This window comes from Ambystoma mexicanum, unplaced genomic scaffold, assembly GCF_040938575.1.
Source record: "Ambystoma mexicanum isolate Mex_15411 unplaced genomic scaffold, UKY_AmexF1_1 Mex_scaf5, whole genome shotgun sequence".
Lineage (NCBI taxonomy): Eukaryota > Metazoa > Chordata > Amphibia > Caudata > Ambystomatidae > Ambystoma > Ambystoma mexicanum.
Window position 1 is genome coordinate 8,163,710 of NW_027182466.1, and position 72,089 is coordinate 8,235,798.

The window sequence follows — 72,089 nt, forward strand, 5'->3', positions numbered from 1 at the left end:
TAATCCCACTGGACTCGCGTCCACTGTTAGTTCAGTTCTCCGGTTGGGGTCGTAGTAGGCCATGTTTTCTGCTTTAGCAACCCTCTCCCTGATGGTTTCGAAAGCTACTTGGCATGCACTGGTCCACTCGAATTTCTCGTTCTGGTGCGTAAGTTTCCGCAACGGTTCACTGACCGAGGCAAAATCCTTGATGTACCTGCTGCAGTAGCTGGCTAGGCCTAAGAACGAGCGAAGTTCTGACACATTGAGTGGTGCAGCTGTGTCATTCAGGGCAGAGACTTTGTCCGGATCTGGGGTCATCCCCACCTCCGAGAACACGTGGCCAAAGAATTTTAGTGTGCTCTTCCGGAACTCGCACTTGTCTTTGTTGAGTGTGAGGTTTGCATCATGCAGGGCTTTATACACCTTCATGAGGGTTTCATCATGGTTCTTCACGTCGGTCCCAAACACCAGAATTTCGTCCGAGTAGTTGAGGCAGTTGGGGATGTGCTTTATGATGTTATGCACCTCAGCTTGGAAAATCTCGGCGGCCGACGACACCCCAAAGCTTAGCCTTTTGTATCTGAATAACCCAACGTGGGTGACAAATGTGGTTATGTTGCGACTCTCGGGGTGTAAGACCAGCTGATGGTATCCCTTCTGGAGGTCTAGTTTCGAGAAGACCTTGGCTCCATTTAGTAGATGTATCATGTCCGTTATGCGTGGCGCAGGGTATCTTTCCCTGCGGATTGCCTGGTTGGGACGTCTCATGTCGACACACAACCTGATGGTTTCAGATCCCTTCTTCGGGACAGGGACGATGGGAGAAACCCAGGTGGTTGCTCCCGAGGCCTTCTCAATAATGTCCTGTTCCAGCAATTTCTGTAGCTCATCCTCCACCTTTTGTTGGATGTTGACAGGGATCCCTCGGTAGGGCTGGGCTACTGGGCGTACGGAGTCGTCTATGTGTAACTTTATTTGTCGGTTCTTGAGTCTTCCAACCCCTCTGAATATCTTTGGGTACAAGTTATTGATCATGTCACTCGGGTCGATGTACTTATGAACCATGATGCTGTATAGGACGTGTATCAGGCCCATATCTGCAGCGGCCTTGAAACTCAGGACACATCCACTGTCCGTTTCGGTGGCCAGGACGTGGATTGGGACCCTCATCTCTTGGCCCTTGTATCGGCATAGCCCGCTGAACCTTCCTGCGCACTTGAGAGGAGTTTTCGCGCCATATGCGTAGATGTCAACGGTGGCTGGCTGGAGCTTTGGTTTCGGGTTTAGTTCGGCATATACCCGTTCACTCACCACGTTGACGGTGGCGCCAGTATCGATGAGGAATTTCTTTTGGTCTTTCCTGCAGCTTGATGATGAGGGTGGGGCTATGCGCGGTGGCTGTGGGATTTCCTAGCGCGTAGACGTACGCCTTCTTTTTGTGATCACTCCCGGAAGAGCTAGGGTCTGATTCTGTGAGGGATTGTTCGACTAGATAGCGAACATGGCGTCTGGACCTTCTTTCGGGTTTGTCCCGTGTCACGAATCTTCTTCTTTCTCTCCGCTTTTGGCAGTCGTCGCCGGAGTCCTTCTCTCTCTGGTCACTTCCGAGTTGACTTGGAGGGGTGGAGGTGTTACTTTGGGCCGGGTGAGTGCTCTGTGTTCCCCCATATCGACTCCTCGAGCGAGTGGTACTATCTCGTGGCCTCTCTCTCCCTCGATTCCTGAACAGTCTGCACACCGCTTTGAAATGGCCTTCTTCACCGCATGTGGTGCAGCGTTGTCCTATAGCCGGGCATGTCCCTTCGTGTGGATGTTCGAATCCACACTTGTAGCAGAACAGTTCCTCTGTCCTTTTCTCTAGATGTAGTTTGTTCAAGCTTTCGCCCAACGGCGTGCTCCCGAAACTTTCCACTTGACAGTCAATGGCTCTTTCGACCCTGGCCAGTGCCAGTATTTCCTCGAGCGTGCGGGACCTTTGGAGCAATTTTCTGCGGAATGTTTGGGACTCAGACCCTGATATTATTTGCGATCTGAGGGCTTCAGTGTTCGAATAGTTTGCGAAGTCGCAAGGTTTGAGTTTTGTGCGGAGTCGCATTACATATGCGTCCATGGTCTCCCCTTTTGCCTGCTTTGTGATGTGGAACAGGTGCCTTTCATAGTCAACATTGGTGTGAGGTGCGAAGTATACTGCTAGAGCGTCCTTTAATTTTTGTATGGAGTCTATGGAGTCCTGGGGCATCTCGTCTATGATATCTCGGGTGGCGGAGCCAACCGCTAGCTTTAGGAGGCACACTTGCCTTGCATCCGCTACTGGCCCCGTGGCCCCCATGTACAAGTCAAAGTCTCGAATCCATTTGGTCCACCTGGGGCCCATGTTGCTCGTGTCCGTCACGTCGAAGGCTCCAGGCATCTGGGCGGCCAGTGTGTCCGGCAGTTGGTAGGGCACGTGATCTGGCATTTGGTCTACGGGTGCTGGGGGCCCATTTCCGGCCGCTCCCGCGCCCTGGTTTGCATCCTGATTAGACATGGCGCCGGGAGCGTGGCTTCCTTATGCAGGCTTCCGCTGTCGTGGTGCGATGGCCGCCTTGGAAGGCACGAGCACCATCGATGAGCACCACGCCTGTTAAAAGACGCTCCGGCGTGAGCCTGGCCCTTCGCTTGAGCCGGCACCGTCGCTGCCGCGTATACTACGCGCACGTGCGCTCGCCTGCTCCTCCGTGCTCACCGTCGCGGCCCAGATCTTCTCTCCGTCCTGTGGTTCCTGTCCGGTTCCGCGACGCCCCCACGCTGCGGCGACACCCTTCGCTTCTGGGTTGCTGTGGGCGTCGGTCAGCGGGCGTTCTCGTCGCTGTTGCGTGTCGATGCACGGCGCTCGTCTCCGGGGATCTGCCTCTCAGAATCCCATCCTCGTCGCCATTGTCCTGTCCCCGGCCTAGGGATAAGCGCGCATGCAGGTCGCGGCAATAACAAGGCTGACACGGAGAGACTCTATTCAACTTCCTTCTTTATTCGTGCCTCAACTGTAACTAACTTGCCCCCGCCCCTCCCACGTCACTTCCCCTCTTTTCCCGCCCCGGGTCCCTCTCGCCCCCGTCGTCCAGGATACGTCAACATGACACACATCTCATGTTATAGGACGGGTCTCAGGTTTGGTATTAGAAGCATTGAGATATCAAGTCTCATGGCATAGGAAGGGTCTCAGAATTGGAATGTGAAGGAGTTGGATATCACATCTCAAGCTATAGGAAGAGTCTCAGGATTGGAATGGGAAGGAGTTTGATATCACATCTCATGCCATAGTATGGGTCTCAGGTTTGGTAGAAGCATTGGGATATCACATCTCATGCTATTGGAAGGGTATCAGTATTGGATTTGGAAGGAGTTGGATATCACATTTCATGTTATAGGAAGGGTCTCAGGTTGGAATGGGAAGGAGTTGGATATCACATTTCATGTTATAGGAAGGGTCTCAGGATTGGAATGGGAAGGACTTGGATATCATATCTCATGCTATAGGAAGGCTCTCAGGTTTGGAAGGGGAAGGAGTTGGATATCACATTTCATGTTAGAGGAAGGATCTCAGGTTTGGTATTAGAGGCCTTGAGATATCACATCTCATGCTATAGGAAGGGTCTCAGGATTGGAATGGGAAGGAGTTGGATATCACATCTCAAGCTTTAGGAAGGGTCTCAGGTTTGGTATAAGCATTGAGATAGCACATCTCATGCTATAGGAAGGGTCTCAGGATTGGAATGGGAAGGAGTTGGATATCACATCTCATGTTATAGGAAGGATCTCAGGTTTGGTATTAGAAGCATTGAGACATCACATCTCATGCTATAGGAAGGGTCTCAGGATTGGAATGGGAAGGAGTTGGATATCACATCTCATGCTATAGGAAGGGTCTCAGATTTGGTATAAGCATTGAGATATCACATCTCTGCTATCGGAAGGGTCTCAGGATTGGAATGGGAAGGAGTTGGATATCCCATCTCATGCTATAGGGAGGGTCTCAATTTTGATATTAGAAGCATTGAGATAACAAATCTCATGATATCGGAAGGGTCTCAGGATTGGAATGGGAAGGAGTTGGATATCACATCTCATGATAAAGGAAGGGTCTAAGATTTGGAAGGGGAAAGATTTGGATATCACATCTCATGTTATAGGACGGGTCTCAGGTTTGGTATTAGAAGCATTGAGATATCAAGTCTCATGGTATAGGAAGGGTCTCAGAATTGGAATGGGAAGGAGTTTGATATCACATCTCATGCCATAGTATGGTTCTCAGGTTTGATAGAAGCATTGGGATATCACATCTCATGCTATTGGAAGGGTATCAGTATTGGATTTGGAAGGAGTTGGATATCCCATCTCATGCTATAGGAAGGGTCTCAGGTTGGAATGGGAAGGAGTTGGATATCACATTTCATGTTATAGGAAGGGTCTCAGGATTGGAATGGGAAGGACTTGGATATCATATCTCATGCTATAGGAAGGCTCTCAGGTTTGGATGGAGAAGGAGTTGGATATCACATTTCATGTTAGAGGAAGGATCTCAGGTTTGGTATTAGAGGCCTTGAGATATCACATCTCATGCTATAGGAAGGGTCTCAGGTTGGAATGGGAAGGAGTTGGATATCACATCTCATGTTATAGGACGGGTCTCAGGTTTGGTATTAGAAGCATTGAGATATCAAGTCTCATGGTATAGGAAGGGTCTCAGAATTGGAATGGGAAGGAGTTTGATATCACATCTCATGCCATAGTATGGTTCTCAGGTTTGATAGAAGCATTGGGATATCACATCTCATGCTATTGGAAGGGTATCAGTATTGGATTTGGAAGGAGTTGGATATCCCATCTCATGCTATAGGAAGGGTCTCAGGTTGGAATGGGAAGGAGTTGGATATCACATTTCATGTTATAGGAAGGGTCTCAGGATTGGAATGGGAAGGACTTGGATATCATATCTCATGCTATAGGAAGGCTCTCAGGTTTGGATGGAGAAGGAGTTGGATATCACATTTCATGTTAGAGGAAGGATCTCAGGTTTGGTATTAGAGGCCTTGAGATATCACATCTCATGCTATAGGAAGGGTCTCAGGTTGGAATGGGAAGGAGTTGGATATCACATTTCATGTTATAGGAAGGGTCTCAGGATTGGAATGGGAAGGAGTTGGATATCACATCTCAAGCTTTAGGAAGGGTCTCAGGTTTGGTATAAGCATTGAGATAGCACATCTCATGCTATAGGAAGGGTCTCAGGATTGGAATGGGAAGGAGTTGGATATCACATCTCATGTTATAGGAAAGATCTCAGGTTTGGTATTAGAAGCATTGAGACATCACATCTCATGTTATAGGAAGGGTCTCAGGATTGGAATGGGAAGAAGTTGGATATCACATCTCATGCTATAGGAAGGGTCTCAGGTTTGGAAGGGGAAGGAGTTGGATATCCAATCTCATGTTATAGGACTGGTCTCAGGTTTGGTATTAGAAGCATTGAGATATCACATCGCATGCTGTAGGAAGGTTCTCAGGTTTGGAATGGGGAGGAATTGGATATCACATCTCATGTCATAGGAAGGATCTCAGGTTTGGTATTAGAAGCATTGAGATATCACATCTCATGCTATAGGAATGGTCTCAGGATTGGAATGGGAAGGAGTTGGATATTACATTCCTGCTATAGGAAGGGTCTCATGTTTGGAATGGGAATGTGTTGGATATCACATATGCTATAGGAAGGGTCTCAGGTTTGGAACGGGAAGGAGTTGGATATCACATCTCATGTTATAGGAAGGGTCTCAGGTTTGGTATAAGCATTGAGATATCACATCTCTGCTATCGGAAGTGTCTCAGGATTGGAATGGGAAGGTGTTGGATATCCCATCTCATGTTATAGGACGGGTCTCAGGTTTGTTATTAGAATCATTGAGATATCATATTGCATGCTGTAGGAAGGGTCTAAGGATTGGAATGGGAAGGAGTTGGATATCCCATCTCATGTTATAGGAAGAGTCTCAAGTTTGGTATTAGAAGCATTTAGATATCACATCTCATGCTATAGGAAGTGTCTCAGGATTGGAATGGGAAGGAGTTGGATATCACATTTCATGTTAGAGGAAGGATCTCAGGTTTGGTATTAGAGGCATTGAGATATCACATCTCATGCTATAGGAAGGGTCTCAGGATAGGAATGGGAAGGAGTTGGATATCACATCTCATGCTATAGGAAGGGTCTCAGGTTTGGTATAAGAATTGAGATATCACATCTCATGCTATAGGAAGGGTCTCAGGATTGGAATGGGAAGGCGTTGGATATCACATCTCATGTTATAGGAAGGATCTCAGGTTTGGTATTAGAAGCATTGAGACATCACATCTCATGCTATCGGAAGGGTCTCAGGATTGGAATGGGAAGGACTTGGATATCACATCTCATGCTATAGGGAGGGTCTCAAGTTTGATATTAGAAGCATTGAGATATCATATCTCATGCTATAGGAAGGGTCTCAGGATTGGAATGGGAAGGAGTTGGATATCACATCTCATGCTATAGGAAGGGTCTCAGGTTTGGTATAAGCAGTGAGATATCACATCTCATGCTATAGGAAGTGTCTCAGGATTGGAATGGGAAGGAGTTGGATATCACATCTCATGTTATAGGAAGGATCTCAGGTTTGGCATAAGCATTGAGATATCACATCTCTACTATCGGAAGGGTCTCAGGATTGGAATGGGAAGGAGTTGGATATTCCCATCTCATGTTATAGGAAGGGTCTCAGGTTTGGTATTAGAAGCATTGAGATATCACATCTCATGCTATAGGAATGGTCTCAGGATTGGAATGGGAAGGACTTGGATATCACATCTCATGCTATAAGGAGGGTCTCAAGTTTGATATTAGAAGCATTGAGATATCACATCTCATGATATCGGAAGGGTCTCAAGGATGGAATGGGAAGGAGTTGGATATCACATCTCATGATAAAGGAAGTGTCTAAGGTTTGGAAGGGGAAGGAGTTTGATATCACATCTCATGCCATAGTATGGGTCTCAGGTTTGGTAGAAGCATTGGGATATCACATCTCATGCTATCGGAAGGGTATTAGGATTGGATTTGGAAGGAGTTGGATATCCCATCTCATGCTATAGGAAGGGTCTCAGGTTGGAATGGGAAGGAGTTGGATATCACATCTCATGTTATAGGAAGGGTCTCAGGATTGGAATTAGAAGGACTTGGATATCACATCTCATGCTATAGGAAGGCTCTCAGGTTTGGAAGGGGAAAGAGTTGGATATCACATTTCATGTTAGAGGTAGGATCTCAGGTTTGGTATTAGAGGCATTGAGATATCACATCTCATGCTATCAGAAGAGTCTCAGGATTGGAATGGGAAGGAGTTGGATATCACATCTCATGCTAAAGGGAGGGTCTCAGGTTTGGAAGGGGAAGGATTTGGATATCACATCTCATGTTATAGGAAGGATCTCAGGTTTGGTATTAGAAGCATTGAGATATCACATCTCATGCTATCGGAAGGATCTCAGGTTTGGTATAGAAGCATTGAGATATCACATCTCATGCTATCAGAAGGTTCTCAGAATTGGAATGGGAAGGAGTTGGATATCACATCTCATGCTAAAGGGAGGGTCTCAGGTTTGGAAGGGGAAGGATTTGGATATCATATCTCATGTTATCAGAAGGATCTCAGGTTTGGTATTAGAAGTATTGAGATATCACATCTCATGCTATAGGAAGGGTCTCAGGATTGGAATGGGAAGGAGTTGGTTATCACATCTCATGCTAAAGGAAGGGTCTCAGGTTTGGTAGAAGCATTGAGATATCACATCTCATGCTATAGGAAGGGTCTCAGGATTGGAATGGGAAGGACTTAGATATCACATATCATGCTATAGGGAGGGTCTCAGTTTTGATATTAGAAGCATTGAGATATAACATCTCATGCTATCAGAAGGGTCTCAGGATTGGAATGGGAAGGAGCTGGATATCACATCTCATGCTAAAGGAAGGATCTCAGGTTTGGAACGGGAAGGAGTTGGATATCACATCTCATGTTATAGGAAGGGTCTCAGGTTTGGTATAAGCATTGAGATATCACATCTCTGCTATCGGAAGTGTCTCAGGATTGGAATGGGAAGGACTTGGATATCACATCTCATGCTATAGATAGGCTCTCAGGTTTGGAAAGGGAAGGAGTTGGATATCACATTTCATGTTAGAGGAAGGATCTCAGGTTTGGTATTAGAGGCATTGAGATATCAGATCTCAGGCTATAGGAAGGGTCTCAGGATTGGAATGGGAAGGAGTTGGATATCACATCTCATGCTAGAGGAAGGGTCTCAGGTTTGGTATAAGCATTGAGATATCACATCTCGTGCTATAGGAAGGGTCTCAGGATTGGAATGGGAAGGAGTTGTATATGACATCTCATGCCGTAGGAAGGGTCTCAGGTTTGGTATAAGCATTGAGATATCACATCTCTGCTATCGAAAGGGTCTTAGGATTGGAATGGGAAGGAGTTGGATATCCCATCTCATGTTATAGGAAGAGTCTCAGGTTTGGTATTAGAAGCATTGAGATATCCCATCTCATGATATAGGAAGGGTCTCAGTTTGGAATGGGAAGGAGTTGGATATCACATTTCATGTTATAGGAAGGGTCTCAGGATTGGAATGGGAAGGACTTGGATATCATATCCCATGCTATAGGAAGGCTCTCAGGTTTGGAAGGGGAAGGAGTTGGATATCACATTTCATGTTAGAGGAAGGATCTCAGGTTTGGTAATAGAGGCCTTGAGATATCACATCTCATGCTATAGGAAGGGTCTCAGGATTGGAATGGGAAGGAGTTGGATATCACATCTCAAGCGATAGGAACGGTCTCAGGTTTGGTATAAGCATTGTGATATCACATCTCATGCTATAGGAAGGGTCTCAGGATTGGAATGGGAAGGAGTTGGATATCACATCTCATGTTATAGGAAAGATCTCAGGTTTGGTATTAGAAGCATTGAGACATCACATCTCATGTTATAGGAAGGGTCTCAGGATTGGAATGGGAAGAAGTTGGATATCACATCTCATGCTATAGGAAGGGTCTCAGGTTTGGTATAAGCATTGAGATATTACATCTCATGCTATAGGAAGGGTCTCAGGATTGGAATGGGAAGGAGTTGTATATGACATCTCATGCCATAGGAAGGGTCTCAGGTTTGGTATAAGCATTGAGATATCACATCACATGCTATAGGAAGGGTCTCAGGATTGGAATGGGAAGGACTTGGATATCACATCTCATGCTATAGGCAGGGTCTCAGGTTTGGAAAGGGAATGAGATGGATATCACATTTCATGTTAGAGGTAGGATCTCAGGTTTGGTATTAGAGGCATTGAGATATCACATCTCATGCTATCAGAAGGGTCTCAGGATTGGAATGGGAAGGAGTTGGATATCACATCTCATGCTAAAGGGAGGGTCTCAGGTTTGGAAGGGGAAACTTTTGGAAATCACATCTTATGTTATAGGAAGGATCTCAGGTTTGGTATTAGAAGCATTGAGATATCACATCTCATGCTTTCATAAGGGTCTCAGGATTGGAATGGGAAGGAGTTGGATATCACATCTGATGTTATAGGAAGGATCTCAGGTTTGGTATTAGAAGCATTGAGATATCACATCTCATGCTATAGAAAGGGTCTCAGGATTGGAATGGGAAGGAGTTGGATATCACATCTCATGCTATAGGAAGGGTCTCAGATTTGGTATAAGCATTGAGATATCACATCTCATGCTATAGGAAGGGTCTCAGGATTGGAATGGGAAGGAGTTGTATATGACATCTCAGGCCATAGGAAGGGTCTCAGGTTTGGTATAAGCATTGAGATATCACATCTCTGCTATCGGAAGGGTCTCAGGATTGGAATGGGAAGGAATTGGATATCACATCTCATGTTATAGGAAGGATCTCAGGTTTGGTATTAGAAGCATTGAGATATCCCTTCTCATGCTATAGGAAGGGTCTCAGGATTGGAATGTGAAGGATTTGGATATCACATCTCATGCTAAAGGAAGGGTCTCAGGTTTGGTAGAAGCATTGAGATATCACGTCTCTGCTATCGGAAGGGTCTCAGGATTGGATTGGGAAGGAGTTGGATATCCCTTCTCATGCTATAGGAAGGGTCTCAGGTTTGGTATAAGCATTGAGATATCACATCTCTGCTATCGGAAGGGTCTCAGGGTTGGATTGGGAAGGAGTTGGATATCACATCTCAAGCTATAGGAAGAGTCTCAGGATTGGAATGGGAAGGAGTTTGATATCACATCTCATGCCATAGTATGGTTCTCAGGTTTGATAGAAGCATTGGGATATCACATCTCATGCTATTGGAAGGGTATCAGTATTGGATTTGGAAGGAGTTGGATATCCCATCTCATGCTATAGGAAGGGTCTCAGGTTGGAATGGGAAGGAGTTGGATATCACATTTCATGTTATAGGAAGGGTCTCAGGATTGGAATGGGAAGGACTTGGATATCATATCTCATGCTATAGGAAGGCTCTCAGGTTTGGATGGAGAAGGAGTTGGATATCACATTTCATGTTAGAGGAAGGATCTCAGGTTTGGTATTAGAGGCCTTGAGATATCACATCTCATGCTATAGGAAGGGTCTCAGGTTGGAATGGGAAGGAGTTGGATATCACATTTCATGTTATAGGAAGGGTCTCAGGATTGGAATGGGAAGGAGTTGGATATCACATCTCAAGCTTTAGGAAGGGTCTCAGGTTTGGTATAAGCATTGAGATAGCACATCTCATGCTATAGGAAGGGTCTCAGGATTGGAATGGGAAGGAGTTGGATATCACATCTCATGTTATAGGAAAGATCTCAGGTTTGGTATTAGAAGCATTGAGACATCACATCTCATGTTATAGGAATGGTCTCAGGATTGGAATGGGAAGAAGTTGGATATCACATCTCATGCTATAGGAAGGGTCTCAGGTTTGGAAGGGGAAGGAGTTGGATATCCAATCTCATGTTATAGGACTGGTCTCAGGTTTGGTATTAGAAGCATTGAGATATCACATCGCATGCTGTAGGAAGGTTCTCAGGTTTGGAATGGGGAGGAATTGGATATCACATCTCATGTCATAGGAAGGATCTCAGGTTTGGTATTAGAAGCATTGAGATATCACATCTCATGCTATAGGAATGGTCTCAGGATTGGAATGGGAAGGAGTTGGATATTACATTCCTGCTATAGGAAGGGTCTCATGTTTGGAATGGGAATGTGTTGGATATCACATATGCTATAGGAAGGGTCTCAGGTTTGGAACGGGAAGGAGTTGGATATCACATCTCATGTTATAGGAAGGGTCTCAGGTTTGGTATAAGCATTGAGATATCACATCTCTGCTATCGGAAGTGTCTCAGGATTGGAATGGGAAGGTGTTGGATATCCCATCTCATGTTATAGGACGGGTCTCAGGTTTGTTATTAGAATCATTGAGATATCATATTGCATGCTGTAGGAAGGGTCTAAGGATTGGAATGGGAAGGAGTTGGATATCCCATCTCATGTTATAGGAAGAGTCTCAAGTTTGGTATTAGAAGCATTTAGATATCACATCTCATGCTATAGGAAGTGTCTCAGGATTGGAATGGGAAGGAGTTGGATATCACATTTCATGTTAGAGGAAGGATCTCAGGTTTGGTATTAGAGGCATTGAGATATCACATCTCATGCTATAGGAAGGGTCTCAGGATAGGAATGGGAAGGAGTTGGATATCACATCTCATGCTATAGGAAGGGTCTCAGGTTTGGTATAAGAATTGAGATATCACATCTCATGCTATAGGAAGGGTCTCAGGATTGGAATGGGAAGGCGTTGGATATCACATCTCATGTTATAGGAAGGATCTCAGGTTTGGTATTAGAAGCATTGAGACATCACATCTCATGCTATCGGAAGGGTCTCAGGATTGGAATGGGAAGGACTTGGATATCACATCTCATGCTATAGGGAGGGTCTCAAGTTTGATATTAGAAGCATTGAGATATCATATCTCATGCTATAGGAAGGGTCTCAGGATTGGAATGGGAAGGAGTTGGATATCACATCTCATGCTATAGGAAGGGTCTCAGGTTTGGTATAAGCAGTGAGATATCACATCTCATGCTATAGGAAGTGTCTCAGGATTGGAATGGGAAGGAGTTGGATATCACATCTCATGTTATAGGAAGGATCTCAGGTTTGGCATAAGCATTGAGATATCACATCTCTACTATCGGAAGGGTCTCAGGATTGGAATGGGAAGGAGTTGGATATTCCCATCTCATGTTATAGGAAGGGTCTCAGGTTTGGTATTAGAAGCATTGAGATATCACATCTCATGCTATAGGAATGGTCTCAGGATTGGAATGGGAAGGACTTGGATATCACATCTCATGCTATAAGGAGGGTCTCAAGTTTGATATTAGAAGCATTGAGATATCACATCTCATGATATCGGAAGGGTCTCAAGGATGGAATGGGAAGGAGTTGGATATCACATCTCATGATAAAGGAAGTGTCTAAGGTTTGGAAGGGGAAGGAGTTTGATATCACATCTCATGCCATAGTATGGGTCTCAGGTTTGGTAGAAGCATTGGGATATCACATCTCATGCTATCGGAAGGGTATTAGGATTGGATTTGGAAGGAGTTGGATATCCCATCTCATGCTATAGGAAGGGTCTCAGGTTGGAATGGGAAGGAGTTGGATATCACATCTCATGTTATAGGAAGGGTCTCAGGATTGGAATTAGAAGGACTTGGATATCACATCTCATGCTATAGGAAGGCTCTCAGGTTTGGAAGGGGAAAGAGTTGGATATCACATTTCATGTTAGAGGTAGGATCTCAGGTTTGGTATTAGAGGCATTGAGATATCACATCTCATGCTATCAGAAGAGTCTCAGGATTGGAATGGGAAGGAGTTGGATATCACATCTCATGCTAAAGGGAGGGTCTCAGGTTTGGAAGGGGAAGGATTTGGATATCACATCTCATGTTATAGGAAGGATCTCAGGTTTGGTATTAGAAGCATTGAGATATCACATCTCATGCTATCGGAAGGATCTCAGGTTTGGTATAGAAGCATTGAGATATCACATCTCATGCTATCAGAAGGTTCTCAGGATTGGAATGGGAAGGAGTTGGATATCACATCTCATGCTAAAGGGAGGGTCTCAGGTTTGGAAGGGGAAGGATTTGGATATCATATCTCATGTTATCAGAAGGATCTCAGGTTTGGTATTAGAAGTATTGAGATATCACATCTCATGCTATAGGAAGGGTCTCAGGATTGGAATGGGAAGGAGTTGGTTATCACATCTCATGCTAAAGGAAGGGTCTCAGGTTTGGTAGAAGCATTGAGATATCACATCTCATGCTATAGGAAGGGTCTCAGGATTGGAATGGGAAGGACTTAGATATCACATATCATGCTATAGGGAGGGTCTCAGTTTTGATATTAGAAGCATTGAGATATAACATCTCATGCTATCAGAAGGGTCTCAGGATTGGAATGGGAAGGAGCTGGATATCACATCTCATGCTAAAGGAAGGATCTCAGGTTTGGAACGGGAAGGAGTTGGATATCACATCTCATGTTATAGGAAGGGTCTCAGGTTTGGTATAAGCATTGAGATATCACATCTCTGCTATCGGAAGTGTCTCAGGATTGGAATGGGAAGGACTTGGATATCACATCTCATGCTATAGATAGGCTCTCAGGTTTGGAAAGGGAAGGAGTTGGATATCACATTTCATGTTAGAGGAAGGATCTCAGGTTTGGTATTAGAGGCATTGAGATATCAGATCTCAGGCTATAGGAAGGGTCTCAGGATTGGAATGGGAAGGAGTTGGATATCACATCTCATGCTAGAGGAAGGGTCTCAGGTTTGGTATAAGCATTGAGATATCACATCTCGTGCTATAGGAAGGGTCTCAGGATTGGAATGGGAAGGAGTTGTATATGACATCTCATGCCGTAGGAAGGGTCTCAGGTTTGGTATAAGCATTGAGATATCACATCTCTGCTATCGAAAGGGTCTTAGGATTGGAATGGGAAGGAGTTGGATATCCCATCTCATGTTATAGGAAGAGTCTCAGGTTTGGTATTAGAAGCATTGAGATATCCCATCTCATGATATAGGAAGGGTCTCAGTTTGGAATGGGAAGGAGTTGGATATCACATTTCATGTTATAGGAAGGGTCTCAGGATTGGAATGGGAAGGACTTGGATATCATATCCCATGCTATAGGAAGGCTCTCAGGTTTGGAAGGGGAAGGAGTTGGATATCACATTTCATGTTAGAGGAAGGATCTCAGGTTTTGTATTAGAGGCCTTGAGATATCACATCTCATGCTATAGGAAGGGTCTCAGGATTGGAATGGGAAGGAGTTGGATATCACATCTCAAGCGATAGGAACGGTCTCAGGTTTGGTATAAGCATTGTGATATCACATCTCATGCTATAGGAAGGGTCTCAGGATTGGAATGGGAAGGAGTTGGATATCACATCTCATGTTATAGGAAAGATCTCAGGTTTGGTATTAGAAGCATTGAGACATCACATCTCATGTTATAGGAAGGGTCTCAGGATTGGAATGGGAAGAAGTTGGATATCACATCTCATGCTATAGGAAGGGTCTCAGGTTTGGTATAAGCATTGAGATATTACATCTCATGCTATAGGAAGGGTCTCAGGATTGGAATGGGAAGGAGTTGTATATGACATCTCATGCCATAGGAAGGGTCTCAGGTTTGGTATAAGCATTGAGATATCACATCACATGCTATAGGAAGGGTCTCAGGATTGGAATGGGAAGGACTTGGATATCACATCTCATGCTATAGGCAGGGTCTCAGGTTTGGAAAGGGAATGAGATGGATATCACATTTCATGTTAGAGGTAGGATCTCAGGTTTGGTATTAGAGGCATTGAGATATCACATCTCATGCTATCAGAAGGGTCTCAGGATTGGAATGGGAAGGAGTTGGATATCACATCTCATGCTAAAGGGAGGGTCTCAGGTTTGGAAGGGGAAGCTTTTGGAAATCACATCTCATGTTATAGGAAGGATCTCAGGTTTGGTATTAGAAGCATTGAGATATCACATCTCATGCTATAGGAAGGGTCTCAGGATTGGAATGGGAAGGAGTTGGATATCACATCTCATGCTATAGGAAGGGTCTCAGATTTGGTATAAGCATTGAGATATCACATCTCATGCTATAGGAAGGGTCTCAGGATTGGAATGGGAAGGAGTTGTATATGACATCTCAGGCCATAGGAAGGGTCTCAGGTTTGGTATAAGCATTGAGATATCACATCTCTGCTATCGGAAGGGTCTCAGGATTGGAATGGGAAGGAATTGGATATCACATCTCATGTTATAGGAAGGATCTCAGGTTTGGTATTAGAAGCATTGAGATATCCCTTCTCATGCTATAGGAAGGGTCTCAGGATTGGAATGTGAAGGATTTGGATATCACATCTCATGCTAAAGGAAGGGTCTCAGGTTTGGTAGAAGCATTGAGATATCACGTCTCTGCTATCGGAAGGGTCTCAGGATTGGATTGGGAAGGAGTTGGATATCCCTTCTCATGCTATAGGAAGGGTCTCAGGTTTGGTATAAGCATTGAGATATCACATCTCTGCTATCGGAAGGGTCTCAGGATTGGATTGGGAAGGAGTTGGATATCCCTTCTCATGCTATAGGAAGTATCTCAGGTTGGAATGGGAAGGAGTTGGATATCACATCTCATGTTATAGGAAGGGTCTCAGGATTGGAATGGGAAGGATTTGGATATCACATCTCTTGCTATAGGAAGGGTCTCAGGATTGGAATGGGTAGGAGTTGGATATTACTTTCTTGCTATAGGAAGGGTCTCATGTTTGGAATGGGAAGGAGTTGGATATCACATATGCTATAGTTAGTGTCTCAGGTTTGGAACGGGAAGGAGTTGGATATCACATCTCATGTTATAGGAAGGGTCTCAGGTTTGGTATAAGCATTGAGATATCACATCTCTGCTATCGGAAGTGGCTCAGGATTGGAATGGGAAGGAGTTGGATATCCCATCTCATGTTATAGGACGAGTCTCTGGTTTGGTATTAGAATCATTGAGATATCACATCGCATGCTGTAGGAAGGGTCTAAGGATTGGAATGGGATGGACTTGGATATCACATCTCATGCTATAGATAGGCTCTTAGGTTTGGAAAGGGAAGGAGTTGGATATCACATTTCATGTTAGAGGAAGGATCTCAGGTTTGGTATTAGAAGCATTGAGATATCACATCTCATGCTATAGGAAGGGTCTCAGGATTGGAATGGGAAGGAGCTGGATATCACATCTCATGCTAAAGGAAGGGTCTCAGGTTTGGAACGGGAAGGATTTGGATATCACATCTCATGTTATAGGAAGGTTCTCAGGTTTGGTATAAGCATTGAGATATCACATCTCTGCTATCGGAAGTGTCTCAGGATTGGAATGGGAAGGAGTTGGATATCCCATCTCATGTTTTAGGACGGGTCTCAGGTTTGTTATTAGAATCATTGAGATATCATATTGCATGCTGTAGGAAGGGTCTAAGGGTTGGAATGGGAAGGACTTGGATATCACATCTCATGCTATAGATAGGCTCCTAGGTTTGGAAAGGGAAGGAGTTGGATATCACATTTCATGTTAGAGGAAGGATCTCAGGTTTGGTATTAGAAGCATTGAGATATCACATCTCATGCTATAGGAAGGGTCTCAGGATTGGAATGGGAAGTAGTTGGATATCACATCTCATGCTATAGGAAGGGTCTCAGGTTTGGTATAAGCATTGAGATATCACATCTCATGCTATAGGACGGGTCTCAGGATTGGAATGGAAGGAGTTGGATATCACATCTCATGTTATAGGAAGGATCTCAGGTTTGGTATTAGAAGCATTGAGACATCACATCTCATGCTGTAGGAAGGGTCTCAGGGTTGGAATGGGAAGGAGTTGGATATCACATCTCATCCAATAGGAAGGGTCTCAGGTTTGGAATGGGAAGGAATTGGATATCACATCTCATGTTATAGGAAGGATCTCAGGTTTGGTATTAGAAGCATTGAGATATCACATCTCATGCTATAGGAAGGGTCTCAGGATTGGAATGTGAAGGATTTGGATATCACATCTCATGCTAAAGGAAGGGTCTCAGGTTTGGTAGAAGCATTGAGATATCACGTCTCTGCTATCGGAAGGGTCTCAGGATTGGATTGGGAAGGAGTTGGATATCCCTTCTCATGCTATAGGAAGGGTCTCAGGATTTGAATGGCAAGGAGTTGGATATCACATCTCATGCCATAGGAAGGGTCTCAGGTTTGGTATAAGCATTGAGATATCACATCTCTGCTATCGGAAGGGTCTCAGGATTGGATTGGGAAGGAGTTGGATATCCCTTCTCATGCTATAGGAAGTGTCTCAGGTTGGAATGGTAAGGAGTTGGATATCACATCTCATGTTATAGGAAGGGTCTCAGGATTGGAATGGGAAGGATTTGGATATCACATCTCTTGCTATAGGAAGGGTCTCAGGATTGGAATGGGTAGGAGTTGGATATTACTTTCTTGCTATAGGAAGGGTCTCATGTTTGGAATGGGAAGGAGTTGGATATCACATATGCTATAGTTAGTGTCTCAGGTTTGGAACGGGAAGGAGTTGGATATCACATCTCATGTTATAGGAAGGGTCTCAGGTTTGGTATAAGCATTGAGATATCACATCTCTGCTATCGGAAGCGGCTCAGGATTGGAATGGGAAGGAGTTGGATATCCCATCTCATGTTATAGGAAGAGTCTCTGGTTTGGTATTAGAATCATTGAGATATCACATTGCATGCTGTTGGAAGGGTCTAAGGATTGGAATGGGATGGACTTGGATATCACATCTCATGCTATAGGTAGGCTCTCAGGTTTGGTATAAGCATTGAGGTATCACATCTCATGCTATAGGAAGGGTCTCAGGATTGGAATGGGAAGGATTTGGATATCACATCTCATGCTATAGAAAGGGTCTCAGATTTGGTATAAGCATTGAGATATCACATCTCATGCTAAAGGAAGGGTCTCAGGTTTGGAAAGGGAAGGAGTTGGATATCACATTTCATGTTAGAGGAAGGATCTCAGGTTTGGTATTAGAAGCATTGAGATATCACATCTCATGCTATAGGACGGGTCTCAGGATTGGAATGGAAGGAGTTGGATATCACATCTCATGCTATAGGAAGGGTCTCAGGTTTGGTATAAGCATTGAGATATCACATCTCATGCTATAGGACGGGTCTCAGGATTGGAATGGAAGGAGTTGGATATCACATCTCATGTTATAGGAAGGATCTCAGGTTTGGTATTAGATGCATTGAGACATCACATCTCATGCTATAGGAAGGGTCTCAGGGTTGGAATGGGAAGGAGTTGGATATCACATCTCATCCAATAGGAAGGGTCTCAGGTTTGGAATGGGAAGGAATTGGATATCACATCTCATGTTATAGGAAGAATCTCAGGTTTGGTATTAGAAGCATTGAGATATCACATCTCATGCTATAGGAAGGGTCTCAGGATTGGAATGTGAAGGATTTGGATATCACATCTCATGCTAAAGGAAGGGTCTCAGGTTTGGTAGAAGCATTGAGATATCACGTTTCTGCTATCGGAAGGGTCTCAGGATTGGATTGGGAAGGAGTTGGATATCCCTTCTCATGCTATAGGAAGGGTCTCAGGATTTGAATGGGAAGGAGTTGGATATCACATCTCATGTTATAGGAAGGGTCTCAGGATTGGAACGGGAAGGATTTGGATATCACATCTCTTGCTATAGGAAGGGTCTCAGGATTGGAATGGGTAGGAGTTGGATATTACTTTCTTGCTATAGGAAGGGTCTCATGTTTGGAATGGGAAGCAGTTGGATACCACATATGCTATAGTTAGTGTCTCAGGTTTGGAACGGGAAGGAGTTGGATATCCCATCTCATGTTATAGGAAGAGTCTCTGGTTTGGTATTAGAATCATTGAGATATCACATCGCATGCTGTAGGAAGGGTCTAAGGATTGGAATGGGATGGACTTGGATATCACATCTCATGCTATAGGTAGGCTCTCAGGTTTGGTATAAGCATTGAGATATCACATCTCATGCTATAGGAAGGGTCTCAGGATTAGAATGGGAAGGAATTGGATATCACATCTCATGCTATAGGAAGGGTCTCAGATTTGGTATAAGCATAGAGATATCACATCTCATGCTAAAGAAAGGGTCTCAGGATTGGAATGGGAAGGAGTTGTATATGACATCTCAGGCCATAGGAAGGGTCTCAGGTTTGGTATAAGCATTGAGATATCACATCTCTGCTATCGGAAGGGTCTCAGGATTGGAATTGGAAGGACTTGGCTATCATATTATAGGATGTCCCGGGAGGATAGCACAGCGGCAGCGTGCGCGTCTTGGAAGCAAGACGACACAAAGCAACAACAGGTTCGATCCCCGGGTCCGCGCTTAGAAACCTCCGAGTGTTTAAGCGCGTTATAAATACGTAACTAAGACAAAAAAAATCTGTGTTTCCTCTGTAACAGCGCCTCGATGCCTCATGGGCTGCAAGTGCGCTTAACAAATGCAAATAAAATAAATAAATAAAATATCTCATGCTATAGGAAGGCTCTCAGGTTTGGAAGGGGAAAGAGTTGGATATCACATTTCATGTTAGAGGAAGGATCTCAGGTTTGGTATTAGAGGCCTTGAGATATCACATCTCATGCTATAGGAAGGGTCTCAGGATTGGAATGGGAAGGAGTTGGATATCACATCTCATGCTATAGGAAGGGTCTCAGATTTGGTATAAGCATTGAGATATCACATCTCATGCTATAGGAAGTGTCTCAGGATTGGAATGGGAAGGAGTTGGATATCACATCTCATGTTATAGGAAGGATCTCAGGTTTGGTACAAGCATTGAGATATCACATCTCTGCTATCGGAAGGGTCTCAGGATTGGAATGGGAAGGAGTTGGATATTCCCATCTCATGTTATAGGAAGGGTCTCAGGTTTGGTATTAGAAGCATTGAGATATCCCATCTCATGATATAGGAAGGGTCCCAGGATGGAATGGGAAGGAGTAGGATATCACATTTCATGTTATAGGAAGGGTCTCAGGATTGGAATGGGAAGGATTTGGATAGCATATCTCATGCTATAGGAAGGCTCTCAGGTTTGGAAGGGGAAAGAGTTGGATATCACATTTCATGTTAGAGGAAGGATCTCAGGTTTGGTATTAGAGGCCTTGAGATATCACATCTCATGCTATAGGAAGGGTCTCAGGATTGGAATGGGAAGGAGTTGGATATCACATCTCATGTTATAGGAAAGATCTCAGGTTTGGTATTAGAAGCATTGAGACATCACATCTCATGTTATAGGAAGGGTCTCAGGATTGGAATGGGAAGAAGTTGGATATCACATCTCATGCTATAGGAAGGGTCTCAGGTTTGGTATAAGCATTGAGATATCACATCTCATGCTATAGGAAGGGTCTCAGGATTGGAATGGGAAGGAGTTGTATATGACATATCATGCCATAGGAAGGGTCTCAGGTTTGGTATAGGCATTGAGATATCACATCACATGCTATAGGAAGGGTCTCAGGATTGGAATGGGAAGGACTTGGATATCACATCTCATGCTATAGGCAGGGTCTCAAGTTTGGAAAGGGAAGGAGATGGATATCACATTTCATGTTAGAGGTAGGATCTCAGGTTTGGAATTAGAGGCATTGAGATATCACATCTCATGCTATCAGAAGGGTCTCAGGATTGGAATGGGAAGGAGTTGGATATCACATCTCATGCTAAAGGGAGGGTCTCAGGTTTGGAAGGGGGAGGATTTGGAAATCACATCTCATGTTATAGGAAGGATCTCAGGTTTGGTATTAGAAGCATTGAGATATCACATCTCATGCTATCGGAAGTATCTCAGGTTTGGTATTAGAGGCATTGAGATATCACATCTCATGCTATCATAAGGGTCTCAGGATTGGAATGGGAAGGAGTTGGATATCACATCTCATGTTATAGGAAGGATCTCAGGTTTGGTATTAGAAGCATTGAGACATCACATCTCATGCTATAGGAAGGGTCTCAGATTTGGTATAAGCATTGAGATATCACATCTCATGCTATAGGAAGGGTCTCAGGATTGGAATGGGAAGGAGTTGTATATGACATCTCAGGCCATAGGAAGGGTCTCCGGTTTGGTATAAGCATTGAGATATCACATCTCTGCTATCGGAAGGGTCTCAGGATTGGAATGGGAATGAGTTGGATATCCCATCTCATGTTATAGGAAGAGTCTCAGGTTTGGTATTAGAAGCATTGAGATATCCCATCTCATGCTATAGGAAGGGTCTCAGGTTGGAATGGGAAGGAGTTGGATATCACATTTCATGTTATAGGAAGGGTCTCAGGATTGGAATTGGAAGGACTTGGCTATCAAATCTCATGCTATAGGAAGGCTCTCAGGTTTGGAAGGGGAAGGAGTTGGATATCACATTTCATGTTAGAGGAACGATCTCAGGTTTGGTATTAGAGGCCTTGAGATATCACATCTCATGCTATAGGAAGGGTCTCAGGATTGGAATGGGAAGGAGTTGGATATCACATCTCAAGCTAAAGGGACGGTCTCAGGTTTGATATAAGCATTGTGATATCACATCTCATGCTATAGGAAGGGTCTCAGGATTGGAATGGAAAGGAGTTGGATATCACATCTCATGTTATAGGAAAGATCTCAGGTTTGGTATTAGAAGCATTGCGACATCACATCTCATGTTATAGGAAGGGTCTCAGGATTGGAATGGGAAGAAGTTGGATATCACATCTCATGCTATAAGAAGGGTCTCAGGTTTGGTATAAGCATTGAGATATCACATCTCATGCTATAGGAAGGGTCTCAGGTTTGGAATGGGAAGGACTTAGATATCACATATCATGCTATAGGGAGGGTCTCAGTTTTGATATTAGAAGCATTGAGATATCACATCTCATGCTATCGGAAGTGTCTCAGGATTGGAATGGGAAGGAGCTGGATATCACATCTCATGCTAAAGGAAGGGTCTCAGGTTTGGAACGGGAAGGAGTTGGATATCACATCTCATGTTATAGGAAGGGTCTCAGGTTTGGTATAAGCATTGAGATATCACATCTCTGCTATCGGAAGTGTCTCAGGATTAGAATGGGAAGGACTTGGATATCACATCTCATGCTATAGATAGGCTCTCAGGTTTGGAAAGGGAAGGAGTTGGATATCACATTTCATGTTAGAGGAAGGATCTCAGGTTTGGTATTAGAGGCATTGAGATATCACATCTCAGGCTATAGGAAGGGTCTCAGGATTGGAATGGGAAGGAGTTGGATATCACATCTCATGCTAAAGGAAGGGTCTCAGGATTGGAATGGGAAGGAGTTGGATATCACATCTCATGCTATAGGAAGGGTCTCAGGTTTGGTATAAGCATTGAGATATCACATCTCGTGCTATAGGAAGGGTCTCAGGATTGGAATGGGAAGGAGTTGTATATGACATCTCATGCTATAGACAGGGTCTCAGGTTTGGAAAGGGAAGGAGATGGATATCACATTTCATGTTAGAGGTAGGATCTCAGGTTTGGAATTAGAGGCATTGAGATATCACATCTCATGCTATCAGAAGGGTCTCAGGATTGGAATGGGAAGGAGTTGGATATCACATCTCATGCTAAAGGGAGGGTCTCAGGTTTGGAAGGGGAAGGATTTGGAAATCACATCTCATGTTATAGGAAGGATCTCAGGTTTGGTATTAGAATCATTGAGATATCACATCTCATGCTATCATAAGGGTCTCAGGATTGGAATCGGAAGGAGTTGGATATCACATCTCATGTTATAGGAAGGATCTCAGGTTTGGTATTAGAAGCATTGAGACATCACATCTCATGCTATAGGAAGGGTCTCAGGATTGGAATGGGAAGGAGTTGGATATCACATCTCATGCTATAGGAAGGGTCTCAGATTTGGTATAAGCATTGAGATATCACATCTCATGCTATAGGAAGGGTCTCAGGATTGGAATGGGAAGCAGTTGGATATCACATCTCAGGCCATAGGAAGGGTCTCAGGTTTGGTATAAGCATTGAGATATCACATCTCTGCTATCGGAAGGGTCTCAGGATTGGAATGGGAAGGAGTTGGATATCCCATCTCATGTTATAGGAAGAGTCTCAGGTTTGGTATTAGAAGCATTGAGATATCCCATCTCATGCTATAGGAAGGGTCTCAGGTTGGAATGGGAAGGAGTTGGATATCACATTTCATGTTATAGGAAGGGTCTCAGGATTGGAATTGGAAGGACTTGGCTATCATAGCTCATGCTATAGGAAGGCTCTCAGGTTTGGAAGGGGAAGGAGTTGGATATCACATTTCATGTTAGAGGAACGATCTCAGGTTTGGTATTAGAGGCCTTGAGATATCACATCTCATGCTATAGGAAGGGTCTCAGGATTGGAATGGGAAGGAGTTGGATATCACATCTCATGCTAAAGGGAGGGTCTCAGGTTTGGAAGGGGAAGGATTTGGAAATCACATCTCATGTTATAGGAAGGATCTCAGGTTTGGTATTAGAAGCATTGAGATATCACATCTCATGCTATCGGAAGTATCTCAGGTTTGGTATTAGAGGCATTGAGATATCACATCTCATGCTATCATAAGGGTCTCAGGATTGGAATGGGAAGGAGTTGGATATCACATCTCATGTTATAGGAAGGATCTCAGGTTTGGTATTAGAAGCATTGAGACATCACATCTCATGCTATAGGAAGGGTCTCAGGATTGGAATGGGAAGGAGTTGGATATCACATCTCATGCTATAGGAAGGGTCTCAGATTTGGTATAAGCATTGAGATATCACATCTCATGCTATAGGAACGGTCTCAGGATTGGAATGGGAAGGAGTTGTATATGACATCTCAGGCCATAGGAAGGGTCTCAGGTTTGGTATAAGCATTGAAATATCACATCTCTGCTATCGGAAGGGTCACAGGATTGGAATGGGAAGGAGTTGGATATCCCATCTCATGTTATAGGAAGGGTCTCAGGTTTGGTATTAGAAGCATTGAGACATCACATCTCATGTTATAGGAAGGGTCTCAGGATTGGAATGGGAAGAAGTTGGATATCACATCTCATGCTATAGGAAGGGTCTCAGGTTTGGTATAAGCATTGAGATATCACATCTCATGCTATAGGAAGGGTCTCAGGATTGGAATGGGAAGGAGTTGTATATGACATCTCATGCCATAGGAAGGGTCTCAGGTTTGGTATAAGCATTGAGATATCACATCACATGCTATAGGAAGGGTCTCAGGATTGGAATGGGAAGGACTTTTGATATCACATCTCATGCTATAGGCAGGGTCTCAGGTTTGGAAAGGGAAGGAGATGGATATCACATTTCATGTTAGAGGTAGGATCTCAGGTTTGGTATTAGAGGCATTGAAATATCACATCTCATGCTATCAGAAGGGTCTCAGGATTGGAATGGGAAGGAGTTGGATATCACATCTCATGCTAAAGGGAGTGTCTCAGGTTTGGAAGTGGAAGGATTTGGAAATCACATCTCATGTTATAGGAAGGATCTCAGGTTTGGTACTAGAAGCATTGAGATATCACATCTCATGCTATCAGAAGGATCTCAGGTTTGGTATTAGAAGCATTGAGACATCACATCTCATGCTATAGGAAGGGTCTCAGGATTGGAATGGGAAGGAGTTGGATATCACATCTCATGTTATAGGAAGGGTCTCGGATTTGGTATAAGCATTGAGATATCACATCTCATGCTATAGGAAGGGTCTCAGGATTGGAATGGGAAGGAGTTGTATATGACAAATCAGGCCATAGGAAGGGTCTCAGGTTTGGTATAAGCATTGAGATATCACATCTCTGCTATCGGAAGGGTCTCAGGATTGGAATGGGAAGGAGTTGGATATCCCATCTCATGTTATAGGAAGGGTCTCAGGTTTGGTATTAGAAGCATTGAGATATCACATCTCATGCTATAGGAAGAGTCTCAGGATTGGAATGGGGAGGACTTGGATGTCACATCTCATGCTATAGGGAGGGTCTCAAGTTTGATATTAGAAGCATTGAGATAACAAATCTCATGATATCGGAAGGGTCTCAGGATTGGAATGGGAAGGAGTTGGATATCACATCTCATGCTAAAGGGAGGGTCTCAGGTTTGGAAGGGGAAGGATTTGGATATCACATCTCATGTTATAGGAAGGATCTCAGGTTTAGTATTAGAAGCATTCAGATATCACATCTCATGCTATCGGAAGGATCTCAGGTTTGGTATAGAAGCATTGAGATATCACATCTCATGCTATCAGAAGGGTCTCAGGATTGGAATGGGAAGGAGTTGGATATCACATCTCATGCTAAAGGGAGGGTCTCAGGTTTGGAAGGGGAAGGATTTGGATATCACATCTCATGTTATCGGAAGGATCTCAGGTTTGGTATTAGAAGTATTGAGATATCACATCTCATGCTATAGGAAGGGTCTCAGGATTGGAATTGGAAGGAGTTGGTTATCACATCTCATGCTAAAGGAAGGGTCTCAGGTTTGGTAGAAGCATTGAGATATCACATCTCATGCTATAGGAAGGGTCTCAGGATTGGAATGGGAAGGACTTAGATATCACATATCATGCTATAGGGAGGGTCTCAGTTTTGATATTAGAAGCATTGAGATATCACATCTCATGCTATCGGAAGTGTCTCAGGATTGGAATGGGAAGGAGCTGGATATCACATCTCATGCTAAAGGAAGGGTCTCAGGTTTGGAACGGGAAGGAGTTGGATATCACATCTCATGTTATAGGAAGGGTTTCAGGTTTGGTATAAGCATTGAGATATCACATCTCTGCTATCGGAACTGTCTCAGGATTGGAATGGGAAGGACTTGGATATCACATCTCATGCTATAGATAGGCTCTCAGGTTTGGAAAGGGAAGGAGTTGGATATCACATTTCATGTTAGAGGAAGGATCTCAGGTTTGGTATTAGAGGCATTGAGACATCACATCTCAGGCTATAGGAAGGGTCTCAGGATTGGAATGGGAAGGAGTTGGATATCACATCTCATGCTAAAGGAAGGGTCTCAGGATTGGAATGGGAAGGAGTTGGATATCACATCTCATGCTATAGGAAGGGTCTCAGGTTTGGTATAAGCATTGAGATATCACATCTCGTGCTATAGGAAGGGTCTCAGGATTGGAATGGGAAGGAGTTGTATATGACATCTCATGCTATAGACAGGGTCTCAGGTTTGGAAAGGGAAGGAGATGGATATCACATTTCATGTTAGAGGTAGGATCTCAGGTTTGGAATTAGAGGCATTGAGATATCACATCTCATGCTATCAGAAGGGTCTCAGGATTGGAATGGGAAGGAGTTGGATATCACATCTCATGCTAAAGGGAGGGTCTCAGGTTTGGAAGGGGAAGGATTTGGAAATCACATCTCATGTTATAGGAAGGATCTCAGGTTTGGTATTAGAAGCATTGAGATATCACATCTCATGCTATCATAAGGGTCTCAGGATTGGAATCGGAAGGAGTTGGATATCACATCTCATGTTATAGGAAGGATCTCAGGTTTGGTATTAGAAGCATTGAGACATCACATCTCATGCTATAGGAAGGGTCTCAGGATTGGAATGGGAAGGAGTTGGATATCACATCTCATGCTATAGGAGGGGTCTCAGATTTGGTATAAGCATTGAGATATCACATCTCATGCTATAGGAAGGGTCTCAGGATTGGAATGGGAAGCAGTTGGATATCACATCTCAGGCCATAGGAAGGGTCTCAGGTTTGGTATAAGCATTGAGATATCACATCTCTGCTATCGGAAGGGTCTCAGGATTGGAATGGGAAGGAGTTGGATATCCCATCTCATGTTATAGGAAGAGTCTCAGGTTTGGTATTAGAAGCATTGAGATATTCCATCTCATGCTATAGGAAGGGTCTCAGGTTGGAATGGGAAGGAGTTGGATATCACATTTCATGTTATAGGAAGGGTCTCAGGATTGGAATTGGAAGGACTTGGCTATCATATCTCATGCTATAGGAAGGCTCTCAGGTTTGGAAGGGGAAGGAGTTGGATATCACATTTCATGTTAGAGGAACGATCTCAGGTTTGGTATTAGAGGCCTTGAGATATCACATCTCATGCTATAGGAAGGGTCTCAGGATTGGAATGGGAAGGAGTTGGATATCACATCTCATGCTATAGGTAGGCTCTCAGTTTTGGAAAGGGAAGGTTTTGGATATCACATCTCATGCTATAGGAAGGGTCTCAGGATTGGAATGGGAAGGAGTTGGATATCACATCTCATGTTATAGGAAAGATCTCAGGTTTGGTATTAGAAGCATTGAGACATCACATCTCATGTTATAGGAAGGGTCTCAGGATTGGAATGGGAAGAAGTTGGATATCACATCTCATGCTATAGGAAGGGTCTCAGGTTTGGTATACGCATTGAGATATCACATCTCATGCTATAGGAAGGGTCTCAGGATTGGAATGGGAAGGACTTGGATATCACATCTCATGCTATAGGCAGGGTCTCAGGTTTGGAAAGGGAAGGAGATGGATATCACATTTCATGTTAGAGGTAGGATCTCAGGTTTGGTATTAGAGGCATTGAAATATCACATCTCATGCTATCAGAAGGGTCTCAGGATTGGAATGGGAAGGAGTTGGATATCACATCTCATGCTAAAGGGAGGGTCTCAGGTTTGGAAGGGGAAGGATTTGGAAATCACATCTCATGTTATAGGAAGGATCTCAGGTTTGGTATTAGAAGCATTGAGATATCACATCTCATGCTATCGGAAGTATCTCAGGTTTGGTATTAGAGGCATTGAGATATCACATCTCATGCAATCTTAAGGGTCTCAGGATTGGAATGGGAAGGAGTTGGATATCACATCTCATGTTATAGGAAGGTTCTCAGGTTTGGTATAAGCATTGAGATATCACATCTCTGCTATCGGAAGTGTCTCAGGATTGGAATGGGAAGGAGTTGGATATCCCATCTCATGTTATAGGACGGGTCTCAGGTTTGTTATTAGAATCATTGAGATATCATATTGCATGCTGTAGGAAGGGTCTAAGGGTTGGAATGGGAAGGACTTGGATATCACATCTCATGCTATAGATAGGCTCCTAGGTTTGGAAAGGGAAGGAGTTGGATATCACATTTCATGTTAGAGGAAGGATCTCAGGTTTGGTATTAGAAGCATTGAGATATCACATCTCATGCTATAGGAAGGGTCTCAGGATTGGAATGGGAAGTAGTTGGATATCACATCTCATGCTATAGGAAGGGTCTCAGGTTTGGTATAAGCATTGAGATATCACATCTCATGCTATAGGACGGGTCTCAGGATTGGAATGGAAGGAGTTGGATATCACATCTCATGTTATAGGAAGGATCTCAGGTTTGGTATTAGAAGCATTGAGACATCACATCTCATGCTGTAGGAAGGGTCTCAGGGTTGGAATGGGAAGGAGTTGGATATCACATCTCATCCAATAGGAAGGGTCTCAGGTTTGGAATGGGAAGGAATTGGATATCACATCTCATGTTATAGGAAGGATCTCAGGTTTGGTATTAGAAGCATTGAGATATCACATCTCATGCTATAGGAAGGGTCTCAGGATTGGAATGTGAAGGATTTGGATATCACATCTCATGCTAAAGGAAGGGTCTCAGGTTTGGTAGAAGCATTGAGATATCACGTCTCTGCTATCGGAAGGGTCTCAGGATTGGATTGGGAAGGAGTTGGATATCCCTTCTCATGCTATAGGAAGGGTCTCAGGATTTGAATGGCAAGGAGTTGGATATCACATCTCATGCCATAGGAAGGGTCTCAGGTTTGGTATAAGCATTGAGATATCACATCTCTGCTATCGGAAGGGTCTCAGGATTGGATTGGGAAGGAGTTGGATATCCCTTCTCATGCTATAGGAAGTGTCTCAGGTTGGAATGGTAAGGAGTTGGATATCACATCTCATGTTATAGGAAGGGTCTCAGGATTGGAATGGGAAGGATTTGGATATCACATCTCTTGCTATAGGAAGGGTCTCAGGATTGGAATGGGTAGGAGTTGGATATTACTTTCTTGCTATAGGAAGGGTCTCATGTTTGGAATGGGAAGGAGTTGGATATCACATATGCTATAGTTAGTGTCTCAGGTTTGGAACGGGAAGGAGTTGGATATCACATCTCATGTTATAGGAAGGGTCTCAGGTTTGGTATAAGCATTGAGATATCACATCTCTGCTATCGGAAGCGGCTCAGGATTGGAATGGGAAGGAGTTGGATATCCCATCTCATGTTATAGGAAGAGTCTCTGGTTTGGTATTAGAATCATTGAGATATCACATCGCATGCTGTTGGAAGGGTCTAAGGATTGGAATGGGATGGACTTGGATATCACATCTCATGCTATAGGTAGGCTCTCAGGTTTGGTATAAGCATTGAGGTATCACATCTCATGCTATAGGAAGGGTCTCAGGATTGGAATTGGAAGGATTTGGATATCACATCTCATGCTATAGGAAGGGTCTCAGATTTGGTATAAGCATTGAGATATCACATCTCATGCTAAAGGAAGGGTCTCAGGTTTGGAAAGGGAAGGAGTTGGATATCACATTTCATGTTAGAGGAAGGATCTCAGGTTTGGTATTAGAAGCATTGAGATATCACATCTCATGCTATAGGACGGGTCTCAGGATTGGAATGGAAGGAGTTGGATATCACATCTCATGCTATAGGAAGGGTCTCAGGTTTGGTATAAGCATTGAGATATCACATCTCATGCTATAGGACGGGTCTCAGGATTGGAATGGAAGGAGTTGGATATCACATCTCATGTTATAGGAAGGATCTCAGGTTTGGTATTAGATGCATTGAGACATCACATCTCATGCTATAGGAAGGGTCTCAGGGTTGGAATGGGAAGGAGTTGGATATCACATCTCATCCAATAGGAAGGGTCCCAGGTTTGGAATGGGAAGGAATTGGATATCACATCTCATGTTATAGGAAGAATCTCAGGTTTGGTATTAGAAGCATTGAGATATCACATCTCATGCTATAGGAAGGGTCTCAGGATTGGAATGTGAAGGATTTGGATATCACATCTCATGCTAAAGGAAGGGTCTCAGGTTTGGTAGAAGCATTGAGATATCACGTTTCTGCTATCGGAAGGGTCTCAGGATTGGATTGGGAAGGAGTTGGATATCCCTTCTCATGCTATAGGAAGGGTCTCAGGATTTGAATGGGAAGGAGTTGGATATCACATCTCATGTTATAGGAAGGGTCTCAGGATTGGAATGGGTAGGAGTTGGATATTACTTTCTTGCTATAGGAAGGGTCTCATGTTTGGAATGGGAAGCAGTTGGATATCACATATGCTATAGTTAGTGTCTCAGGTTTGGAACGGGAAGGAGTTGGATATCCCATCTCATGTTATAGGAAGAGTCTCTGGTTTGGTATTAGAATCATTGAGATATCACATCGCATGCTGTAGGAAGGGTCTAAGGATTGGAATGGGATGGACTTGGATATCACATCTCATGCTATAGGTAGGCTCTCAGGTTTGGTATAAGCATTGAGATATCACATCTCATGCTATAGGAAGGGTCTCAGGATTAGAATGGGAAGGAATTGGATATCACATCTCATGCTATAGGAAGGGTCTCAGATTTGGTATAAGCATTGAGATATCACATCTCATGCTAAAGAAAGGGTCTCAGGATTGGAATGGGAAGGAGTTGTATATGACATCTCAGGCCATAGGAAGGGTCTCAGGTTTGGTATAAGCATTGAGATATCACATCTCTGCTATCGGAAGGGTCTCAGGATTGGAATTGGAAGGACTTGGCTATCATATTATAGGATGTCCCGGGAGGATAGCACAGCGGCAGCGTGCGCGTCTTGGAAGCAAGACGACACAAAGCAACAACAGGTTCGATCCCCGGGTCCGCGCATAGAAACCTCTGAGTGTTTAAGCGCGTTATAAATACGTAACTAAGACAAAAAAAATCTGTGTTTCCTCTGTAACAGCGCCTCGATGCCTCATGGGCTGCAAGTGCGCTTAACAAATGCAAATAAAATAAATAAATAAAATATCTCATGCTATAGGAAGGCTCTCAGGTTTAGAAGGGGAAAGAGTTGGATATCACATTTCATGTTAGAGGAAGGATCTCAGGTTTGGTATTAGAGGCCTTGAGATATCACATCTCATGCTATAGGAAGGGTCTCAGGATTGGAATGGGAAGGAGTTGGATATCACATCTCATGCTATAGGAAGGGTCTCAGATTTGGTATAAGCATTGAGATATCACATCTCATGCTATAGGAAGTGTCTCAGGATTGGAATGGGAAGGAGTTGGATATCACATCTCATGTTATAGGAAGGATCTCAGGTTTGGTATAAGCATTGAGATATCACATCTCTGCTATAGGAAGGGTCTCAGGATTGGAATGGGAAGGACTTGGATATCACATCTCATGCTATAGGCAGGGTCTCAGGTTTGGAAAGGGAAGGAGATGGATATCACATTTCATGTTAGAGGTAGGATCTCAGGTTTGGAATTAGAGGCATTGAGATATCACATCTCATGCTATCAGAAGGGTCTCAGGATTGGAATGGGAAGGAGTTGGATATCACATCTCATGCTAAAGGGAGGGTCTCAGGTTTGGAAGGGGGAGGATTTGGAAATCACATCTCATGTTATAGGAAGGATCTCAGGTTTGGTATTAGAAGCATTGAGATATCACATCTCATGCTATCGGAAGTATCTCAGGTTTGCTATTAGAGGCATTGAGATATCACATCTCATGCTATCATAAGGGTCTCAGGATTGGAATGGGAAGGAGTTGGATATCACATCTCATGTTATAGGAAGGATCTCAGGTTTGGTATTAGAAGCATTGAGACATCACATCTCATGCTATAGGAAGGGTCTCAGGATTGGAATGGGAAGGAGTTGGATATCACATCTCATGCTATAGGAAGGGTCTCAGATTTGGTATAAGCATTGAGATATCACATCTCATGCTATAGGAAGGGTCTCAGGATTGGAATGGGAAGGAGTTGTATATGAAATCTCAGGCCATAGGAAGGGTCTCAGGTTTGGTATAAGCATTGAGATATCACATCTCTGCTATCGGAAGGGTCTCAGGATTGGAATGGGAATGAGTTGGTTATCCCATCTCATGTTATAGGAAGAGTCTCAGGTTTGGTATTAGAAGCATTGAGATATCCCATCTCATGCTATAGGAAGGGTCTCAGGTTGGAATGGGAAGGAGTTGGATATCACATTTCATGTTATAGGAAGGGTCTCAGGATTGGAATTGGAAGGACTTGGCTATCAAATCTCATGCTATAGGAAGGCTCTCAGGTTTGGAAGGGGAAGGAGTTGGATATCACATTTCATGTTAGAGGAACGATCTCAGGTTTGGTATTAGAGGCCTTGAGATATCACATCTCATGCTATAGGAAGGGTCTCAGGATTGGAATGGGAAGGAGTTGGATATCACATCTCAAGCTAAAGGGACGGTCTCAGGTTTGGTATAAGCATTGTGATATCACATCTCATGCTATAGAAAGGGTCTCAGGATTGGAATGGGAAGGAGTTGGATATCACATCTCATGTTATAGGAAAGATCTCAGGTTTGGTATTAGAAGCATTGCGACATCACATCTCATGTTATAGGAAGGGTCTCAGGATTGGAATGGGAAGAAGTTGGATATCACATCTCATGCTATAAGAAGGGTCTCAGGTTTGGTATAAGCATTGAGATATCACATCTCATGCTATAGGAAGGGTCTCAGGTTTGGAATGGGAAGGACTTAGATATCACATATCATGCTATAGGGAGGGTCTCAGTTTTGATATTAGAAGCATTGAGATATCACATCTCATGCTATCGGAAGTGTCTCAGGATTGGAATGGGAAGGAGCTGGATATCACATCTCATGCTAAAGGAAGGGTCTCAGGTTTGGAACGGGAAGGAGTTGGATATCACATCTCATGTTATAGGAAGGGTCTCAGGTTTGGTATAAGCATTGAGATATCACATTTCTGCTATCGGAAGTGTCTCAGGATTAGAATGGGAAGGACTTGGATATCACATCTCATGCTATAGATAGGCTCTCAGGTTTGGAAAGGGAAGGAGTTGGATATCACATTTCATGTTAGAGGAAGGATCTCAGGTTTGGTATTAGAGGCATTGAGATATCACATCTCAGGCTATAGGAAGGGTCTCAGGATTGGAATGGGAAGGAGTTGGATATCACATCTCATGCTAAAGGAAGGGTCTCAGGATTGGAATGGGAAGGAGTTGGATATCACATCTCATGCTATAGGAAGGGTCTCAGGTTTGGTATAAGCATTGAGATATCACATCTCGTGCTATAGGAAGGGTCTCAGGATTGGAATGGGAAGGAGTTGTATATGACATCTCATGCTATAGACAGGGTCTCAGGTTTGGAAAGGGAAGGAGATGGATATCACATTTCATGTTAGAGGTAGGATCTCAGGTTTGGAATTAGAGGCATTGAGATATCACATCTCATGCTATCAGAAGGGTCTCAGGATTGGAATGGGAAGGAGTTGGATATCACATCTCATGCTAAAGGGAGGGTCTCAGGTTTGGAAGGGGAAGGATTTGGAAATCACATCTCATGTTATAGGAAGGATCTCAGGTTTGGTATTAGAATCATTGAGATATCACATCTCATGCTATCATAAGGGTCTCAGGATTGGAATCGGAAGGAGTTGGATATCACATCTCATGTTATAGGAAGGATCTCAGGTTTGGTATTAGAAGCATTGAGACATCACATCTCATGCTATAGGAAGGGTCTCAGGATTGGAATGGGAAGGAGTTGGATATCACATCTCATGCTATAGGAAGGGTCTCAGATTTGGTATAAGCATTGAGATATCACATCTCATGCTATAGGAAGGGTCTCAGGATTGGAATGGGAAGCAGTTGGATATCACATCTCAGGCCATAGGAAGGGTCTCAGGTTTGGTATAAGCATTGAGATATCACATCTCTGCTATCGGAAGGGTCTCAGGATTGGAATGGGAAGGAGTTGGATATCCCATCTCATGTTATAGGAAGAGTCTCAGGTTTGGTATTAGAAGCATTGAGATATCCCATCTCATGCTATAGGAAGGGTCTCAGGTTGGAATGGGAAGGAGTTGGATATCACATTTCATGTTATAGGAAGGGTCTCAGGATTGGAATTGGAAGGACTTGGCTATCATAGCTCATGCTATAGGAAGGCTCTCAGGTTTGGAAGGGGAAGGAGTTGGATATCACATTTCATGTTAGAGGAACGATCTCAGGTTTGGTATTAGAGGCCTTGAGATATCACATCTCATGCTATAGGAAGGGTCTCAGGATTGGAATGGGAAGGAGTTGGATATCACATCTCATGTTATAGGAAAGATCTCAGGTTTGGTATTAGAAGCATTGAGACATCACATCTCATGTTATAGGAAGGGTCTCAGGATTGGAATGGGAAGAAGTTGGATATCACATCTCATGCTATAGGAAGGGTCTCAGGTTTGGTATAAGCATTGAGATAGCACATCTCATGCTATAGGAAGGGTCTCAGGATTGGAATGGGAAGGAGTTGTATATGACATCTCATGCCATAGGAAGGGTCTCAGGTTTGGTATAAGCATTGAGATATCACATCACATGCTATAGGAAGGGTCTCAGGATTGTAATGGGAAGGACTTGGATATCACATATCATGCTATAGGCAGGGTCTCAGGTTTGGAAAGGGAAGGAGATGGATATCACATTTCATGTTAGAGGTAGGATCTCAGGTTTGGTATTAGAGGCATTGAAATATCACATCTCATGCTATCAGAAGGGTCTCAGGATTGGAATGGGAAGGAGTTGGATATCACATCTCATGCTAAAGGGAGGGTCTCAGGTTTGGAAGGGGAAGGATTTGGAAATCACATCTCATGTTATAGGAAGGATCTCAGGTTTGGTATTAGAAGCATTGAGATATCACATCTCATGCTATCGGAAGTATCTCAGGTTTGGTATTAGAGGCCTTGAGATATCACATCTCATGCTATAGGAAGGGTCTCAGGATTGGAATGGGAAGGAGTTGGATATCACATCTCATGTTATAGGAAAGATCTCAGGTTTGGTATTAGAAGCATTGAGACATCACATCTCATGCTATAGGAAGGGTCTCAGGATTGGAATGGGAAGGAGTTGGATATCACATCTCATGCTATAGGAAGGGTCTCAGATTTGGTATAAGCATTGAGATATCACATCTCATGCTATAGGAACGGTCTCAGGATTGGAATGGGAAGGAGTTGTATATGACATCTCAGGCCATAGGAAGGGTCTCAGGTTTGGTATAAGCATTGAAATATCACATCTCTGCTATCGGAAGGGTCACAGGATTGGAATGGGAAGGAGTTGGATATCCCATCTCATGTTATAGGAAGGGTCTCAGGTTTGGTATTAGAAGCATTGAGACATCACATCTCATGTTATAGGAAGGGTCTCAGGATTGGAATGGGAAGAAGTTGGATATCACATCTCATGCTATAGGAAGGGTCTCAGGTTTGGTATAAGTATTGAGATATCACATCTCATGCTATAGGAAGGGTCTCAGGATTGGAATGGGAAGGAGTTGTATATGACATCTCATGCCATAGGAAGGGTCTCAGGTTTGGTATAAGCATTGAGATATCACATCACATGCTATAGGAAGGGTCTCAGGATTGGAATGGGAAGGACTTTTGATATCACATCTCATGCTATAGGCAGGGTCTCAGGTTTGGAAAGGGAAGGAGATGGATATCACATTTCATGTTAGAGGTAGGATCTCAGGTTTGGTATTAGAGGCATTGAAATATCACATCTCATGCTATCAGAAGGGTCTCAGGATTGGAATGGGAAGGAGTTGGATATCACATCTCATGCTAAAGGGAGTGTCTCAGGTTTGGAAGTGGAAGGATTTGGAAATCACATCTCATGTTATAGGAAGGATCTCAGGTTTGGTACTAGAAGCATTGAGATATCACATCTCATGCTATCAGAAGGATCTCAGGTTTGGTATTAGAAGCATTGAGACATCACATCTCATGCTATAGGAAGGGTCTCAGGATTGGAATGGGAAGGAGTTGGATATCACATCTCATGTTATAGGAAGGGTCTCGGATTTGGTATAAGCATTGAGATATCACATCTCATGCTATAGGAAGGGTCTCAGGATTGGAATGGGAAGGAGTTGTATATGACAAATCAGGCCATAGGAAGGGTCTCAGGTTTGGTATAAGCATTGAGATATCACATCTCTGCTATCGGAAGGGTCTCAGGATTGGAATGGGAAGGAGTTGGATATCCCATCTCATGTTATAGGAAGGGTCTCAGGTTTGGTATTAGAAGCATTGAGATATCACATCTCATGCTATAGGAAGAGTCTCAGGATTGGAATGGGGAGGACTTGGATGTCACATCTCATGCTATAGGGAGGGTCTCAAGTTTGATATTAGAAGCATTGAGATAACAAATCTCATGATATCGGAAGGGTCTCAGGATTGGAATGGGAAGGAGTTGGATATCACATCTCATGCTAAAGGGAGGGTCTCAGGTTTGGAAGGGGAAGGATTTGGATATCACATCTCATGTTATAGGAAGGATCTCAGGTTTGGTATTAGAAGCATTCAGATATCACATCTCATGCTATCGGAAGGATCTCAGGTTTGGTATAGAAGCATTGAGATATCACATCTCATGCTATCAGAAGGGTCTCAGGATTGGAATGGGAAGGAGTTGGATATCACATCTCATGCTAAAGGGAGGGTCTCAGGTTTGGAAGGGGAAGGATTTGGATATCACATCTCATGTTATCGGAAGGATCTCAGGTTTGGTATTAGAAGTATTGAGATATCACATCTCATGCTATAGGAAGGGTCTCAGGATTGGAATGGGAAGGAGTTGGTTATCACATCTCATGCTAAAGGAAGGGTCTCAGGTTTGGTAGAAGCATTGAGATATCACATCTCATGCTATAGGAAGGGTCTCAGGATTGGAATGGGAAGGACTTAGATATCACATATCATGCTATAGGGAGGGTCTCAGTTTTGATATTAGAAGCATTGAGATATCACATCTCATGCTATCGGAAGTGTCTCAGGATTGGAATGGGAAGGAGCTGGATATCACATCTCATGCTAAAGGAAGGGTCTCAGGTTTGGAACGGGAAGGAGTTGGATATCACATCTCATGTTATAGGAAGGGTCTCAGGTTTGGTATAAGCATTGAGATATCACATCTCTGCTATCGGAAGTGTCTCAGGATTGGAATGGGAAGGACTTGGATATCACATCTCATGCTATAGATAGGCTCTCAGGTTTGGAAAGGGAAGGAGTTGGATATCACATTTCATGTTAGAGGAAGGATCTCAGGTTTGGTATTAGAGGCATTGAGACATCACATCTCAGGCTATAGGAAGGGTCTCAGGATTGGAATGGGAACGAGTTGGATATCACATCTCATGCTAAAGGAAGGGTCTCAGGATTGGAATGGGAAGGAGTTGGATATCACATCTCATGCTATAGGAAGGGTCTCAGGCTTGGTATAAGCATTGAGATATCACATCTCGTGCTATAGGAAGGGTCTCAGGATTGGAATGGGAAGGAGTTGTATATGACATCTCATGCTATAGACAGGGTCTCAGGTTTGGAAAGGGAAGGAGATGGATATCACATTTCATGTTAGAGGTAGGATCTCAGGTTTGGAATTAGAGGCATTGAGATATCACATCTCATGCTATCAGAAGGGTCTCAGGATTGGAATGGGAAGGAGTTGGATATCACATCTCATGCTAAAGGGAGGGTCTCAGGTTTGGAAGGGGAAGGATTTGGAAATCACATCTCATGTTATAGGAAGGATCTCAGGTTTGGTATTAGAAGCATTGAGATATCACATCTCATGCTATCATAAGGGTCTCAGGATTGGAATCGGAAGGAGTTGGATATCACATCTCATGTTATAGGAAGGATCTCAGGTTTGGTATTAGAAGCATTGAGACATCACATCTCATGCTATAGGAAGGGTCTCAGGATTGGAATGGGAAGGAGTTGGATATCACATCTCATGCTATAGGAAGGGTCTCAGATTTGGTATAAGCATTGAGATATCACATCTCATGCTATAGGAAGGGTCTCAGGATTGGAATGGGAAGCAGTTGGATATCACATCTCAGGCCATAGGAAGGGTCTCAGGTTTGGTATAAGCATTGAGATATCACATCTCTGCTATCGGAAGGGTCTCAGGATTGGAATGGGAAGGAGTTGGATATCCCATCTCATGTTATAGGAAGAGTCTCAGGTTTGGTATTAGAAGCATTGAGATATCCCATCTCATGCTATAGGAAGGGTCTCAGGTTGGAATGGGAAGGAGTTGGATATCACATTTCATGTTATAGGAAGGGTCTCAGGATTGGAATTGGAAGGACTTGGCTATCATATCTCATGCTATAGGAAGGCTCTCAGGTTTGGAAGGGGAAGGAGTTGGATATCACATTTCATGTTAGAGGAACGATCTCAGGTTTGGTATTAGAGGCCTTGAGATATCACATCTCATGCTATAGGAAGGGTCTCAGGATTGGAATGGGAAGGAGTTGGATATCACATCTCATGTTATAGGAAAGATCTCAGGTTTGGTATTAGAAGCATTGAGACATCACATCTCATGTTATAGGAAGGGTCTCAGGATTGGAATGGGAAGAAGTTGGATATCACATCTCATGCTATAGGAAGGGTCTCAGGTTTGGTATAAGCATTGAGATATCACATCTCATGCTATAGGAAGGGTCTCAGGATTGGAATGGGAAGGAGTTGTATATGACATCTCATGCCATAGGAAGGGTCTCAGGTTTGGTATAAGCATTGAGATATCACATCACATGCTATAGGAAGGGTCTCAGGATTGTAATGGGAAGGACTTGGATATCACATCTCATGCTATAGGCAGGGTCTCAGGTTTGGAAAGGGAAGGAGATGGATATCACATTTCATGTTAGAGGTAGGATCTCAGGTTTGGTATTAGAGGCATTGAAATATCACATCTCATGCTATCAGAAGGGTCTCAGGATTGGAATGGGAAGGAGTTGGATATCACATCTCATGCTAAAGGGAGGGTCTCAGGTTTGGAAGGGGAAGGATTTGGAAATCACATCTCATGTTATAGGAAGGATCTCAGGTTTGGTATTAGAAGCATTGAGATATCACATCTCATGCTATCGGAAGTATCTCAGGTTTGGTATTAGAGGCATTGAGATATCACATCTCATGCTATCTTAAGGGTCTCAGGATTGGAATGGGAAGGAGTTGGATATCACATCTCATGTTATAGGAAGGATCTCAAGTTTGGTATTAGAAGCATTGAGACATCACATCTCATGCTATAGGAAGGGTCTCAGGATTGGAATGGGAAGGAGTTGGATATCACATCTCATGCTATAGGAAGGGTCTCAGATTTGGTATAAGCATTGAGATATCACATCTCATGCTATAGGAACGGTCTCAGGATTGGAATGGGAAGGAGTTGTATATGACATCTCAGGCCATAGGAAGGGTCTCAGGTTTGGTATAAGCATTGAGATATCACATCTCTGCTATCGGAAGGGTCTCAGGATTGGAATGGGAAGGAATTGGATATCCCATCTCATGTTATAAGAAGGGTCTCAGGTTTGGTATTAGAAGCATTGAGACATCACATCTCATGTTATAGGAAGGGTCTCAGGATTGGAATGGGAAGAAGTTGGATATCACATCTCATGCTATAGGAAGGGTCTCAGGTTTGGTATAAGCATTGAGATATCACATCTCATGCTATAGGAAGGGTCTCAGGATTGGAATGGGAAGGAGTTGTATATGACATCTCATGCCATAGGAAGGGTCTCAGGTTTGGTATAAGCATTGAGATATCACATCACATGCTATAGGAAGGGTCTCAGGATTGGAATGGGAAGGACTTTTGATATCACATCTCATGCTATAGGCAGGGTCTCAGGTTTGGAAAGGGAAGGAGATGGATATCACATTTCATGTTAGAGGTAGGATCTCAGGTTTGGTATTAGAGGCATTGAAATATCACATCTCATGCTATCAGAAGGGTCTCAGGATTGGAATGGGAAGGAGTTGGATATCACATCTCATGCTAAAGGGAGTGTCTCAGGTTTGGAAGTGGAAGGATTTGGAAATCACATCTCATGTTATAGGAAGGATCTCAGGTTTGGTACTAGAAGCATTGAGATATCACATCTCATGCTATCAGAAGGATCTCAGGTTTGGTATTAGAAGCATTGAGACATCACATCTCCTGCTATAGGAAGGGTCTCAGGATTGGAATGGGAAGGAGTTGGATATCACATCTCATGCTATAGGAAGGGTCTCGGATTTGGTATAAGCATTGAGATATCACATCTCATGCTATAGGAAGGGTCTCAGGATTGGAATGGGAAGGAGTTGTATATGACAAATCAGGCCATAGGAAGGGTCTCAGGTTTGGTATAAGCATTGAGATATCACATCTCTGCTATCGGAAGGGTCTCAGGATTGGAATGGGAAGGAGTTGGATATCCCATCTCATGTTATAGGAAGGGTCTCAGGTTTGGTATTAGAAGCATTGAGATATCACATCTCATGCTATAGGAAGAGTCTCAGGATTGGAATGGGGAGGACTTGGATGTCACATCTCATGCTATAGGGAGGGTCTCAAGTTTGATATTAGAAGCATTGAGATAACAAATCTCATGATATCGGAAGGGTCTCAGGATTGGAATGGGAAGGAATTGGATATCACATCTCATGATAAAGGAAGGGTCTAAGGTTTGGAAGGGGAAGGATTTGGATATCACATCTCATGTTATAGGACGGGTCTCAGGTTTTGTATTAGAAGCATTGAGATATCAAGACTCATGGTATAGGAAGGGTCTCAGAATTGGAATGGGAAGGAGTTGGATATCACATCTCAAGCTATAGGTAGGGTCTCAGGATTGGAATGGGAAGGAGTTTGATATCACATCTCATGCCATAGTATGGGTCTCAGGTTTGGTAGAAGCATTGGGATATCACATCTCATGCTATCGGAAGGGTATCAGTATTGGATTTGGAAGGAATTGGATATCCCATCTCATGCTATAGGAAGGGTCTCAGGTTGGAATGGGAAGGAGTTGGATATCACATTTCATGTTATAGGAAGGGTCTCAGGATTGGATGGGAAGGACTTGGATATCATATCTCATGCTATAGGAAGGCTCTCAGGTTTGGAAGGGGAAGGAGTTGGATATCACATTTCATGTTAGAGGAAGAATCTCAGGTTTGGTATTAGAGGCCTTGAGATATCACATCTCATGCTATAGGAAGGGTCTCAGGATTGGAATGGGAAGGAGTTGGATATCACATCTCAAGCTATAGGAAGGGTCTCAGGTTTGGTATAAGCATTGAGATATCACATCTCATGCTATAGGAAGGGTCTCAGGATTGGAATGGGAAGGAGTTGGATATCACATCTCATGTTATAGGAAAGATCTCAGGTTTGGTATTAGAAGCATTGAGACATCACATCTCATGTTATAGGAAGGGTCTCAGGAGTGGAATGGGAAGAAGTTGGATATCACATCTCATGCTATAGGAAGGGTCTCAGGTTTGGAAGGGGAAGGAGTTGGATATCCAATCTCATGTTATAGGACTGGTCTCGGGTTTGGTATTAGAAGCATTGAGATATCACATCGCATGCTATAGGAATGGTCTCAGGATTGGAATGGGAAGGAGTTGGATATTACATTCTTGCTATAGGAAGGGTCTCATGTTTGGAATGGGAAGGAGTTGGATATCACATATGCTATAGGAAGGGTCTCAGGTTTGGACCGGGAAGGAGTTGGATATCACATCTCATGTTATAGGAAGGGTCTCAGGTTTGGTATAAGCATTGAGATATCACATCTCTGCTATCGGAAGTGTCTCAGGATTGGAATAGGAAGGAGTTGGATATCCCATCTCATGTTATAGGATGGGTCTCAGGTTTGTTATTAGAATCATTGAGATATCATATTGCATGCTGTAGGAAGGGTCTAAGGATTGGAATGGGAAGGACTTGGATATCACATCTCATGCTATAGGTAGGCTCTCAGGTTTGGAAAGGGAAGGAGTTGGATATCACATTTCATGTTAGAGGAAGGATCTCAGGTTTGGTATTAGAGGCATTGAGATATCACATCTCATGCTATAGGAAGGGTCTCAGGATTGGAATGGGAAGGAGTTGGATATCACATCTCATGCTATAGGAAGGGTCTCAGGTTTGGTATAAGCATCGAGATATCACATCTCATGCTATAGGAAGGGTCTCGGGATTAGAATGGGAAGGAGTTGGATATCACATCTCATGTTATAGGAAGGATCTCAGGTTTGGTATTAGAAGCATTGAGACATCACATCTCATGCTATAGGAAGGGTCTCAGGATTGGAATGGGAAGGAGTTGGATATCACATCTCATGCTATAGAAAGGGTCTCAAGTTTGATATTAGAAGCATTGAGATATCACATCTCATGCTATAGGAAGGGTCTCAGGATTGGAATGGGAAGGAGTTGGATATCACATCTCAAGCTTTAGGAAGGGTCTCAGGTTTGGTATAAGCATTGAGATAGCACATCTCATGCTATAGGAAGGGTCTCAGGATTGGAATGAGAAGGAGTTGGATATTACATCTCATGTTATAGGAAAGATCTCAGGTTTGGTATTAGAAGCATTGAGACATCACATCTCATGTTATAGGAAGGGTCTCAGGATTGGAATGGGAAGAAGTTGGATATCACATCTCATGCTATAGGAAGGGTCTCAGGTTTGGAAGGGGAAGGAGTTGGATATCCAATCTCATGTTATAGGACTGGTCTCAGGTTTGGTATTAGAAGCATTGAGATATCACATCGCATGCTGTAGGAAGGTTCTCAGGTTTGGTATTAGAAGCATTGAGACATCACATCTCATGCTATAGGAAGGGTCTCAGGATTGGAATGGGAAGGAGTTGGATATCACATCTCATGTTATAGGAAGGATCTCAGGTTTGGTATTAGAAGCATTGAAACATCACATCTCATGCTATAGGAAGGGTCTCAGGATTGGAATGGGAAGGACTTGGATATCACATCTCATGCTATAGGCAGGGTCTCAGGTTTGGAAAGGGAAGGAGATGGATATCACATTTCATGTTAGAGGTAGGATCTCAGGTTTGGTATTAGAGGCATTGAAATATCACATCTCATGCTATCAGAAGGGTCTCAGGATTGGAATGGGAAGGAGTTGGATATCACATCTCATGCTAAAGGGAGGGTCTCAGGTTTGGAAGTGGAAGGATTTGGAAATCACATCTCATGTTATAGGAAGGATCTCAGGTTTGGTAATAGAAGCATTGAGATATCACATCTCATGCTATCATAAGGGTCTCAGGATTGGAATGGGAAGGAGTTGGATATCACATCTCATGTTATAGGAAGGATCTCAGGTTTGGTATTAGAAGAATTGAGACATCACATCTCATGCTATAGGAAGGGTCTCAGGATTGGAATGGGAAGAAGTTGGATATCACATCTCATGCTATAGGAAGGGTCTCAGATTTGGTATAAGCATTGAGATATCACATCTAATGCTATAGGAAGGGTCTCAGGATTGGAATGGGAAGGAGTTGCATATGACATCTCAGGCCATAGGAAGGGTCTCAGGTTTGGTATAAGCATTGAGATATCACATCTCTGCTATCGGAAGGGTCTCAGGATTGGAATGGGAAGGAGTTGGATATCCCAAATCATGTTATAGGAAGGGTCTCAGGTTTGGTATTAGAAGCATTGAGATATCACATCTCATGCTATAGGAAGGGTCTCAGGATTGGAATGGGGAGGACTTGGATGTCACATCTCATGTTATAGGGAGGGTCTCAAGTTTGATATTAGAAGCATTGAGATAACAAATCTCATGATATCGGTAGGGTCTCAGGATTGGAATGGGAAGGAATTGGATATCACATCTCATGATAAAGGAAGGGTCTAAGGTTTGGAAGGGGAAGGATTTGGATATCACATCTCATGTTATAGGACGGGTCTCAGGTTTGGTATTAGAAGCATTGAGATATCAAGTCTCATGGTATAGGAAGGGTCTCAGAATTGGAATGGGAAGGAGTTGGATATCACATCTCAAGCTATAGGTAGGGTCTCAGGATTGGAATAGTAAGGAGTTTGATATCACATCTCATGCCATAGTATGGTTTGGTAGAAGCATTGGGATATCACATCTCATGCTATCGGAAGGGTATCAGTATTGGATTTGGAAGGAGTTGGATATCCCATCTCATGCTATAGGAAGGGTCTCAGGTTGGAATGGGAAGGAATTGGATATCACATTTCATGTTATAGGAAGGCTCTCAGGTTTGGAAGGGGAAGGAGTTGGATATCACATTTCATGTTAGAGGAAGGATCTCAGGTTTGGTATTAGAGGCCTTGAGATATCACATCTCATGCTATAGGAAGGGTCTCAGGATTGGAATGGGAAGGAGTTGGATATCACATCTCAAGCTATAGGAAGGGTCTCAGGTTTGGTATAAGCATTGAGATATCACATCTCATGCTATAGGAAGGGTCTCAGGATTGGAATGGGAAGGAGTTGGATATCACATCTCATGTTATAGGAAAGATCTCAGGTTTGGTATTAGAAGCATTGAGACATCACATCTCATGTTATAGGAAGGGTCTCAGGATTGGAATGGGAAGAAGTTGGATATCACATCTCATGCTATAGGAAGAGTCTCAGGTTTGGTATTAGAAGCATTTAGATATCCCATCTCATGCTATAGGAAGGGTCTCAGGTTGGAATGGGAAGGAGTTGGATATCACATTTCATGTCATAGGAAGGGTCTCAGGATTGGAATTGGAAGGACTTGACTATCATATCTCATGCTATAGGAAGGCTCTCAGGTTTGGAAGGGGAAGGAGTTGGATATCACATTTCATGTTAGAGGAACGATCTCAGGTTTGGTATTAGAGGCCTTGAGATATCACATCTCATGCTATAGGAAGGGTCTCAGGATTGGAATGGGAAGGAGTTGGATATCACATCTCAAGCTAAAGGGACAGTCTCAGGTTTGGTATAAGCATTGTGATATCACATCTCATGCTATAGGAAGGGTCTCAGGATTGGAATGGGAAGGAGTTGGATATCACATCTCATGTTATAGGAAAGATCTCAGGTTTGGTATTAGAAGCATTGCGACATCACATCTCATGTTATAGGAAGGGTCTCAGGATTGGAATGGGAAGAAGTTGGATATCACATCTCATGCTATAAGAAGGGTCTCAGGTTTGGTTTAAGCATTGAGATATCACATCTCATGCTATAGGAAGGGTCTCAGGTTTGGAATGGGAAGGAGTTGTATATGACATCTCATGCCATAGGAAGGGTCTCAGGTTTGGTATAAGCATTGAGATATCACATCACATGCTATAGGAAGGGTCTCAGGATTGGAATGGAAAGGACTTGGATATCACATCTCATGCTATAGGCAGGGTCTCAGGTTTGGAAAGGGAAGGAGATGGATATCACATTTCATGTTCGAGGTAGGATCTCAGGTTTGGTATTAGAGGCATTGAAATATCACATCTCATGCTATCAGAAGGGTCTCAGGATTGGAATGGGAAGGAGTTGGATATCACATCTCATGCTAAAGGGAGGGTCTCAGGTTTGGAAGGGGAAGGATTTGGAAATCACATCTCATGTTATAGGAAGGATCTCAGGTTTGGTATTAGAAGCATTGAGATATCACATCTCATGCTATCGTAAGTATCTCAGGTTTGGTATTAGAGGTATTGAGATATCACATCTCATGCTATCATAAGGGTCTCAGGATTGGAATGGGAAGGAGTTGGATATCACATCTCATGTTATAGGAAGGCTCTCTGGTTTGCAAGGGGAAGGAGTTGGATATCACATTTCATGTTAGAGGAACGATCTCAGGTTTGGTATTAGAGGCTTTGAGATATCACATCTCATGCTATAGGAAGGGTCTCAGGATTGGAATGGGAAGGAGTTGGATATCACATCTCAAGCTATAGGAACGGTCTCAGGTTTGGTATAAGCATTGTGATATCACATCTCATGCTATAGGAAGGGTCTCAGGATTGGAATGGGAAGGAGTTGGATATCACATCTCATGTTATAGGAAAGATCTCAGGTTTGGTATTAGAAGCATTGTGACATCACATCTCATGTTATAGGAAGGGTCTCAGGATTGGAATGGGAAGAAGTTGGATATCACATCTCATGCTATAGGAAGGGTCTCAGGTTTGGTATAAGCATTGAGATATCACATCTCATGCTATAGGAAGGGTCTCAGGATTGGAATGGGAAGGAGTTGTATATGACATCTCATGCCATAGGAAGGGTCTCAGGTTTGGTATAAGCATTGAGATATCACATCACATGCTATAGGAAGGGTCTCAGGATTGGAATGGAAAGGACTTGGATATCAAATCTCATGCTATAGGCAGGGTCCCAGGTTTGGAAAGGGAAGGAGATGGATATCACATTTCATGTTAGAGGTAGGATCTCAGGTTTGGTATTAGAGGCATTGAAATATCACATCTCATGCTATCAGATGGGTCTCAGGATTGGAATGGGAAGGAGTTGGATATCACATCTCATGCTAAAGGGAGGGTCTCAGGTTTGGAAGGGGAAGGATTTGGAAATCACATCTCATGTTATAGGAAGGATCTCAGGTTTGGTATTAGAAGCATTGAGATATCACATCTCATGCTATCGGAAGTATCTCAGGTTTGGTATTAGAGGCATTGAGATATCACATCTCATGCTATCATAAGGGTCTCAGGATTGGAATGGGAAGGAGTTGGATATCACATCTCATGTTATAGGAAGGATCTCAGGTTTGGTATTAGAAGCATTGAGACATCACGTCTCATGCTATAGGAAGGGTCTCAGGATTGGAATGGGAAGGAGTTGGATATCACATCTCATGCTATAGGAAGGGTCTCAGATTTGGTATAAGCATTGAGATATCACATCTCATGCTATAGGAAGGGTCTCAGGATTGGAATGGGAAGGAGTTGTATATGACATCTCAGGCCATAGGAAGGGTCTCAGGTTTGGTAAAAGCATTGAGATTTCACATCTCTGCTATCGGAAGGGTCTCAGGATTGGAATGGGAAGGAGTTGGATATCCCATCTCATGTTATAGGAAGGGTCTCAGGTTTGGTATTAGAAGCATTGAGACATCACATCTCATGTTATAGGAAGGGTCTCAGGATTGGAATGGGAAGAAGTTGGATATCACATCTCATGCTATAGGAAGGGCCTCAGGTTTGGTATAAGCATTGAGATATCACATCTCATGCTATAGGAAGGGTCTCAGGATTGGAATGGGAAGGAGTTGTATATGACATCTCATGCCATAGGAAGGGTCTCAGGTTTGGACTAAGCATTGAGATATCACATCACATGCTATAGGAAGGGTCTCAGGATTGGAATGGGAAGGACTTGGATATCACATCTCATGCTATAGGCAGGGTCTCAGGTTTGGAAAGGGAAGGAGATGGATATCACATTTCATGTTAGAGGTAGGATCTCAGGTTTGGTATTAGAGGCATTGAAATATCACATCTCATGCTATCAGAAGGGTCTCAGGATTGGAATGGGAAGGAGTTGGATATCACATCTCATGCTAAAGGTAGGGTCTCAGGTTTGGAAGTGGAAGGATTTGGAAATCACATCTCATGTTATAGGAAGGATCTCAGGTTTGGTATTAGAAGCATTGAGATATCACATCTCATGCTATCAGAAGTATCTCAGGTTTGGTATTAGAGGCATTGAGATATCACATCTCATGCTATCATAAGGGTCTCAGGATTGGAATGGGAAGGAGTTGGATATCACATCTCATGTTATAGGAAGGATCTCAGGTTTGGTATTAGAAGAATTGAGACATCACATCTCATGCTATAGGAAGGGTCTCAGGATTGGAATGGGAAGAAGTTGGATATCACATCTCATGCTATAGGAAGGGTCTCAGATTTGGTATAAGCATTGAGATATCACATCTAATGCTATAGGAAGGGTCTCAGGATTGGAATGGGAAGGAGTTGCATATGACATCTCAGGCCATAGGAAGGCTCTCAGGTTTGGTATAAGCATTGAGATATCACATCTCTGCTATCGGAAGAGTCTCAGGATTGGAATGGGAAGGAGTTGGATATCCCAAATCATGTTATAGGAAGGGTCTCAGGTTTGGTATTAGAAGCATTGAGATATCACATCTCATGCTATAGGAAGGGTCTCAGGATTGGAATGGGGAGGACTTGGATGTCACATCTCATGTTATAGGAAGGCTCTCAGGTTTGGAAGGGGAAGGAGTTGGATATCACATTTCATGTTAGAGGAACGATCTCAGGTTTGGTATTAGAGGCCTTGAGATATCACATCTCATGCTATAGGAAGGGTCTCAGGATTGGAATGGGAAGGAGTTGGATATCACATCTCAAGCTATAGGAACGGTCTCAGGTTTGGTATAAGCATTGTGATATCACATCTCATGCTAAAGGAAGGGTCTCAGGATTGGAATGGGAAGGAGTTGGATATCACATCTCATGTTATAGGAAAGATCTCAGGTTTGGTATTAGAAGCATTGCGACATCACATCTCATGTTATAGGAAGGGTCTCAGGATTGGAATGGGAAGAAGTTGGATATCACATCTCATGCTATAGGAAGGGTCTCAGGTTTGGTATAAGCATTGAGATATCACATCTCATGCTATAGGAAGGGTCTCAGGATTGGAATGGGAAGGAGTTGTATATGACATCTCATGCCATAGGAAGGGTCTCAGGTTTGGTATAAGCATTGAGATATCACATCACATGCTATAGGAAGGGTCTCAGGATTGGAATGGAAAGGACTTGGATATCACATCTCATGCTAAAGGGAGGGTCTCAGGTTTGGAAGGGGAAGGATTTGGAAATCACATCTCATGTTATAGGAAGGATCTCAGGTTTGGTATTAGAAGCATTGAGATATCACATCTCATGCTATCGTAAGTATCTCAGGTTTGGTATTAGAGGTATTGAGATATCACATCTCATGCTATCATAAGGGTCTCAGGATTGGAATGGGAAGGAGTTGGATATCACATCTCATGTTATAGGAAGGCTCTCTGGTTTGCAAGGGGAAGGAGTTGGATATCACATCTCATGTTATAGGAAAGATCTCAGGTTTGGTATTAGAAGCATTGCGACATCACATCTCATGTTATAGGAAGGGTCTCAGGATTGGAATGGGAAGAAGTTGGATATCACATCTCATGCTATAGGAAGGGTCTCAGGTTTGGTATAAGCATTGAGATATCACATCTCATGCTATAGGAAGGGTCTCAGGATTGGAATGGGAAGGAGTTGTATATGAAATCTCATGCCATAGGAAGGGTCTCAGGTTTGGTATAAGCATTGAGATATCACATCACATGCTATAGGAAGGGTCTCAGGATTGGAATGGAAAGGACTTGGATATCACATCTCATGCTATAGGCAGGGTCTCAGGTTTGGAAAGGGAAGGAGATGGATATCACATTTCATGTTCGAGGTAGGATCTCAGGTTTGGTATTAGAGGCATTGAAATATCACATCTCATGCTATCAGAAGGGTCTCAGGATTGGAATGGGAAGGAGTTGGATATCACATCTCATGCTAAAGGGAGGGTCTCAGGTTTGGAAGGGGAAGGATTTGGAAATCACATCTCATGTTATAGGAAGGATCTCAGGTTTGGTATTAGAAGCATTGAGATATCACATCTCATGCTATCGTAAGTATCTCAGGTTTGGTATTAGAGGTATTGAGATATCACATCTCATGCTGTCATAAGGGTCTCAGGATTGGAATGGGAAGGAGTTGGATATCACATCTCATGTTATAGGAAGGCTCTCTGGTTTGCAAGGGGAAGGAGTTGGATATCACATTTCATGTTAGAGGAACGATCTCAGGTTTGGTATTAGAGGCCTTGAGATATCACATCTCATGCTATAGGAAGGGTCTCAGGATTGGAATGGGAAGGAGTTGGATATCACATCTCAAGCTATAGGAACGGTCTCAGGTTTGGTATAAGCATTGTGATATCACATCTCATGCTATAGGAAGGGTCTCAGGATTGGAATGGGAAGGAGTTGGATATCACATCTCATGTTATAGGAAAGATCTCAGGTTTGGTATTAGAAGCATTGCGACATCACATCTCATGTTATAGGAAGGGTCTCAGGATTGGAATGGGAAGAAGTTGGATATCACATCTCATGCTATAGGAAGGGTCTCCGGTTTGGTATAAGCATTGAGATATCACATCTCATGCTATAGGAAGGGTCTCAGGATTGGAATGGGAAGGAGTTGTATATGACATCTCATGCCATAGGAAGGGTCTCAGGTTTGGTATAAGCATTGAGATATCACATCACATGCTATAGGAAGGGTGTCAAGATTGGAATGGAAAGGACTTGGATATCAAATCTCATGCTATAGGCAGGGTCCCAGGTTTGGAAAGGGAAGGAGATGGATATCACATTTCATGTTAGAGGTAGGATCTCAGGTTTGGTATTAGAGGCACTGAAATATCACATCTCATGCTATCAGATGGGTCTCAGGATTGGAATGAGAAGGAGTTGGATATCACATCTCATGCTAAAGGGAGGGTCTCAGGTTTGGAAGGGGAAGGATTTGGAAATCACATCTCATGTTATAGGAAGGATCTCAGGTTTGGTATTAGAAGCATTGAGATATCACATCTCATGCTATCGGAAGTATCTCAGGTTTGGTATTAGAGGCATTGAGATATCACATCTCATGCTATCATAAGGGTCTCAGGATTGGAATGGGAAGGAGTTGGATATCACATCTCATGTTATAGGAAGGATCTCAGGTTTGGTATTAGAAGCATTGAGACATCACATCTCATGCTATAGGAAGGGTCTCAGGATTGGAATGGGAAAGAGTTGGATATCACATCTCATGCTATAGGAAGGGTCTCAGATTTGGTATAAGCATTGAGATATCACATCTCATGCTATAGGAAGGGTCTCAGGATTGGAATGGGAAGGAGTTGTATATGACATCTCAGGCCATAGGAAGGGTCTCAGGTTTGGTATAAGCATTGAGATATCACATCTCTGCTATCGGAAGGGTCTCAGGATTGGAATGGGAAGGAGTTGGATATCCCAAATCATGTTATAGGAAGGGTCTCAGGTTTGGTATTAGAAGCATTGAGATATCACATCTCATGCTATAGGAAGGGTCTCAGGATTGGAATGGGGAGGACTTGGATGTCACATCTCATGTTATAGGAAGGCTCTCAGGTTTGGAAGGGGAAGGAGTTGGATATCACATCTCATGTTATAGGAAAGATCTCAGGTTTGGTATTAGAAGCATTGCGACATCACATCTCATGTTATAGGAAGGGTCTCAGGATTGGAATGGGAAGAAGTTGGATATCACATCTCATGCTATAGGAAGGGTCTCAGGTTTGGTATAAGCATTGAGATATCACATCTCATGCTATAGGAAGGGTCTCAGGATTGGAATGGGAAGGAGTTGTATATGACATCTCATGCCATAGGAAGGGTCTCAGGTTTGGTATAAGCATTGAGATATCACATCACATGCTATAGGAAGGGTCTCAGGATTGGAATGGAAAGGACTTGGATATCACATCTCATGCTATAGGCAGGGTCTCAGGTTTGGAAAGGGAAGGAGATGGATATCACATTTCATGTTAGAGGTAGGATCTCAGGTTTGGTATTAGAGGCATTGAAATATCACATCTCATGCTATCAGATGGGTCTCAGGATTGGAATGGGAAGGAGTTGGATATCACATCTCATGCTAAAGGGAGGGTCTCAGGTTTGGAAGGGGAAGGATTTGGAAATCACATCTCATGTTATAGGAAGGATCTCAGGTTTGGTATTAGAAGCATTGAGATATCACATCTCATGCTATCGGAAGTATCTCAGGTTTGGTATTAGAGGCATTGAGATACCACATCTCATGCTATCATAAGGGTCTCAGGATTGGAATGGGAAGGAGTTGGATATCACATCTCATGTCATAGGAAGGATCTCAGTTTTGGTATTAGAAGCATTGAGACATCACATCTCATGCTATAGGAAGGGTCTCAGGATTGGAATGGGAAGGAGTTGGATATCACATCTCATGCTATAGGAAGGGTCTCAGATTTGGTATAAGCATTGAGATATCACATCACATGCTATAGGAAGGGTCTCAGGATTGGAATGGGAAGGACTTGGATATCACATCTCATGCTATAGGCAGGGTCTCAGGTTTGGAAAGGGAAGGAGATGGATATCACATTTCATGTTAGAGGTAGGATCTCAGGTTTGGTATTAGAGGCATTGAAATATCACATCTCATGCTATCAGAAGGGTCTCAGGATTGGAATGGGAAGGAGTTGGATATCACATCTCATGCTAAAGGGAGGGTCTCAGGTTTGGAAGTGGAAGGATTTGGAAATCACATCTCATGTTATAGGAAGGATCTCAGGTTTGGTAATAGAAGCATTGAGATATCACATCTCATGCTATCATAAGGGTCTCAGGATTGGAATGGGAAGGAGTTGGATATCACATCTCATGTTATAGGAAGGATCTCAGGTTTGGTATTAGAAGAATTGAGACATCACATCTCATGCTATAGGAAGGGTCTCAGGATTGGAATGGGAAGAAGTTGGATATCACATCTCATGCTATAGGAAGGGTCTCAGATTTGGTATAAGCATTGAGATATCACATCTAATGCTATAGGAAGGGTCTCAGGATTGGAATGGGAAGGAGTTGCATATGACATCTCAGGCCATAGGAAGGGTCTCAGGTTTGGTATAAGCATTGAGATATCACATCTCTGCTATCGGAAGGGTCTCAGGATTGGAATGGGAAGGAGTTGGATATCCCAAATCATGTTATAGGAAGGGTCTCAGGTTTGGTATTAGAAGCATTGAGATATCACATCTCATGCTATAGGAAGGGTCTCAGGATTGGAATGGGGAGGACTTGGATGTCACATCTCATGTTATAGGAAGGCTCTCAGGTTTGGAAGGGGAAGGAGTTGGATATCACATTTCATGTTAGAGGAACGATCTCAGGTTTGGTATTAGAGGCCTTGAGATATCACATCTCATGCTATAGGAAGGGTCTCAGGATTGGAATGGGAAGGAGTTGGATATCACATCTCAAGCTATAGGAACGGTCTCAGGTTTGGTATAAGCATTGTGATATCACATCTCATGCTATAGGAAGGGTCTCAGGATTGGAATGGGAAGGAGTTGGATATCACATCTCATGTTATAGGAAAGATCTCAGGTTTGGTATTAGAAGCATTGCGACATCACATCTCATGTTATAGGAAGGGTCTCAGGATTGGAATGGGAAGAAGTTGGATATCACATCTCATGCTATAGGAAGGGTCTCAGGTTTGGTATAAGCATTGAGATATCACATCTCATGCTATAGGAAGGGTCTCAGGATTGGAATGGGAAGGAGTTGTATATGACATCTCATGCCATAGGAAGGGTCTCAGGTTTGGTATAAGCATTGAGATATCACATCACATGCTATAGGAAGGGTCTCAGGATTGGAATGGAAAGGACTTGGATATCACATCTCATGCTATAGGCAGGGTCTCAGGTTTGGAAAGGGAAGGAGATGGATATCACATTTCATGTTAGAGGTAGGATCTCAGGTTTGGTATTAGAGGCATTGAAATATCACATCTCATGCTATCAGATGGGTCTCAGGATTGGAATGGGAAGGAGTTGGATATCACATCTCATGCTAAAGGGAGGGTCTCAGGTTTGGAAGGGGAAGGATTTGGAAATCACATCTCATGTTATAGGAAGGATCTCAGGTTTGGTATTAGAAGCATTGAGATATCACATCTCATGCTATCAGAAGTATCTCAGGTTTGGTATTAGAGGCATTGAGATATCACATCTCATGCTATCATAAGGGTCTCAGGATTGGAATGGGAAGGAGTTGGATATCACATCTCATGTTATAGGAAGGATCTCAGGTTTGGTATTAGAAGAATTGAGACATCACATCTCATGCTATAGGAAGGGTCTCAGGATTGGAATGGGAAGAAGTTGGATATCACATCTCATGCTATAGGAAGGGTCTCAGATTTGGTATAAGCATTGAGATATCACATCTAATGCTATAGGAAGGGTCTCAGGATTGGAATGGGAAGGAGTTGCATATGACATCTCAGGCCATAGGAAGTCTCTCAGGTTTGGTATAAGCATTGAGATATCACATCTCTGCTATCGGAAGGGTCTCAGGATTGGAATGGGAAGGAGTTGGATATCCCAAATCATGTTATAGGAAGGGTCTCAGGTTTGGTATTAGAAGCATTGAGATATCACATCTCATGCTATAGGAAGGGTCTCAGGATTGGAATGGGGAGGACTTGGATGTCACATCTCATGTTATAGGAAGGCTCTCAGGTTTGGAAGGGGAAGGAGTTGGATATCACATTTCATGTTAGAGGAACGATCTCAGGTTTGGTATTAGAGGCCTTGAGATATCACATCTCATGCTATAGGAAGGGTCTCAGGATTGGAATGGGAAGGAGTTGGATATCACATCTCAAGCTATAGGAACGGTCTCATTTTTGGTATAAGCATTGTGATATCACATCTCATGCTATAGGAAGGGTCTCAGGATTGGAATGGGAAGGAGTTGGATATCACATCTCATGTTATAGGAAAGATCTCAGGTTTGGTATTAGAAGCATTGCGACATCACATCTCATGTTATAGGAAGGGTCTCAGGATTGGAATGGGAAGAAGTTGGATATCACATCTCATGCTATAGGAAGGGTCTCAGGTTTGGTATAAGCATTGAGATATCACATCTCATGCTATAGGAAGGGTCTCAGGATTGGAATGGGAAGGAGTTGTATATGACATCTCATGCCATAGGAAGGGTCTCAGGTTTGGTATAAGCATTGAGATATCACATCACATGCTATAGGAAGGGTCTCAGGATTGGAATGGAAAGGACTTGGATATCACATCTCATGCTAAAGGGAGGGTCTCAGGTTTGGAAGGGGAAGGATTTGGAAATCACATCTCATGTTATAGGAAGGATCTCAGGTTTGGTATTAGAAGCATTGAGATATCACATCTCATGCTATCGTAAGTATCTCAGGTTTGGTATTAGAGGTATTGAGATATCACATCTCATGCTATCATAAGGGTCTCAGGATTGGAATGGGAAGGAGTTGGATATCACATCTCATGTTATAGGACGGCTCTCTGGTTTGCAAGGGGAAGGATTTGGATATCACATCTCATGTTATAGGAAAGATCTCAGGTTTGGTATTAGAAGCATTGCGACATCACATCTCATGTTATAGGAAGGGTCTCAGGATTGGAATGGGAAGAAGTTGGATATCACATCTCATGCTATAGGAAGGGTCTCAGGTTTGGTATAAGCATTGAGATATCACAACTCATGCTATAGGAAGGGTCTCAGGATTGGAATGGGAAGGAGTTGTATATGACATCTCATGCCATAGGAAGGGTCTCAGGTTTGGTATAAGCATTGAGATATCACATCACATGCTATAGGAAGGGTCTCAGGATTGGAATGGAAAGGACTTGGATATCACATCTCATGCTATAGGCAGGGTCTCAGGTTTGGAAAGGGAAGGAGATGGATATCACATTTCATGTTCGAGGTAGGATCTCAGGTTTGGTATTAGAGGCATTGAAATATCACATCTCATGCTATCAGAAGGGTCTCAGGATTGGAATGGGAAGGAGTTGGATATCACATCTCATGCTAAAGGGAGGGTCTCAGGTTTGGAAGGGGAAGGATTTGGAAATCACATCTCATGTTATAGGAAGGATCTCAGGTTTGGTATTAGAAGCATTGAGATATCACATCTCATGCTATCGTAAGTATCTCAGGTTTGGTATTAGAGGTATTGAGATATCACATCTCATGCTATCATAAGGGTCTCAGGATTGGAATGGGAAGGAGTTGGATATCACATCTCATGTTATAGGAAGGCTCTCTGGTTTGCAAGGGGAAGGAGTTGGATATCACATCTCATGTTATAGGAAAGATCTCAGGTTTGGTATTAGAAGCATTGCGACATCACATCTCATGTTATAGGAAGGGTCTCAGGATTGGAATGGGAAGAAGTTGGATATCACATCTCATGCTATAGGAAGGGTCTCAGGTTTGGTATAAGCATTGAGATATCACATCTCATGCTATAGGAAGGGTCTCAGGATTGGAATGGGAAGGAGTTGTATATGAAATCTCATGCCATAGGAAGGGTCTCAGGTTTGGTATAAGCATTGAGATATCACATCACATGCTATAGGAAGGGTCTCAGGATTGGAATGGAAAGGACTTGGATATCACATCTCATGCTATAGGCAGGGTCTCAGGTTTGGAAAGGGAAGGAGATGGATATCACATTTCATGTTCGAGGTAGGATCTCAGGTTTGGTATTAGAGGCATTGAAATATCACATCTCATGCTATCAGAAGGGTCTCAGGATTGGAATGGGAAGGAGTTGGATATCACATCTCATGCTAAAGGGAGGGTCTCAGGTTTGGAAGGGGAAGGATTTGGAAATCACATCTCATGTTATAGGAAGGATCTCAGGTTTGGTATTAGAAGCATTGAGATATCACATCTCATGCTATCGTAAGTATCTCAGGTTTGGTATTAGAGGTATTGAGATATCACATCTCATGCTGTCATAAGGGTCTCAGGATTGGAATGGGAAGGAGTTGGATATCACATCTCATGTTATAGGAAGGCTCTCTGGTTTGCAAGGGGAAGGAGTTGGATATCACATTTCATGTTAGAGGAACGATCTCAGGTTTGGTATTAGAGGCCTTGAGATATCACATCTCATGCTATAGGAAGGGTCTCAGGATTGGAATGGGAAGGAGTTGGATATCACATCTCAAGCTATAGGAACGGTCTCAGGTTTGGTATAAGCATTGTGATATCACATCTCATGCTATAGGAAGGGTCTCAGGATTGGAATGGGAAGGAGTTGGATATCACATCTCATGTTATAGGAAAGATCTCAGGTTTGGTATTAGAAGCATTGCGACATCACATCTCATGTTATAGGAAGGGTCTCAGGATTGGAATGGGAAGAAGTTGGATATCACATCTCATGCTATAGGAAGGGTCTCCGGTTTGGTATAAGCATTGAGATATCACATCTCATGCTATAGGAAGGGTCTCAGGATTGGAATGGGAAGGAGTTGTATATGACATCTCATGCCATAGGAAGGGTCTCAGGTTTGGTATAAGCATTGAGATATCACATCACATGCTATAGGAAGGGTGTCAGGATTGGAATGGAAAGGACTTGGATATCAAATCTCATGCTATAGGCAGGGTCCCAGGTTTGGAAAGGGAAGGAGATGGATATCACATTTCATGTTAGAGGTAGGATCTCAGGTTTGGTATTAGAGGCATTGAAATATCACATCTCATGCTATCAGATGGGTCTCAGGATTGGAATGGGAAGGAGTTGGATATCACATCTCATGCTAAAGGGAGGGTCTCAGGTTTGGAAGGGGAAGGATTTGGAAATCACATCTCATGTTATAGGAAGGATCTCAGGTTTGGTATTAGAAGCATTGAGATATCACATCTCATGCTATCGGAAGTATCTCAGGTTTGGTATTAGAGGCATTGAGATATCACATCTCATGCTATCATAAGGGTCTCAGGATTGGAATGGGAAGGAGTTGGATATCACATCTCATGTTATAGGAAGGATCTCAGGTTTGGTATTAGAAGCATTGAGACATCACATGTCATGCTATAGGAAGGGTCTCAGGATTGGAATGGGAAGGAGTTGGATATCACATCTCATGCTATAGGAAGGGTCTCAGTTTTGGTATAAGCATTGAGATATCACATCTCATGCTATAGGAAGGGTCTCAGGATTGGAATGGGAAGGAGTTGTATATGACATCTCAGGCCATAGGAAGGGTCTCAGGTTTGGTAAAAGCATTGAGATATCACATCTCTGCTATCGGAAGGGTCTCAGGATTGGAATGGGAAGGAGTTGGATATCCCATCTCATGTTATAGGAAGGGTCTCAGGTTTGGTATTAGAAGCATTGAGACATCACATCTCATGTTATAGGAAGGGTCTCAGGATTGGAATGGGAAGAAGTTGGATATCACATCTCATGCTATAGGAAGGGTCTCAGGTTTGGTATAAGCATTGAGATATCACATCTCATGCTATAGGAAGGGTCTCAGGATTGGAATGGGAAGGAGTTGTATATGACATCTCATGCCATAGGAAGGGTCTCAGGTTTGGACTAAGCATTGAGATATCACATCACATGCTATAGGAAGGGTCTCAGGATTGGAATGGGAAGGACTTGGATATCACATCTCATGCTATAGGCAGGGTCTCAGGTTTGGAAAGGGAAGGAGATGGATATCACATTTCATGTTAGAGGTAGGATCTCAGGTTTGGTATTAGAGGCATTGAAATATCACATCTCATGCTATCAGAAGGGTCTCAGGATTGGAATGGGAAGGAGTTGGATATCACATCTCATGCTAAAGGTAGGGTCTCAGGTTTGGAAGTGGAAGGATTTGGAAATCACATCTCATGTTATAGGAAGGATCTCAGGTTTGGTATTAGAAGCATTGAGATATCACATCTCATGCTATCAGAAGTATCTCAGGTTTGGTATTAGAGGCATTGAGATATCACATCTCATGCTATCATAAGGGTCTCAGGATTGGAATGGGAAGGAGTTGGATATCACATCTCATGTTATAGGAAGGATCTCAGGTTTGGTATTAGAAGAATTGAGACATCACATCTCATGCTATAGGAAGGGTCTCAGGATTGGAATGGGAAGAAGTTGGATATCACATCTCATGCTATAGGAAGGGTCTCAGATTTGGTATAAGCATTGAGATATCACATCTAATGCTATAGGAAGGGTCTCAGGATTGGAATGGGAAGGAGTTGCATATGACATCTCAGGCCATAGGAAGGCTCTCAGGTTTGGTATAAGCATTGAGATATCACATCTCTGCTATCGGAAGGGTCTCAGGATTGGAATGGGAAGGAGTTGGATATCCCAAATCATGTTATAGGAAGGGTCTCAGGTTTGGTATTAGAAGCATTGAGATATCACATCTCATGCTATAGGAAGGGTCTCAGGATTGGAATGGGGAGGACTTGGATGTCACATCTCATGTTATAGGAAGGCTCTCAGGTTTGGAAGGGGAAGGAGTTGGATATCACATTTCATGTTAGAGGAACGATCTCAGGTTTGGTATTAGAGGCCTTGAGATATCACATCTCATGCTATAGGAAGGGTCTCAGGATTGGAATGGGAAGGAGTTGGATATCACATCTCAAGCTATAGGAACGGTCTCAGGTTTGGTATAAGCATTGTGATATCACATCTCATGCTATAGGAAGGGTCTCAGGATTGGAATGGGAAGGAGTTGGATATCACATCTCATGTTATAGGAAAGATCTCAGGTTTGGTATTAGAAGCATTGCGACATCACATCTCATGTTATAGGAAGGGTCTCAGGATTGGAATGGGAAGAAGTTGGATATCACATCTCATGCTATAGGAAGGGTCTCAGGTTTGGTATAAGCATTGAGATATCACATCTCATGCTATAGGAAGGGTCTCAGGATTGGAATGGGAAGGAGTTGTATATGACATCTCATGCCATAGGAAGGGTCTCAGGTTTGGTATAAGCATTGAGATATCACATCACATGCTATAGGAAGGGTCTCAGGATTGGAATGGAAAGGACTTGGATATCACATCTCATGCTATAGGCAGGGTCTCAGGTTTGGAAAGGGAAGGAGATGGATATCACATTTCATGTTAGAGGTAGGATCTCAGGTTTGGTATTAGAGGCATTGAAATATCACATCTCATGCTATCAGATGGGTCTCAGGATTGGAATGGGAAGGAGTTGGATATCACATCTCATGCTAAAGGGAGGGTCTCAGGTTTGGAAGGGGAAGGATTTGGAAATCACATCTCATGTTATAGGAAGGATCTCAGGTTTGGTATTAGAAGCATTGAGATATCACATCTCATGCTATCGGAAGTATCTCAGGTTTGGTATTAGAGGCATTGAGATATCACATCTCATGCTATCATAAGGGTCTCAGGATTGGAATGGGAAGGAGTTGGATATCACATCTCATGTTATAGGAAGGATCTCAGGTTTGGTATTAGAAGCATTGAGACATCACATCTCATGCTATAGGAAGGGTCTCAGGATTGGAATGGGAAGGAGTTGGATATCACATCTCATGCTATAGGAAGGGTCTCAGATTTGGTATAAGCATTGAGATATCACATCACATGCTATAGGAAGGGTCTCGGGATTGGAATGGGAAGGACTTGGATATCACATCTCATGCTATAGGCAGGGTCTCAGGTTTGGAAAGGGAAGGAGATGGATATCACATTTCATGTTAGAGGTAGGATCTCAGGTTTGGTATTAGAGGCATTGAAATATCACATCTCATGCTATCAGAAGGGTCTCAGGATTGGAATGGGAGGGAGTTGGATATCACATCTCATGCTAAAGGGAGGGTCTCAGGTTTGGAAGTGGAAGGATTTGGAAATCACATCTCATGTTATAGGAAGGATCTCAGGTTTGGTAATAGAAGCATTGAGATATCACATCTCATGCTATCATAAGGGTCTCAGGATTGGAATGGGAAGGAGTTGGATATCACATCTCATGTTATAGGAAGGATCTCAGGTTTGGTATTAGAAGAATTGAGACATCACATCTCATGCTATAGGAAGGGTCTCAGGATTGGAATGGGAAGAAGTTGGATATCACATCTCATGCTATAGGAAGGGTCTCAGATTTGGTATAAGCATTGAGATATCACATCTAATGCTATAGGAAGGGTCTCAGGATTGGAATGGGAAGGAGTTGCATATGACATCTCAGGCCATAGGAAGGGTCTCAGGTTTGGTATAAGCATTGAGATATCACATCTCTGCTATTGGAAGGGTCTCAGGATTGGAATGGGAAGGAGTTGGATATCCCAAATCATGTTATAGGAAGGGTCTCAGGTTTGGTATTAGAAGCATTGAGATATCACATCTCATGCTATAGGAAGGGTCTCAGGATTGGAATGGGGAGGACTTGGATGTCACATCTCATGTTATAGGAAGGCTCTCAGGTTTGGAAGGGGAAGGAGTTGGATATCACATTTCATGTTAGAGGAACGATCTCAGGTTTGGTATTAGAGGCCTTGAGATATCACATCTCATGCTATAGGAAGGGTCTCAGGATTGGAATGGGAAGGAGTTGGATATCACATCTCAAGCTATAGGAACGGTCTCAGGTTTGGTATAAGCATTGTGATATCACATCTCATGCTATAGGAAGGGTCTCAGGATTGGAATGGGAAGGAGTTGGATATCACATCTCATGTTATAGGAAAGATCTCAGGTTTGGTATTAGAAGCATTGCGACATCACATCTCATGTTATAGGAAGGGTCTCAGGATTGGAATGGGAAGAAGTTGGATATCACATCTCATGCTATAGGAAGGGTCTCAGGTTTGGTATAAGCATTGAGATATCACATCTCATGCTATAGGAAGGGTCTCAGGATTGGAATGGGAAGGAGTTGTATATGACATCTCATGCCATAGGAAGGGTCTCAGGTTTGGTATAAGCATTGAGATATCACATCACATGCTATAGGAAGGGTCTCAGGATTGGAATGGAAAGGACTTGGATATCACATCTCATGCTATAGGCAGGGTCTCAGGTTTGGAAAGGGAAGGAGATGGATATCACATTTCATGTTAGAGGTAGGATCTCAGGTTTGGTATTAGAGGCATTGAAATATCACATCTCATGCTATCAGATGGGTCTCAGGATTGGAATCGGAAGGAGTTGGATATCACATCTCATGCTAAAGGGAGGGTCTCAGGTTTGGAAGGGGAAGGATTTGGAAATCACATCTCATGTTATAGGAAGGATCTCAGGTTTGGTATTAGAAGCATTGAGATATCACATCTCATGCTATCGGAAGTATTTCAGGTTTGGTATTAGAGGCATTGAGATATCACATCTCATGCTATCATAAGGGTCTCAGGATTGGAATGGGAAGGAGTTGGATATCACATCTCATGTTATAGGAAGGATCTCAGGTTTGGTATTAGAAGCATTGAGACATCACATCTCATGCTATAGGAAGGGTCTCAGGATTGGAATGGGAAGGAGTTGGATATCACATCTCATGCTATAGGAAGGGTCTCAGATTTGATATAAGCATTGAGATATCACATCACATGCTATAGGAAGGGTCTCAGGTTTGGAAAGGGAAGGAGATGGATATCACATTTCATGTTAGAGGTAGGATCTCAGGTTTGGTATTAGAGGCATTGAAATATCACATCTCATGCTATCAGAAGGGTCTCAGGATTGGAATGGGAAGGAGTTGGATATCACATCTCATGCTAAAGGGAGGGTCTCAGGTTTGGAAGTGGAAGGATTTGGAAATCACATCTCATGTTATAGGAAGGATCTCAGGTTTGGTAATAGAAGCATTGAGACATCACATCTCATGCTATCATAAGGGTCTCAGGATTGGAATGGGAAGGAGTTGGATATCACATCTCATGTTATAGGAAGGATCTCAGGTTTGGTATTAGAAGAATTGAGACATCACATCTCATGCTATAGGAAGGGTCTCAGGATTGGAATGGGAACAAGTTGGATATCACATCTCATGCTATAGGAAGGGTCTCAGATTTGGTATAAGCATTGAGATATCACATCTAATGCTATAGGAAGGGTCTCAGGATTGGAATGGGAAGGAGTTGCATATGACATCTCAGGCCATAGGAAGGGTCTCAGGTTTGGTATAAGCATTGAGATATCACATCTCTGCTATCGGAAGGGTCTCAGGATTGGAATGGGAAGGAGTTGGATATCCCAAATCATGTTATAGGAAGGGTCTCAGGTTTGGTATTAAAAGCATTGAGATATCACATCTCATGCTATAGGAAGGGTCTCAGGATTGGAATGGGGAGGACTTGGATGTCACATCTCATGTTATAGGGAGGGTCTCAAGTTTGATATTAGAAGCATTGAGATAACAAATCTCATGATATCGGTAGGGTCTCAGGATTGGAATGGGAAGGAATTGGATATCACATCTCATGATAAAGGAAGGGTCTAAGGTTTGGAAGGGGAAGGATTTGGATATCACATCTCATGTTATAGGACGGGTCTCAGGTTTGGTATTAGAAGCATTGAGATATCAAGTCTCATGGTATAGGAAGGGTCTCAGAATTGGAATGGGAAGGAGTTGGATATCACATCTCAAGCTATAGGTAGGGTCTCAGGATTGGAATAGTAAGGAGTTTGATATCACATCTCATGCCATAGTATGGGTCTCAGGTTTGGTAGAAGCATTGGGATATCACATCTCATGCTATCGGAAGGGTATCAGTATTGGATTTGGAAGGAGTTGGATATCCCATCTCATGCTATAGGAAGGGTCTCAGGTTGGAATGGGAAGGAATTGGATATCACATTTCATGTTATAGGAAGGCTCTCAGGTTTGGAAGGGGAAGGAGTTGGATATCACATTTCATGTTAGAGGAAGGATCTCAGGTTTGGTATTAGAGGCCTTGAGATATCACATCTCATGCTATAGGAAGGGTCTCAGGATTGGAATGGGAAGGAGTTGGATATCACATCTCAAGCTATAGGAAGGGTCTCAGGTTTGGTATAAGCATTGAGATATCACATCTCATGCTATAGGAAGGGTCTCAGGATTGGAATGGGAAGGAGTTGGATATCACATCTCATGTTATAGGAAAGATCTCAGGTTTGATATTAGAAGCATTGAGACATCACATCTCATGTTATAGGAAGGGTCTCAGGATTGGAATGGGAAGAAGTTGGATATCACATCTCATGCTATAGGAAGAGTCTCAGGTTTGGAAGGGGAAGGAGTTGGATATCCAATCTCATGTTATAGGACTGGTCTCGGGTTTGGTATTAGAAGCATTGAGATATCACATCGCATGCTGTAGGAAGGTTCTCAGGTTTGGAATGGGGAGGAATTGGATATCACATCTCATGTCATAGGAAGGATCTCAGGTTTGGTATTAGAAGCATTGAGATATCACATCTCATGCTATAGGAATGGTCTCAGGATTGGAATGGGAAGGAGTTGGATATTACACTCTTGCTATAGGAAGGGTCTCATGTTTGGAATGGGAAGGAGTTGGATATAACATATGCTATAGGAAGGGTCTCAGGTTTGGACCGGGAAGGAGTTGGATATCACATCTCATGTTATAGGAAGGGTCTCAGGTTTGGTATAAGCATTGAGATATCACATCTCTGCTATCGGAAGTGTCTCAGGATTGGAATGGGAAGGAGTTGGATATCCCATCTCATGTTATAGGACGGGTCTCAGGTTTGTTATTAGAATCATTGAGATATCATATTGCATGCTGTAGGAAGGGTCTAAGGATTGGAATGGGAAGGACTTGGATATCACATCTCATGCTATAGGTAGGCTCTCAGGTTTGGAAAGGGAAGGAGTTGGATATCACATTTCATGTTAGAGGAAGGATCTCAGGTTTGGTATTAGAGGCATTGAGATATCACATCTCATGCTATAGGAAGAGTCTCAGGATTGGAATGGGAAGGAGTTGGATATCACATCTCATGCTATAGGAAGGGTCTCAGGTTTGGTATAAGCATTGAGATATCACATCTCATGCTATAGGAAGGGTCTCGGGATTGGAATGGGAAGGAGTTGGATATCCCATCTCATGTTATAGGACGGGTCTCAGGTTTGTTATTAGAAGCATTGAGACATCACATCTCATGTTATAGGAAGGGTCTCAGGATTGGAATGGGAAGAAGTTGGATATCACATCTCATGCTATAGGAAGAGTCTCAGGTTTGGAAGGGGAAGGAGTTGGATATCCAATCTCATGTTATAGGACTGGTCTCGGGTTTGGTATTAGAAGCATTGAGATATCACATCGCATGCTGTAGGAAGGTTCTCAGGTTTGGAATGGGGAGGAATTGGATATCACATCTCATGTCATAGGAAGGATCTCAGGTTTGGTATTAGAAGCATTGAGATATCACATCTCATGCTATAGGAATGGTCTCAGGATTGGAATGGGAAGGAGTTGGATATTACACTCTTGCTATAGGAAGGGTCTCATGTTTGGAATGGGAAGGAGTTGGATATCACATATGCTATAGGAAGGGTCTCAGGTTTGGACCGGGAAGGAGTTGGATATCACATCTCATGTTATAGGAAGGGTCTCAGGTTTGGTATAAGCATTGAGATATCACATCTCTGCTATCGGAAGTGTCTCAGGATTGGAATGGGAAGGAGTTGGATATCCCATCTCATGTTATAGGACGGGTCTCAGGTTTGTTATTAGAATCATTGAGATATCATATTGCATGCTGTAGGAAGGGTCTAAGGATTGGAATGGGAAGGACTTGGATATCACATCTCATGCTATAGGTAGGCTCTCAGGTTTGGAAAGGGAAGGAGTTGGATATCACATTTCATGTTAGAGGAAGGATCTCAGGTTTGGTATTAGAGGCATTGAGATATCACATCTCATGCTATAGGAAGAGTCTCAGGATTGGAATGGGAAGGAGTTGGATATCACATCTCATGCTATAGGAAGGGTCTCAGGTTTGGTATAAGCATTGAGATATCACATCTCATGCTATAGGAAGGGTCTCGGGATTGGAATGGGAAGGAGTTGGATATCACATCTCATGTTATAGGAAGGATCTCAGGTTTGGTATTAGAAGCATTGAGACATCACATCTCATGCTATAGGAAGGGTCTCAGGATTGGAATGGGAAGGAGTTGGATATCACATCTCATGCTATAGGAAGGGTCTCATGTTTGGTATAAGCATTGAGATATCACATCTCATGCTATAGGAAGGGTCTCAGGATTGGAATGGGAAGGAGTTGTATATGACATCTCATACCATAGGAAGGGTCTTAGGTTTGGTATAAGCATTGAGATATCACATCTCTGCTATCGGAAGGGTCTCAGGATTGGAATGGGAAGGAGTTGGATATCCCATCTCATGTTATAGGAAGAGTCTCAGGTTTGGTATTAGAAGCATTGAGACATCACATCGCATGTTGTAGGAAGGGTCTCAGGATTGGAATGGGAAGGACTTGGGTATCACATCTCATGCTATAGGGAGGGTCACAAGTTTGATATTAGAAGCATTGAGATATCACATCTCATGCTATAGAAAGGGTCTCAGGATTGGAATGGGAAGGAGTTGGATATCACATCTCATGCTATAGGAAGGGTCTCAGGTTTGGTATAAGCAGTGAGATATCACATCTCATGCTATAGGAAGTGTCTCAGGATTGGAATGGGAAGGAGTTGGATATCACATCTCATGTTATAGGAAAGATCTCAGGTTTGGTATTAGAAGCATTGCGACATCACATCTCATGTTATAGGAAGGGTCTCAGGATTGGAATGGGAAGAAGTTGGATATCACATCTCATGCTATAGGAAGGGTCTCAGGTTTGGTATAAGCATTGAGATATCACATCTCATGCTATAGGAAGGGTCTCAGGATTGGAATGGGAAGGAGTTGTATATGACATCTCATGCCATAGGAAGGGTCTCAGGTTTGGTATAAGCATTGAGATATCACATCACATGCTATAGGAAGGGTCTCAGGATTGGAATGGAAAGGACTTGGATATCACATCTCATGCTATAGGCAGGGTCTCAGGTTTGGAAAGGGAAGGAGATGGATATCACATTTCATGTTAGAGGTAGGATCTCAGGTTTGGTATTAGAGGCATTGAAATATCACATCTCATGCTATCAGATGGGTCTCAGGATTGGAATCGGAAGGAGTTGGATATCACATCTCATGCTAAAGGGAGGGTCTCAGGTTTGGAAGGGGAAGGATTTGGAAATCACATCTCATGTTATAGGAAGGATCTCAGGTTTGGTATTAGAAGCATTGAGATATCACATCTCATGCTATCGGAAGTATCTCAGGTTTGGTATTAGAGGCATTGAGATATCACATCTCATGCTATCATAAGGGTCTCAGGATTGGAATGGGAAGGAGTTGGATATCACATCTCATGTTATAGGAAGGATCTCAGGTTTGGTATTAGAAGCATTGAGACATCACATCTCATGCTATAGGAAGGGTCTCAGGATTGGAATGGGAAGGAGTTGGATATCACATCTCATGCTGTAGGAAGGGTCTCAGATTTGGTATAAGCATTGAGATATCACATCACATGCTATAGGAAGGGTCTCAGGTTTGGAAAGGGAAGGAGATGGATATCACATTTCATGTTAGAGGTAGGATCTCAGGTTTGGTATTAGAGGCATTGAAATATCACATCTCATGCTATCAGAAGGGTCTCAGGATTGGAATGGGAAGGAGTTGGATATCACATCTCATGCTAAAGGGAGGGTCTCAGGTTTGGAAGTGGAAGGATTTGGAAATCACATCTCATGTTATAGGAAGGATCTCAGGTTTGGTAATAGAAGCATTGAGATATCACATCTCATGCTATCATAAGGGTCTCAGGATTGGAATGGGAAGGAGTTGGATATCACATCTCATGTTATAGGAAGGATCTCAGGTTTGGTATTAGAAGAATTGAGACATCACATCTCATGCTATAGGAAGGGTCTCAGGATTGGAATGGGAAGAAGTTGGATATCACATCTCATGCTATAGGAAGGGTCTCAGATTTGGTATAAGCATTGAGATATCACATCTAATGCTATAGGAAGGGTCTCAGGATTGGAATGGGAAGGAGTTGCATATGACATCTCAGGCCATAGGAAGGGTCTCAGGTTTGGTATAAGCATTGAGATATCACATCTCTGCTATCGGAAGGGTCTCAGGATTGGAATGGGAAGGAGTTGGATATCCCAAATCATGTTATAGGAAGGGTCTCAGGTTTGGTATTAAAAGCATTGAGATATCACATCTCATGCTATAGGAAGGGTCTCAGGATTGGAATGGGGAGGACTTGGATGTCACATCTCATGTTATAGGGAGGGTCTCAAGTTTGATATTAGAAGCATTGAGATAACAAATCTCATGATATCGGTAGGGTCTCAGGATTGGAATGGGAAGGAATTGGATATCACATCTCATGATAAAGGAAGGGTCTAAGGTTTGGAAGGGGAAGGATTTGGATATCACATCTCATGTTATAGGACGGGTCTCAGGTTTGGTATTAGAAGCATTGAGATATCAAGTCTCATGGTATAGGAAGGGTCTCAGAATTGGAATGGGAAGGAGTTGGATATCACATCTCAAGCTATAGGTAGGGTCTCAGGATTGGAATAGTAAGGAGTTTGATATCACATCTCATGCCATAGTATGGGTCTCATGTTTGGTAGAAGCATTGGGATATCACATCTCATGCTATCGGAAGGGTATCAGTATTGGATTTGGAAGGAGTTGGATATCCCATCTCATGCTATAGGAAGGGTCTCAGGTTGGAATGGGAAGGAATTGGATATCACATTTCATGTTATAGGAAGGCTCTCAGGTTTGGAAGGGGAAGGAGTTGGATATCACATTTCATGTTAGAGGAAGGATCTCAGGTTTGGTATTAGAGGCCTTGAGATATCACATCTCATGCTATAGGAAGGGTCTCAGGATTGGAATGGGAAGGAGTTGGATATCACATCTCAAGCTATAGGAAGGGTCTCAGGTTTGGTATAAGCATTGAGATATCACATCTCATGCTATAGGAAGGGTCTCAGGATTGGAATGGGAAGGAGTTGGATATCACATCTCATGTTATAGGAAAGATCTCAGGTTTGATATTAGAAGCATTGAGACATCACATCTCATGTTATAGGAAGGGTCTCAGGATTGGAATGGGAAGAAGTTGGATATCACATCCCATGCTATAGGAAGAGTCTCAGGTTTGGAAGGGGAAGGAGTTGGATATCCAATCTCATGTTATAGGACTGGTCTCGGGTTTGGTATTAGAAGCATTGAGATATCACATCGCATGCTGTAGGAAGGTTCTCAGGTTTGGAATGGGGAGGAATTGGATATCACATCTCATGTCATAGGAAGGATCTCAGGTTTGGTATTAGAAGCATTGAGATATCACATCTCATGCTATAGGAATGGTCTCAGGATTGGAATGGGAAGGAGTTGGATATTACACTCTTGCTATAGGAAGGGTCTCATGTTTGGAATGGGAAGGAGTTGGATATCACATATGCTATAGGAAGGGTCTCAGGTTTGGACCGGGAAGGAGTTGGATATCACATCTCATGTTATAGGAAGGGTCTCAGGTTTGGTATAAGCATTGAGATATCACATCTCTGCTATCGGAAGTGTCTCAGGATTGGAATGGGAAGGAGTTGGATATCCCATCTCATGTTATAGGACGGGTCTCAGGTTTGTTATTAGAATCATTGAGATATCATATTGCATGCTGTAGGAAGGGTCTAAGGATTGGAATGGGAAGGACTTGGATATCACATCTCATGCTATAGGTAGGCTCTCAGGTTTGGAAAGGGAAGGAGTTGGATATCACATTTCATGTTAGAGGAAGGATCTCAGGTTTGGTATTAGAGGCATTGAGATATCACATCTCATGCTATAGGAAGAGTCTCAGGATTGGAATGGGAAGGAGTTGGATATCACATCTCATGCTATAGGAAGGGTCTCAGGTTTGGTATAAGCATTGAGATATCACATCTCATGCTATAGGAAGGGTCTCGGGATTGGAATGGGAAGGAGTTGGATATCCCATCTCATGTTATAGGACGGGTCTCAGGTTTGTTATTAGAAGCATTGAGACATCACATCTCATGTTATAGGAAGGGTCTCAGGATTGGAATGGGAAGAAGTTGGATATCACATCTCATGCTATAGGAAGAGTCTCAGGTTTGGAAGGGGAAGGAGTTGGATATCCAATCTCATGTTATAGGACTGGTCTCGGGTTTGGTATTAGAAGCATTGAGATATCACATCGCATGCTGTAGGAAGGTTCTCAGGTTTGGAATGGGGAGGAATTGGATATCACATCTCATGTCATAGGAAGGATCTCAGGTTTGGTATTAGAAGCATTGAGATATCACATCTCATGCTATAGGAATGGTCTCAGGATTGGAATGGGAAGGAGTTGGATATTACACTCTTGCTATAGGAAGGGTCTCATGTTTGGAATGGGAAGGAGTTGGATATCACATATGCTATAGGAAGGGTCTCAGGTTTGGACCGGGAAGGAGTTGGATATCACATCTCATGTTATAGGAAGGGTCTCAGGTTTGGTATAAGCATTGAGATATCACATCTCTGCTATCGGAAGTGTCTCAGGATTGGAATGGGAAGGAGTTGGATATCCCATCTCATGTTATAGGACGGGTCTCAGGTTTGTTATTAGAATCATTGAGATATCATATTGCATGCTGTAGGAAGGGTCTAAGGATTGGAATGGGAAGGACTTGGATATCACATCTCATGCTATAGGTAGGCTCTCAGGTTTGGAAAGGGAAGGAGTTGGATATCACATTTCATGTTAGAGGAAGGATCTCAGGTTTGGTATTAGAGGCATTGAGATATCACATCTCATGCTATAGGAAGAGTCTCAGGATTGGAATGGGAAGGAGTTGGATATCACATCTCATGCTATAGGAAGGGTCTCAGGTTTGGTATAAGCATTGAGATATCACATCTCATGCTATAGGAAGGGTCTCGGGATTGGAATGGGAAGGAGTTGGATATCACATCTCATGTTATAGGAAGGATCTCAGGTTTGGTATTAGAAGCATTGAGACATCACATCTCATGCTATAGGAAGGGTCTCAGGATTGGAATGGGAAGGAGTTGGATATCACATCTCATGCTATAGGAAGGGTCTCATGTTTGGTATAAGCATTGAGATATCACATCTCATGCTATAGGAAGGGTCTCAGGATTGGAATGGGAAGGGGTTGTATATGACATCTCATGCCATAGGAAGGGTCTTAGGTTTGGTATAAGCATTGAGATATCACATCTCTGCTATCGGAAGGGTCTCAGGATTGGAATGGGAAGGAGTTGGATATCCCATCTCATGTTATAGGAAGAGTCTCAGGTTTGGTATTAGAAGCATTGAGACATCACATCGCATGTTGTAGGAAGGGTCTCAGGATTGGAATGGGAAGGACTTGGGTATCACATCTCATGCTATAGGGAGGGTCACAAGTTTGATATTAGAAGCATTGAGATATCACATCTCATGCTATAGAAAGGGTCTCAGGATTGGAATGGGAAGGAGTTGGATATCACATCTCATGCTATAGGAAGGGTCTCAGGTTTGGTATAAGCAGTGAGATATCACATCTCATGCTATAGGAAGTGTCTCAGGATTGGAATGGGAAGGAGTTGGATATCACATCTCATGTTATAGGAAGGATCTCAGGTTTGGTATAAGCATTGAGATATCACATCTCTGCTATCGGAAGGGTCTCAGGATTGGAATGGGAAGGAGTTGGATATTCCCATCTCATGTTATAGGAAGGGTCTCAGGTTTGGTATTAGAAGCATTGAGATATCACATCTCATGCTATAGGAAGGGTCTCAGGATTGGAATGGGAAGGACTTGGATATCACATCTCATGCTATAGGGAGGGTCTCAAGTTTGATATTAGAAGCATTGAGATATC